The 72,089-nt window shown below is 38.6% G+C and overlaps 1 protein-coding gene, 1 non-coding gene, 2 pseudogenes and 4 gene segments (V, D, J or C); 1 reads left to right on the top strand and 7 right to left on the bottom strand.

The window, feature by feature from the left end:
* The window catches only part of LOC126024162 (uncharacterized), a 9,335-nt gene extending 384 nt beyond the window's left edge, over nucleotides 1-8,951 (bottom strand). Inside the window, exons 1-4 of the mRNA XM_049784620.1 lie at nucleotides 8,903-8,951; nucleotides 8,431-8,780; nucleotides 4,095-4,173; nucleotides 3,602-3,705 (exon numbers count right to left, since the gene is read on the bottom strand). Of these exons, the coding sequence (XP_049640577.1) occupies nucleotides 3,602-3,705; nucleotides 4,095-4,173; nucleotides 8,431-8,780; nucleotides 8,903-8,951 (582 nt within the window). The remainder of the gene's footprint in view (nucleotides 1-3,601; nucleotides 3,706-4,094; nucleotides 4,174-8,430; nucleotides 8,781-8,902) is intronic.
* A 1,230-nt stretch (nucleotides 8,952-10,181) lies between these two features.
* LOC126026424 (U1 spliceosomal RNA) lies at nucleotides 10,182-10,345 on the top strand. The gene has a single exon (XR_007501704.1). It is a non-coding gene; the product is annotated as a U1 spliceosomal RNA (small nuclear RNA).
* Nucleotides 10,346-11,126: 781 nt separating this feature from the next.
* On the bottom strand, nucleotides 11,127-11,697 carry LOC126024063 (T cell receptor beta variable 9-like). The segment is given in 2 exon segments: nucleotides 11,127-11,518; nucleotides 11,649-11,697. Coding segments are annotated over 2 exon segments (441 nt in total).
* Nucleotides 11,698-24,862: 13,165 nt separating this feature from the next.
* Nucleotides 24,863-25,410, bottom strand: LOC126023972 (T cell receptor beta variable 5-1-like). The segment is given in 2 exon segments: nucleotides 24,863-25,251; nucleotides 25,362-25,410. Coding segments are annotated over 2 exon segments (438 nt in total).
* A 7,745-nt stretch (nucleotides 25,411-33,155) lies between these two features.
* On the bottom strand, nucleotides 33,156-33,798 carry LOC126023892 (T cell receptor beta variable 9-like; annotated as a pseudogene).
* Nucleotides 33,799-37,737: 3,939 nt separating this feature from the next.
* LOC126023801 (T cell receptor beta variable 9-like) lies at nucleotides 37,738-38,349 on the bottom strand (annotated as a pseudogene).
* Nucleotides 38,350-44,664: 6,315 nt separating this feature from the next.
* LOC126023643 (T cell receptor beta variable 4-2-like) lies at nucleotides 44,665-45,188 on the bottom strand. The segment is given in 2 exon segments: nucleotides 44,665-45,029; nucleotides 45,140-45,188. Coding segments are annotated over 2 exon segments (414 nt in total).
* A 3,042-nt stretch (nucleotides 45,189-48,230) lies between these two features.
* Nucleotides 48,231-48,753, bottom strand: LOC126023484 (T cell receptor beta variable 4-2-like). The segment is given in 2 exon segments: nucleotides 48,231-48,595; nucleotides 48,705-48,753. Coding segments are annotated over 2 exon segments (414 nt in total).
* Nucleotides 48,754-72,089: the final 23,336 nt, after the last annotated feature.

The following is a 72,089-nucleotide window of genomic DNA, read 5'->3' as shown; positions in this document are numbered from 1 at the left end:
TAACATATTTAAAATAAAAATCTTTTATTTTTCTTAAATCTTAACTGTTTACTTTTAAAGCATCAAGTGATTCTCAAAAAACTTTAAGACAGGTTAACCAGTTTGGATTCACACTTGTAATTCTGTTATATATGTGTGCGCATACACACATATATAGATATATATTATATGTATAACATAATGGTTTTTTGGCCATATCCAGCAATGCTCAGCGGTTCTTTCTGGCTCATCACTCACTTCTTATGGGCTGGGCGACTATGTGCCATACTGGGGAACCAGGATAGGCTCTTACAAGGTAAATGTGCTATCTGTTATACTATCTCTCTCACACCCCCTCTGTTAGATATTTGGCTTGGTCAAATGTCAGAGTTCAGCTACAAATGAATGAATCTGAGGCACCCTAATAGCCATGAGGATTAAGAAAACAAGACAGACATCAGAGAGAAAACATGGGGGTCAGGGGCTGACTGCCTTATGTACAGAGAGCCCCTACTGTCCTCTCTGTTGGATATTTAATGTTCAGAATAATCAGTCATTAAAATAAGGGTAGATAACAAACAAATTAACTAATGATATCTAAACCTAAGGGGGGATTTTTACAATCTCACAAGGCAATGTGAGGAATGAGGAGGTTTTAGGTATAAACTCTGAAGGTTGTATTTCTCAGGGAAAAGGCGACAGATAGCAAAGTGTATACAGGGCTCCCACTCCCAGGGCATTCACTGGGTGGTTGTTGGCATTTTGATAAATTGCATTAAGAGCCCCTCAGTTTACTTCTGTACTTTCTCTCAGATACCTTGACCTTCTCTCAGATACATTGACCTCTAAAGGTTTGGGATTTTTTTTACTATGTAACTTCCCCTTAGTGTCAAACCTATTTATTTTAAAACAAGTTCCTTCATTTAAACATAAAAGCAATAAATGCATTCACCCTTTCTCTCACAATTAGACTTTAATAAATAATTGATATCTTAAAATTTCCAATAAGCAATAACATTGTGGTACTTATGAGCCTTCTAGCTAGAGAGTTAGACCCAGTATGTTCATAAAATACTAATTATTTTTATTTAGGCTTGACTTGTACTACTCATTTAATAGGTATTTACCATTAAATATTCAAATACTAAGTGTGAACCAGAGCAGTTTCATTACACAGTTCAAGCATGAACCATGGAAAACAGAACTGAGTCCAGGCACTTCTCGTGCCCAAATAAGATTAGGAAAGCTTCCCCTGGGTCTCTGGGATGGCAGGGATCCAAGGACAACAAGCAAACTGGGCTCATACGCAAGGTGTGTAGCTTAACCTATCATCTGCTTTGCTTAGATTAAGGTTAGAAATACAGATGTGTGGCTTGAATACTCAGCTGAAAAAATATAAATTGTGACCCTATCCTCTGCTTTGTCCTCTTGACTCTGTGTCCTCTGTTCTGAATGATGACAGGCTACCTAACATTTAGTAAACGTAATACATTTAATATTGAAGACAATGTCCTTGATGAAAAGATAAATGTACTTTAAAAATTAAATCAAAATAGTTTTATTGAAACAAACTTACTTTAGAGATATGTGAGAGGAGACAGAGACACAAGTTCAAGAGAAAAAAAAAAGAGCTTCTCCAGAGTAGAAAATAATGGCTGGAATGACTTTTGGAAAAGATTATATACAATTTATCAAACTTGTCTTGGAGTTGTTCTCATACACAAAAAAACACTGGACTCTGGATAGTCCTTTCATATTCTTTATTATGATCTTTAGAGTCTCTTATAGCTTCACCTTTTCTGAGAGGATCCATCTTTTTTGGCGGTGCTCAGTTCCTGCATCTGGGTAGTGCCTTAGTTTCCTGGTCTCCAAAGAACCTAGAATTTGCAACTCAGTGGGATGTGACCTTTATGCTTTGGGGCTACTTTAGGTTTAAGCAATTTCTCCTTTAGTTTTGTTTCCCAAATTGAGATTCTGAACTAGGCAGACCATGGTTTTCCCTGAAGCCATGTTGCTCTGCTTCAAGGACTACAGGGTTGAGGGCAGAGATCATTGTGGAGACTCCAATTCAATGGTTCTCTAGCAATTTAGGGTTTCCCACACAGGCGCATTGGGGTGGCATCCACTCCAGCAACTCAGGATTATTAACTACAGAGAATGGAGCTGTGTCCCCTTCTGCAAGTCCTTTAAAAATTGTTTGCTTCATTACTGGACACTTCAGTCAGAAGAGACTATTAGAAGAAACAAAGTCTAAACACCAACCTGAGAAAGAGAATTTGAGAATTTCCCTATTAATTTCCTTCTCACTTAATAGACTGAAGTTATTAAGGACACAAAAGAGTGAAAAAGTAGGTCTCAGTTCCTAAGGTGCTTGAGAAAGGTACTGACTCTAGGTCTCAGGCTCTAGTTGAACTTGAGAGCTGGACTTTAGCTCTAGTTCTCTCTCCTGCCTGCAGAAGGAAACAACCAGCACAGGAAACTTTATTTACTAATGAAGCTTCTGAAACTGAAAGTAGAAGGAAAAAATATCAAGTTATTTTAAAATACAATTGGCTAGAAAAATATTCTCTAGGATTAGTAGTTGCTAAAAAGGAATAAATTGGTGGTGGAATGTTGCACTGGTGAAGGGGGTGTTCCTTTTTAACTGAAACCTAACTGCAAACATGTTTGTAATCATGGTGCTTACTATGTTGAAAAAAAAGAATAAATCTATTACTTTATATTTTCCATTTCACTTATTAAAATGATAAAACTATAGATTCAAATACATTTCTTCATTGAAATGATAAAGATAGCAATGATAAGTAATAGTAATCATTTATATCCTTGTGGCAACTGTCTCCTTTACAAGAGATCAGTTTTTCATGCAAAATCACCATTTGTCAGTGCAGTTTGGGAAAGCACATCTGGAAAGAGATCCAAGTTCCCCCAGGACTCACAAAAGTTGGAAACTGCACAAAGCCATGGGATTGCAGTGCAGGTAAGTAGCTATTCCTTAGTTGTTTCTGTCACCAAGACTACCGGAGAATACTTTTTGGCCTTGAGTTTCATAATCTTTAATCCTGGGGAAAAAGTCTGCAAAATCACACAAAATTTATGATATCCCCTAGTCCTGCTAATCTGAGCCAGAAAGAGGAAGCCAGAGAAGAAAACTATCTCTGGAGGGACATGCAGGAAACCTGATAGAGAAACAGAATGATTCTTTGTTTCTCCAGTTTTGAAACATAAAAATGGAACATTAATTCCTTTAGATTCATATTACACATGATAAAAATATTTTCTTTGCATATTTGTGGAGCATTAAATCCTCTCCCATACATAAGGGCAAAGACTGTTCTCTGGACAGACTGAGTTCTGCTGGCTGGCCATCTCTTTTCTCTCTCAGGAATCTCTTAGATTGTACAGGAGGCTGCTGTGCAGATGGGGCTGTGAGGCTGCTGGCACAGAGGTACAGGGCAGAGTCATTCACTTCTATGACTCTAAAGTTCAGCTAAAGTCTGAACTGAACTGCTGGACTGAGAAGCCATCACGGATGCTGCCTTTCTCATTTTCTTCTTTATTTATATATAGAACAAGGAACTAGGTGAACTGGTGCAGGGCCTGTTGGTACCAATACACATACTGGTATCAGGTTGATACCAGATATCAGTATCAGATTCACTGCCTGACTTTTTGCTTTGAGCAGATGTTTGGGCATTTGAATGATCGCAGAATCCACAAGGCCTGCTAGGAAACAGAGAGAAAGGGACGAAGGCAGTCACAGAGGAACCTCCAAAGTAGCCCTCATGGTGACTTGGCAAAAGCTGGCACTGGCCCATCCTGTGCCCAAGACACAATTGCTCCCAGGAAACAAAGGGAACACCTAGAAGAGGAGCCTGGAGCCCATGGCAGCCTTGGGGAGCAGGCACCCCCTAGCTCAGACAGGCTCCAGAGCTCTCTGTTCCTATTTCTGATAGGACCTTCTTACTGTGATATTGTTGAATGATGGTCTCCTGCCTGCAGGTTGGGTCCTGCTGACTCATTTACTCATACCCTAGTCTCATTACAGGTCCTGTAGATACTATCCCCATTCTGTAAGGCCTCTTAACATAGTGTGGCTGTTAGGTCTTGCATACCTTCATGCACCCTCTCCTCCTTTGCCTGGCTGTATGTTTGTTTACTTACCTTGGCTTCACCAGCTGTCCCCTCTACTACCTGTAGAATTAGAAAGGTAATTCCTGTAATTAGGAAGATAACCTTGGATCAATTGAGATTCCAGTGCATCGCCACTTTTCTTGAAGGGGAAAAGTGTCTGAACGTTTAACCATTTAGCAACAGTTACCTGCTAGCTAACAAAACTTGCTGTCTCTTCTGGGATACTATTATCTTTTCTCAGATAATAAAGCCTCTCCGTAGGGACAAATGTCTAATCAGTTACAGATATTCTTCACCCTAATGTCCTGAATGTCTGGACTATTAAATTTATGTTGATATAAGTCTCCAGTCTTAGACAGAAGAGAAACATATCTGAACCAGAATTCTATTGCAAGATGGTTTCTTGCTGCATCCTTGAAATTATGACAGATGAGGCATAGATTCCCAGGAATTTCCTGATAATATTGAGGGAGATTTATTCCATAATGCTTTTTAATAGTTTCCTCTGATCATTCATTAATATATCTCCACAGTTTGAACACAAAGTGGGTATTAACTAGTTTCAGATAATAAATTTTTATGAAAGTTTATATGTTTACATATTTTCCAAAATTATTTTATTAAAATAAACTTTACTCTCATCTAATTATAAGGAAATGTAGTTAGACTGAAATTTGTGCTCATTTCCTAGATATGCCTGTTCATAAATTCCTAAACCTTTACACATATTCTCTCCTATTCTTTTTCCCCCTTTTCCTCTCCTATTCTTTCTCTAGCAAAAGCTTCATAAAATATACTTGTTGTGGGAATAAAATGTATCTTGCACTGAGGGTGAAGTTCTGCTAATAATGGCCTTACACAAAGATGCTCCTTTCTCTGATAATTGAATTTTCTCTTTGAGATGTTGTAGCTGACATTTGCATAAATGAAGACTCATCTTCTCTTTGAGTAAGAATGAACTGGGCACCTGAGAACTAAAACATAGGAACTACAACACTGAAGTCTGCATCAAATATTTGTCATACTATCAGTATATTTTAGACAATTAAGGAAACAAAACTACCAAAGTTTCTGTATAAGAGTGATGGCTCTAGAGATAGAACATGCCAATGCCCAAATATGATTTTTGGCTCCTTTGCATGGCAAGACTTTCCAGTATTGTCTACTCTAGCTATAATAATAGCTAAGCACTGATGGGCTGGTATTTGTCCCCTTACTTCTCAGCTGTGCTGGGAGTGGCCCCAAGAGAGACAACAATAACTACAAAAACAGCAACAAATAAGAAACAACAACAAAATGACTCTGGTTATTTCTTATTCTGATATGTGGTTTTTTTTTTGGGGGGGGGCACCTGGCGATGCTCAGGGGTCATTCCTGGCTCTGTACTCAGAAATCCTCGTGGCAGGCTTGGAAAACCATAGGGGATACCAAGGATTGAACGCCACCTGCAAGGCATACACCTTAGAACTGGGCTATTGCTCCGGCCCCTAGTTCTGATGTTTTGCCCCTGAAATTTCTCTCCACTTGAAGTTATATGTCTTTGTTTTAGTAAGAATGTCTGTTCATCATGGTCACAACTGACAAGTTGGTATCTGTATATTTGTATTGTTGTTAGTACTGCTAAGATGTGGGGTATCCTAGACACTTGGCTGATTTGAGGAGTGGATTCACTGGGAGTCCTTTTAAGACACATTGTGGCCCATAGAAGGAAGGGGCCAATCTGAGAAATTGCATTTCAATCACTTGCATTTTGGATCTTTATACTGTCCTTGTTTCCATTTAGATGACAAAGTTTATACATAGGGGGGATTTCTTTACTGTACTCTTCTTGCTACCAAAATCATTTCACCTTTACTTCATTATTTTGACACTTTAGTTAGGTTTTCCCTCAGATCACTCAGTGAATTGCCTATAAATCCATCGCAAATACTTTTCATTCTGTCAAGCTCCAAAAAAGCCTAGCAACTTTTTTGGTTATAACAGAACTAGATTTAGGGAATTATCTATGACAACATTATATTCTATAGTTCCATCTGGTCTCATGAGGACAAGGTGACCTGGTGCTTATGTTCAGCATCTTAGAAGCTGACAATGGAGAAAGGATCTGAAGATAGAATCCCTGATGACTGCTGAGCAGTAAGAAAATAGTATCCACAGTTTTGAAAGGAAAGTTATTATAAGTATAGATTTAACAAAGAGGCATTCTACTGTGATTCATCTAGAGGAGCCAGGAATTTCCAAAGAAAAAGAGTGGACAAGAAGTCATGGTTCACGTGATTTGTGAGTGGATGTTCTTGGTTGGGAAAATCTATCCTACATTTACTATATTAAGTGGAACTTGTTTAGGGTCATAACTACATATTCAAAAACTCCCATTTCTCTATGGATTTGATTTAGAGCTACACAAAGACACAGGTCTGCGACACATTGAGAGGTCAAACTGTCATTATTCTTATGAGATCTATGTGACCTACCAAAAAACCACAGAGGCAGAAGAAGGTATTAAGTGGCCAATGAATTCTCTTGTTTTCATTCTGCAAACACCATTCAATATTGGTCAAAAGAAGGTTCAACCTAGTGCTGGATTATATACCCACATAAACCACCACTTCAAACAGAACAACACCATCAGCAGACAACATGATCTTTACAAGCCACCTGCAAGATTCACTGATTGACACACCCTAAAACTAGTGTTTTGAACTGCAGTCTGTATCTCCAGAACTCAGCAATGATGTCTCTGACCAGTGTCTTGTTGCTTCCTCAACACCTCTATTTTCTTCCTCAACACCTCTATTTCTTCCTTTAATCTGTTCTTCCCATGATAGTTTGTTATGTCTGCATTTTCTTGATGGTAATCTATCTAAATAATAGATATTTTAGTACAATAATTGATTCCAGGATGAGAAAAATCTAAGGATTGTATCTGAAAGTAGTTTCTGTTTTTCTCTTATATTCATTGTAGAGAAAGAACCTGAAGGGGAGAGTCACTCCTGCAGACATAAATGGAAACCTTGATCCCATATGAGGCAACAAAGCTGACTCCCATTGGAACTGAAGGCTCTCTAAATACGATACTAACCCATTGGATTTTTCATGTTAAGAACAGATCTCAGCAAAGGTTAAGTATTATCAAAACATTCTTACTTTTTCATCCATCCCTTCATCACTCACTATCATTTCACTCATAATTTCCTCACTCATTCACTGATTATACATAATACATATTATACATTATACATATAGTTATGCTAGGTTGTTTTTAGTAAATGCATAGCTTTTTCTTAGCTTTCAAGAGATAAAAATTAGTCACAAGCTAAAGGGATAGCATAAAGGATTAGAGTTCATATTGAAGGCCAAGTTCCTATCTCCAACACTACAAGGTCATCTGAGAGCCTCCAAGGAATGATCTCTGAGCACAGAGTCATTATTTGCCCCAGAGAATTACCAGGTATAGCCCCCCAAAGACATAAAAAACAATAATAACAAAAAATCTATAAGAAAATAATGATATAAACTACTAGGGACCTCCAAATGGGCTAAAAGATTCCAGGAATCTACATAAAAACAAAAGAAATTGTGGTGCTAAGAGATCCTCAGCAGGAGGACACAACATGAAGACTTATAAGCTTGGGATGTTACAGAGAGCTGAAGTACTGGAATTAGTCTGACAAAACATAAGGACCTAATTTCATGGACAGGAAGCAATCTTTGAAGGGCTGAGATAGAAAGTACAGGAACCCAAGAGGGACAAGAGCATGGCTAGAGAAAATATTTTGGTGAAGCTGTGAAGGTAAGATCGGGAAGATGGAAACTTCTCTATTATAGACTCTGGCTGGTCCAAGCCTTAGATATCTTTACATGAGAAACTAATTTTGTAGTGCTGAAATTTACCAGAATTTGCTACTTGTGCTTTCTAGAAAATCAAGCTATAGAGTAATTCTTAGACATTTACTATTATAGCTATAGAATCTCTCCAAGTCAGAAATCAGGTTAGTTTTAATCATTTATGCTATGATTTCATGCCTATTATAAAGACTAACAAATGTTTGTTGAACAAAAGGCATTAGTAGTTGAATAAAGAACATTCCTGTTTCGAACCCTCTTTGTTTTTTCCTTGTGTACAGGAAGCAGTTTGCTCCATAGAAAGTATTCTGTTCATATTTCCATGCAGCTGGGGAATTATATGTGTGATCCTCATACTATAGAGTAAACCTCAAAAAGTTCAAAGGACCCAGCTCCATGAGGTAGCTGGTGTGACAAATAGGAAATTAGGGTATTCTATTTTTTTTTTCTTTTTTGATGTTTCATTGTCACTTCCTGAGCCGGGAGAGAGAGTTTTTGTGTAGGAGGCTCCTGAGCAGGCAGGGCTGTGAGGCTGCTGGCACAGAGGTACAGGGCAGACTCATTCACTTCTGTAGACTTCATGCTCAGTTTTGAACTGGAGTTCTTGAACTGCTCAACGGAGAAGTGATCAGGAATGTCACCTTTATCTCTCACTTCCCCATTGTAATATTGAATGAGAAACTTGAGTCCCTGGCCCACAGTCTGTTGGTACCAGAAAACAGACAAATGTCCAGATTCATAGGAGCAACTTAGGGTCACTGTCTGACTTCTTGCTTTGATCAGATGTTTAGGAGTTTGCATGACCTCAGGATCCACAGTGCCTGTTAGGGAACAGAAAGAAAGGACTGAGTGCAGACACAGAAGAGCCTTTTGGTACATGTGGGCATGAGGTTCCCAGGCCTGGAAAAGTCCATCACAGGCCCACCCTGTGCTCAGAACTCACCTGCTCCCAGGAGACAAAGTGCAACCCAGTAGAGGAGCCTGGCGCCCATGGCAGCTCAGAGGCCAGACACACCCTAACTCAGGGCTGGCTCCATAGCTCTGTGTGAGCTCCTCTTTCTAATAGGAGTCTCTGCTTGTGATGTCACTCTGTGATGTTTTCCTCCTCAAGGCTGGTCCTGGCTCTCTATACCTTAGCCATGTCAATAAGGAGACTCTAGGTGCTATTATCTATTTTGAATAGTCCCTTACCAACACCTGGACTGCACAGGTTCTCACATTACTCTAGACACTTCTTTTTTTCCTTTTTCCTTGGCACTGCCTGCCCTCCATTTTTTCCCACTGGTCATGCCAGCTCTTTCTTTTTCCAATTACTGTGCAGCTCAGAGAAATGATCTGCTTTCTGTAGACTTAGATGATGAAGATGTCTTCATTTACCAGGGCAGAAGACTCTGTTTGCACTTCTAGCCCCAGAATACCAACTCTATCCACCTCCCCGATGAAAAACATAAAAAGATTTTCTATTCTGGTGCTTTTTTCTTCCCAGCATATGCCAATAAGTGGGGTCACAGTGCCTCCTGGTGATCAGCATCTCACAGACTAATGGATAAACCCCCAAAGATTAGCTTCTTCAGGCCCCTCCCCTACCCTTGTTTTACTTTATTACTTTAGAAGTGTGTGGAACCTGAAACCAAAAATGGTTGTTGAATGAAATGTTCATTATAATGCATGTCTCTTTTCTTCTTGATGATTACAATATTTTCCACTCCATAAGAAGCACTGACCTTAAGACACACATTGTTTTTATACAAGGAAAAAGAGAAAAAAAATTCTAAAGCAAATGATGCAAAGTGAGAGATGTCAGGGGACGATGGCTGGAAACAACAAGCCTGCTAGGCTGAAGTATATTTACAATAATGCCAGTCCACAGCTGGTTAAATACATTTACTTAACAGTTTTTTACATCAGAAAATATAAAAACAATTTCTTGTTTTGTTTTGGATTTGGGCCACACCCAATGACACTCAGTGATTACTCCTGGCTATGTGCTCAGAAATTGCTCCTGGCTTGGGAGACCATATGGGACACCCGGGGATTGAACCTCAGTCTGTCTTGGGTCTGCAGTGTGCAAGGCAAACACTCTACTGCTGCACTACCTCTCTGCCCCTCAAAAATCATTTTTTAAATACTTTGTTGTTAAGATAAAAAAAATAAAAGGCACAGCAGTGATCAAATAGTTTTAAACAAAAGCTCTCTATGTGACAGTGAAAGTGTGTTAACCAATACTTACCTGGCAGGGGCGATACCATGATCACGAAGGTGGTTTCCCCAGGGCGAGGCTCACCCATTGCACTTCGGGTGTGCTGACCCCTGAGATTTCCCCAAATGTGGGAAACTCGACTGCATAATTGGTGGTAGTGGGGGACTGCGTTCGTGCTCTCCCCTGAAAATAAAAAAGAAAGTGTGTTAACCTGATTGCTCTTCCTATGTGGTATGTCTGCACAATAAAGGGGCATCACACTGCAGATGTCAAATGGTTCTCTATACTCTCTAAGGCTTCAGCTTCACATGGCATTTGCTCCATAAGATGCACAGGCATTTCCCCCCATTTTTTGAGCCAAAAAAAGTGTGTCTTTTTTTTTTTTAATAATATCCTTATTTAATCCCCATAATTACAAACAGGTTTGTAGTGGGGTGTCAGTCATAAAAACTTCAACGGTGCAACATTCCCACCATTAATGCCTCTATGAAAAATATGGTAATCATATCATGCAGAAACAAAGCACTTCTTCATGCAAGTTGAGCATTGCTTTTGTTAACCAACGGGGAAAACACATCTGAAATGAATCAAATGGCTTCTGTCTGTCATTGTAGGAAACTGGCCAGCTTGATGTGACTACATGTTACTGCTTCTTATGAATCTGTCATAAGACCACCTGTAGTTATTCTTTTTTCCTTGAATGGTATTTTGTTTGTTGTCAGGAAATTACTTAGATTTATGATATTCTCAGTCTTCCTTCTTGTTTTGAAAAGAAGTCAGTCTAGGGGACATATCTGTGGTATAAAAAAGGGGTACAAAGTTGTGGAGGAAGGTAATTTTATTGGGACATGGTTCCCCTGCTCTCATATTTGATCCTGGTAAAGTCCCTTTCCTTCACGCATTTGAACAGGTGAAATCATTCCTTGCATGATATGGCTCCTACACAAAAAGCACAGAGGAGCTGTTCTCAATGGGCCCTTTTGATGGTTAGCTTTCCCTTCACTGTCACTTCCTGACCTGGGCAGGAGAGTTTTTGAACAGGATGTAGCTGTGCAGGCAGGGCTGTGAGGCTGCTTGCACAGAGGTACAGGGCAGAGTCACTTATTTCTATGGAGCTCATGTTCAGTTCTGAATGGTAGTCACTGAACTGTTGAACTGAGAAGTGATCAGGGATGCTTCCTTTCACATTCTCTTGCCCATTGTAATACTGAATGAGGAATTCGGGGCCCTGGCCCACAGTCTGTTGGTACCAGTACACAGTGTTGTGCCCGGATTCATAGGAGCAATTCAGGATTGTTGTTTGACTTCTTGCTTTGATCAGATATTTAGGGCTTTGAATAATGCCAGGATCCACAGGACCTGTTAGAGAACAGAGAGAAAGAGTTGTAGGTAGACACAGGGAAGCCTCCTGCTGCAGTCTTCAGAATCAACAAGTGGTTCCCAGGCTTGACAAAGCCCAGCACAAGCCTCCACTGTGCTCAGGACTCACCTGATTCTAGGAGACAAAGGGCCACCCAGCAGATGAGCCTGGTGCCCATAATAGCCTCAGGGACTAGAGACACCCTACCTTAGAGCAGGCGCCACAACTCTATGTCTTGTATCTGATAGGAACTTCTACCTGTGATGTCACTGATTGATGTTGCTGAGTGATGTGCTCCTGCCTGCCTGAGTTGCCCTAGCATGTGCTAAGGTTGGCTGTCTTCTCATGATACAGTCTTTCACATCAATAGCCTATCCACATAGTTGGTTAGTGTAGGAGTAATCTGATTCCATCTCACTCAGTATATGCCTTGTTATTCATTGGTTGGAAACATCTTTGAATGCAGCACCATGGATTGGTGTTTAGATCACCTAATCCCACCTCCAGGTGTTGTCTCTTCCTAATAAGCACACTTTTTTGCATTTCTTCATACCATGGATGGACGGAGCTTGCGCCTTCTTAGGGGCTAAAGGCTATGTGTTAGAATTCCTGAACCCATTTTTCCCTCTTTAGTGTGTGTGTGTGTGTGTGTGTGTGTGTGTGTGTGTGTGTGTGTGTGTATGTATGTCTGTGTGTTATTTTCTATATAGACATTTGCTTCCAGACCAGCATCTCTCCAGTGTTCTGGCTTTGAACTTGAGGGTTAATGCTATAGCTTCGGAGCTGAACTTAATGCTCACGCGTCTTCATACAATTTGTTTTCTCTAGTTGACCCAAATTCCCCAGTCTTATCTTTCCAGCTTCTTTTCCACTTGACTTCCTTGGAACTGATAATGTGGCCTTTTTGTTGCAATATGAAAGTCCAGATCCATCTGCACTATCCTGAATAGAAGAGTGAGCATTATTTAATTCTTATTATATAGCTCAAGAGTCACTGAGTCAAGTCAGTCTGCTCACAAAAACAACAAATCCTCTTTCTCTTGTGAGCTCTCCTGAGTTCTCTGAGTCCCCTTGCGCACCTTTCTGTAAATATATGGGTTCGCACTGCCTCCATGTGTCTCCCAGTCCATGTTCATTAGGTCAATAACAGAATTTCCCTCCAACACCCATCTCTGAAATTCTCTAACGTAATTCCCACACCAATTTCCTTAAATCTAGCCTGAATTATTTAGGGTTCTTTCAATAAAATCTATGGAGTAGAGGAAAATGATCGTCTGAAATGATTCAAAACTTCTGTCTATGCTGTCATGGATTAGACAAACCAAAATCCTTTTTGGCTGCTAAGAAAGAGACACTTTGATCATCTTATGTGGGCTAGTCTCTAAACACTATTTTCTATAACCTCTTCTAATCAAGTAAACCCAAGTATCTCAAAGTTTGCACCTAAATAAGTTAAGGGCAAAGTTCAAATAGTATATTTTTTATAAAGACGGTAAATATTTTGTATAAGATCATGAATAAATATAAAAATATTGAAATAACACTATTCACTAAGTAGTCTTAAGAGTGCTTGAGATTCACTCTCATTATGAATATTAGTGCCACTATATAAAGATGTAAATGCAAAAAAGCATTAAGAAAGAAAAGTAAGGAAAGTATGAAGAAAATTCTATCATAATATTTATGAAGATGTTATCTCATTTGTTTAATGAAGGGGTCATTCAAACTAGGCTTTCCAGTTCTATCTGATAAATGGATACAGAGTCTAATGCTCCCAGGCTTATTCAAAGGGCAAATATTTTTAACTAGTTTCCTGTCTGGGATCCAGGACTTCTTAGAGGGAGCACAATCTATGTAATGATCTTTCCAACATGTTAGAAACTCATGACTTCTCCAGTTTTAAGGGTTTCATTGGTCTTAAAATCAGAGTGATATGCTATAAATGTATAAGAATATTTCTTATACTGGTGAGACCAGTGTGATATTAACTGCCCTTCCAAATGGTACCTTGGGATCCAGGTATAAATCCAAGATGAAATCATATGCTATTATTTCCGATGGATTCCACACTCACATGTGGTTCATTTACCACAGTGAAGCCAATCAAATTGGCACCTTAACCTTCTGATCAGTTGACTTGGTCACAAATAATGAAATAGACAGACTTTGTGTGGCATGCCCAGGTTACAAGTTTGCCTGGACAACCCCAAAGGAAACATATTGAAAACAAAATTTGCTCCTCTACTCAGTTTTTCTGGTTCTAGCCATTGTTTCTATTAACAGGCACATTAAGGACAATTATTAGGTACATTAAGATCAAGGGCTGAAATATTTATATAGCTGCATCCATCTAGTGAGACACAATGACAAAGACCTTTAAAGCAAAACATCTAAGTCATGGCAATTTCCTACTCAATTTTCGTCTTTGTTCATGTTTGTTGCCCTTAATACATTCTATTCTTGCTTGTTTTACTCAGGTGATCATCTTTAAGTGATTATTCAGAAGACAATTTTCCATACTCTAGCAAAGTGTCATGGTGTACTGTGGTCCCAGGTTGCATGATTACTTGACATTGATAAGCTGATTCAGGTGAAAGATTGTACCTTCATGACACTTGGTAGAATCAGCTATGGAGTTGTCACATGGAAGATAAGAAGAAGCATGAGGAGGAGGAGGAGAAGACATAGAAGAAGATAAGGAAGAACAAGAAGAAAAAAGAAGAGATGCAGAAAGGGAGAAGATGATGACAAAGAAGATGATGAACAAGAAGAAGAATAAAGAGGGAAAGAAGAGAAGAAAAAGAAGAGAAGAAAAAGAAGAGAAGGCAAGAAGAGAAGAAAGAAAAAGAAGGAATAAGAGGAAAAGATAGGTAAAAAAGAGGGAGGAGAAAGAGAAGGAAAAAGAAGAAAGGAGAAAAAAGAAAAGAAAGAATAAAGAAAAGGAGAAAGAAGAATGAAGGAGGAGGAGAAGGAGGAGGAGAAGGAGGAGGAGGAGAAGGAGAAGGAGAAGAAGAAGAAGAAGAAGAAGAAGAAGAAGAAGAAGAAGAAGAAGAAGAAGAAGAAGAAGAAGAAGAAGAAGAAGAAGAAGAAGAGGAGGAGGAGGAGGAGGAGGAGGAGGAGGAGGAGAAGGAGGAGGAGGAGAAGGAGGAGGAGGAGGAGGAGAAGGAGGAGGAGGAGAAGGAGGAGGAGGAGAAGGAGGAGGAGGAGGAGGAGAAGGAGAAGGAGAAGGAGAAGGGGAAGGAGGAGGAGAAGAAGAAGAAGAAGAAGAAGAAGAAGAAGAAGAAGAAGAAGAAGAAGAAGAAGAAGAAGAAGAAGGAGGAGGAGGAGGAGGAGGAGGAGGAGGAGGAGGATGAAGAAGAAGAAGTGCATATATGTCTCTAATCTTGCTTTCCTTTGACCTTTCAAAATTATGTTTTGGGCAGGAATGCAGGAACACATCCCAATTCAGAAGGCTAAAAGACACAATGACCAAATCCCCAACCTTATCTTTGAGATCCAACCCAGGTTTTTCTCAGACCCCCATTTTGTCTTCCCCACTTTGTTCCCCACTTCCTCCATTTTGTTTTAACCACTTCCTGTTTCTGAAGATAGACATCTGCAGCCCCTCTTTCTACCAAATTAATATTGGTCAAAAGAAATAACTTCTGGTGGTGCAGAGAGATAAATGAGTATTGCTGTTCTCTAGCTTGTACTCTAGACTAAAAGAACATAATTCCCTTCTTAAAAATGTGGTGAGACAGATATTGACTTTCTGCTGCCTGTGTAGCAATAGGGCCAGTGTAGCTACATAGTGCTAGAATGTTACAAATGAGATAATTAGGAAACAGAAAAGATATCTATAAGGAACAAGAAAATGTATCTACTGTCATGACAACAAAATGTATGGAATTTGTGGAGAAATCTAGAACAGAAACTCCTTCTGGGAAAACGTCCTTAACAGATACTCTCAGGAGAAAGTTTAAGGAACCATTTGCAGACCTGGGCAACATCTAAGATTGTCTTTCCTTTTCTACAAAGAGCAAGACTCACAGTTTTAGATTTCTTGCTCTTTGTAGAAAAGGAAAGACAATCTTAGATGTTGCCCAGGTCTTTTGGGTCCTTGCCTTTCCCTTACAGAAACAAATTTAGAGAAGAAAAAACAAGTTTTTTTTAAACTTTTAAGAGAAGAGTATGTGTGTGTATATAATGCACTCAAAAGAGAATGTGGGTTTCTTCAGAAAACATTCCAGTGCTAACATGTGAAAATACACTTCTCAAGAGAGATGATATTTGCAATATGTGCATGCATTCACCATCTGCATGGCTGGCAACACATGTGTACTTGGACAGCACATTCTCTCAGAAGTAACATGGGTACAAGCTGATACATGTCCTTACATTGTTCAAGTTGGTTTTTATACAATTTCTTCCAACCTGCCCCATGTGGGGCTTTTTACATGGTAAGAGTCGTTGTTAAGGTGGTTGCTAATGGAAAGAGTAGTTGATGGTCTTCTTTAATATTTTCCCCTTTGCTCCTGCTGGAGCTTCTCTCTGTGGGGAGTACAGCCTTGTCTAGGTCTATTTTGAAACCAGTTAAAGGTTTTCTCAGGCCTTTGTTTCATTGTCCACATGTGGGTTCTGGCAGCTTAAGCTAATAACAGTGACAGTTACTTCTTGAAATCTCATCCTTTGACTTTATCACCTCCAAAGAATTCATTTTCAAAGATAAAGTATCTTGTTATTATCTCCTGCTTGCCTATATTACTTCCACAGGTGTAGATAATTTCCTTTCTTAAAGAAATCATCCCATAAATCTTTAGCTGGCTCAATGACATTGGGGAGGATTGTATTAATTAGATATATAATATTTTGTACTGCAGCTCTCTTTACAAAAAAACAGAACATTGAGGCTTGAATTCTGAAAATATCACCCTATTATAACTTGACTGAATGTGCAGAAGCCAAATGAAAAAAAATAAAAGACACACTTGGATGAACATATTTCTTAGCAACAAAGAAAACTTTGAAATGCATCTGGAACCCACTCTAGATCTTTCTCATACATTTCAGGAGCCGCTGAAGCCCAGTTATTACGGAAAGGATGATTTCTCTAAAATGATACTAGCTCTTCTCAAGAAGAAAGTGGGCTCCAAGCATTGTAGTAATGTTTTTGCCTTTTGCCAATCCATCCACTATTATTCCCTCATTCATTCACCTCATCATTTCATAAGGACACTCATGTATAATAGGAGCAACTGTCAGTAAATAAACCTTCCTCTCATTGAATTTGAAATCAGTTTACTCAGAAAAGTAGCCAAAAACAAACAAACAAAATTAACTGAAAACCTTTTTTGTTTAGGTTTTGCTTCTCTTATTGATAAATTACAAAAATATTGCAGGCTATGAATATTGAAGCTCTTCTGACTTACAAGGAACTTTTCACATCATTTGAAACATGGTAAATATGGAAATAATACAAATCATCCAAAGAGCAGATTTTTACATCAGTGTGAGTCAAACTTGGCTATAAACAAGCTTTTATTTTTTTTAATAATTTTTATTGAGACAAATATGAATTAAAACCCTTCACCATGTAATTTAAATTCAACTGTGAAAGGATAACTGGAAACTTTCAACTAGGTTAAATTCTACATCCTACAGGCAATAGGCACCATATCGTACCAGACTTGAGCTGGTAAGAATATGTTTCTGGAAGAAGTTGATGATTACAGAGTTCAGAAGTGCAAGAGGAATTACCATATTTTTTGATCTATAAGACGCACTTATAAGATGCACCTGACCATAAGATGCACAGTTTTTAGATGATCTCCTCCCCTACTCTCAGGCTTCAGCTCCAGGTGGCATTCTCTCCATAAGACACATCTTGGGGGGAAAAGTGCATCTTATAGTATAAAAAAGATGGTAGACTGTTTGAACTCATTCCCTGCTTAGAGGAAACAGGCTTTGCAAAATCTGTGAATAAATAGAGCACACTGAGGGACTATTTTATAGTTAGAGGTCCACTACTGTGAAGACAAGAAGTAAAGACAGTTTTCAACACCTCAGGCTCTGATGTGGTCCAGGTCAGGCTAAGACACCTCACAGATAATCTCAGCGCATGTGGGTTCATATTGCATGACTGAAAACTCCAGGCTTCTGAGAAACCTGTAAAGACTCTTCGGTGACTTTGAGGGCAGGGCACCCCTGTGTTTATGTGCAGAGAGAAAGCAGCCCTGCAGCGCTGTGGACACTGCTGGCGCATAAGTACACAGATGTCTGGGCATGCACAGCAGACTTCAGTATGAGGTGGAAGTTCTCTATAGTTTCTCTTGATACTTCATACCCATCTGGGATGTCTCCTTTCTCCATGCTGTTAGCTCCAATTGAGTAGTAGATCAGCTTAAACCCTTGTCCCATGTCTCGCCGATACCAGTACATGTAGGTATGCCCCATTCCTTGGGCACACAACATTGTCATACTCTGTCCTGCCTTCAGAAGCTTAAAAGTAGGGGTCTGAGTGATACCAGCCTGCTCCAGACCTGTGGACAGAAGAAGTTGATGCTGAGGATACAGGAGAAGCTTGAGCATGGAATGGAGACATTGTCATTATTAAGGGACTTTGCCCAGGACTCACCTACCTGCAGCATCCAGATCATCACACAGGCCAGGCAGGAGAAGCTCATGATAGCGGCAGTGGGGAGAAGGGTCTTCAGTCTGTGTGGTGTTGAATAGGGACACAGTTTCCAGGAGTTTATTAAGATGTCACCTTCCCTCTGGGCTCCAAGCCACCCTGTCACAGGCCACACCCCTTCTCACAGAAATTGACAGAGGACTATGACCTTCTTAGAATAAATACTGCATTTTTCTAAGTGTCATGTTTTGTTTTGTTTTGTGGCCACTCTTGGCAATGCTCAGGTTTACTCTTAGCTCTTTACTCCAGGATCATTTCTGCAGCCTTGGAGGATCAAATGGGTGATGGATTAAATCTAGGTCATCTGTGTGTAAGGTCACCTTATTCACTGTACAATCTCTCCTCCTTAACAAACTTCTTTAAACATAGTTTTTGACTCAGCTTATATCTAGCATATATTCTAGGTTTCCTAATTCTGGATTTATTTATGGCAATATGTCTCTGATTCTTGAATTTGTAAGCAGCTTTATGGACTCCAATGATCTTTATGATTCTTGTATCCTATGTTATCCAGGATTTTTCACTGACTGGCATCATTGGCCATGTTCTTGTAACAGTCACTCCACCTTCAGTGGACTTCCCAGTATCTGCCTGCTGAAACTTCACATGGCAATCATTATTTGAAGACACATTTTTCTCTGTATCATACTGACTCCTGGACTAAGGTCATACCTAGAGTAGCAGGAACAGGGGACTTGTAGACCCAGAGGACAGATGTGAAAAGATGTAAGATGTAACACAGCTATAAAATCAATGAAAAGTGGTGGTTTCACATTTCATGGTCATCTTTTTGTGAAAAAATGGCTGCCTTCATGATATTCAAGTAGAACGGAGCCCAGAAACTCAATATTAGGTTCTACAAAGTACCACACTTGGACACATCCTGTATTTAGTTCCATGCTCTGTTTTGGGGTTCATCAAATCCATCATAATAGTTAAACAATGTGATATTGAAATATTACTTTTATTAATTCATTCATTCATTCATAAGTCATGGCAACAATACTCTTTTTTTTTTTTTTTGGTTTTTGGGCCACACCCGGCGGTGCTCAGGGGTTACTCCTGGCTGTCTGCTCAGAAATAGCTCCTGGCAGGCACCGGGATTTGAACCAACCACCTTTGGTCCTGGATCAGCTGCTTGCAAGGCAAACACCACTGTGCTATCTCTCCACTGCTTGCAAGGCAAACACCACTGTGCTATCTCTCCGGGCCCCAACAATACTCTTATTACAGAATTCTGACTTGAATCCTCTTCCATACGTAAGCATGAAGACACTTTATACAGACTGATCATGGCTGGCTGGCAGCCTCTCCTTTTCTCACTTCCTGGCCTGGGAAGGAAAGTTTTTGTGCAGGAGACTGCTGAGAAAGCAGGGCTGTGAGGCTGCTAGCACAGAGGTACACTGCAGAGTCATTCACTTCTGTGGAGCTCATGCTCAGCTCAGAGCGATAGTCTAAACTGAACTGCTGAACTGAGAAGCGATCAGGGATGTTGCCTTTCTCTCTCTCTTCTCCACCATAATAACAAGCCAAGAAGTCAGGGCTCTTCTCCAAGGGCTGCTTGTACCAGTACACATAATCATGCATAGATTTATAGAAGCATTTCAGGTTCACTGTTTGACTTCTTGCTTTGATCAGATATTTGGGGATTTGAATAACTTCAGAATCCACAGGGCCTGTTGGAGAACAGAAAGGCTAAGGGCAGACACAAGGGAGCCTCCTGCTACATTCCTCATGAGAGCAGGTGGTTCTCAGGTGTGGCAAAGGCCAGTATAAGCCCACCCTGTGCTCAGGACTCACCTGCTCCCAGGAGACAAAGGGCCACCCAGCAGAGGAGCCTGGAGTCCATAGCAACTTCATGGACCAGATATCCCCTATGTCAGGCTCCCCATTCTGTGCTCCTTTTTCTGATAGGAGCCTCTAACTGTGATGTCACTGCTGTTATGATCCCTTCTATACACTGTTCCCTGGCCTAATGTACTCTACGATCTCTAGGTTACATCAAGTTAGATTTCTTGCTAGGTTAGCTACTCTGTGCTCTCTTTTACCTATATACTCTATGTACAAGTCCCTCAACAAAGGGTGGGTAGGAGTTGAGCATGGTAACTACAAGGCCTCGTGTGGTTCTTTTTCTTTCTTTCTGCTTTCACCCTTCACTTCAATTCTTCAGCCTTAACTGAATCAGCTTTTTTATTTTCTACTTCCCCAGGAGTTTATCAATATGGTCTCCTTGTTGCAGAGTGAATTATTATTATTTATCTACTCTACCTTAGTATACAGAGTTTGTCTTAAGACATATATATTCCAGAAGTTACTCAATAAAGTCAAACCATCTAACCACAAAAATAATGAAGTCGCTTCCTCTCCTGAGCCATTGACTCCTCAATGTTTCCTTGCTGTATGTGGACTCATAGTGCCTCCACATGGCTGTTAGTTCACATTTATTATCCATGTAATACAAGAAGAGACTTTCCATCCAAAATGCACCTATGAAATGCTATTATATCCCTCCACACAACTACCTTCAGAATTTCTAGTTTCATCCATTTAAGGTTATTCTTCAGATCTACTCTTAGGTGAAGGCTTATGATGATCTGAACCTGCAGGCAATAGGAAGGCAAACTTATGACAGTATTGCAGTTCCTATGCTACAACAGAATAGACAAACCAGAACAAATCAGACTGCATAAAAAACTATCTTCTGTAACTCCTCCTGATCAACCAGGCCTAAGTATTTCCTTGTTTGGCATTTACATTGGTTACTGTCAAAGTTCAGAGAATGTATTATGCAAATATGGTGCAGGTTTTTCACATGTTCTTTAGCTAATGTAAAAAAAATATTGTGATAACCAATCCTGTTGTCTATCCCCAAGTATGTCTAGTGGTCCTAAACTTTCCATGAGGACCTACCTAAAAAAAAAAAAAAAGAAATCTGAAGAAGTCTTGTTTATATTTTTACCAAAAAACACAAGGACTAGATCAATAGCACAGTGAGTAGGGTATTTGCTTTGCATGTGGCTGACCCAGGTTCAATCTCTGGCATTCTAGATGATCTCCCAATAACTGCAAGGAATTACCCCTTGAATGAACTGCAAGGAGTAACCCCTGAGCACTCCCTGGGTATGGCCCCAAAACAAAATAAAAACACTTTTAAAAAATACAATCAAAATATGTTTGTAGTCTTCATCTCATTTATTAATGGAGGTATCATTGCCAATTAGACTTCCCACTCCCATCTATCTGGGTATACAAACAAATGCTACTGTGCTTAATATAACGGCAAATGTTCTCTTGTCAAATCATCACCAAGATCCTCAATTACAAGGGAATCTTCCATGTATGTTTATTGAAAACAGAAATATCATTGGGCAAAGTATGAAAAAATATTTGGATACAAAGTATTTGCACCCAAAAATTTTATTTCAATGGCAAATGTAGACTATTTTAAGGAGCAGTATTACTTAGTTCACTTATTTTACTAAAATTTAAAGCAAGCATTTATTAAAAAAGATAGCAGATATATGCACTCTGTTAGGGTTGAACTAAAGTTTTTATCAAAAGAAAATAGAAAGATACAGACACTTCCGTTAAGTGTAGGGGTTTGGGGCTTGATGGGTAATACCCTCCTCAGTTTACCTCTTAGTTACCTCATAGTTATGACTTTTTAGGAACAAGTATTAAGCTTTGCTTTGAAATCAGTTTGTGGCAATTGACCACAATAAGTCTAATTGAATTGGCACCTCTGACCTAATAGGAACAGTTACAGAAATGAGACAAACAAACATACAAGAACTATTCAAACTTTAGGATCACCTGAGCAGCTGTAAGTGAGCTCACAGGCTGGCCATTTATTGAACATAAGATCTGCTCCCCCATCATTACCTTCCTGGTTCCACACAAGGAGACATTGTTTTTGTTAACATGTATATTAAGAATGTATATTAAGAATAAGAACTGGGATTTTAACTCAGTTGATTATACAAAAGAGTTGTACAGAAGAAACCAGACAAGAATAGTGACACCTGAATGAACATATATCTTAGCCACAAAAGAAATCTTGATGGGGCCGAAGCGGTGGCACAAGTGGTAGGGCATTTGCCTTGCATGCACTGATGTAGGACTGACTGCAGTTTGATCCCCCTGTATCCCATAAATATCCCCCAAGCCAGGAATGATTTCTGAGTAAATATCCAGTAGTATCCCCTGAACATTACTGGGTGTGGTCCAAAAACCAGGAAAAAAAAAAGAAATCTTGAAAATCATCTGGAATCCATGAGTAGTCATTCTGGAAAAAAATTGATTTCTCTCAGCTGATACTGGCTCTTCTCAAGGAGAAGGTGAAATCAGGGCATTTCTAGAATTGCTTTGCCTACCCACTCAATATTGATCATTCATTCATTCATTGCCCCATTTTTATGATTGGCACTCATTGTTTATTAAATGAATAAACCATTTTTTCTCCCCCCCCTTGAATTTAAAACCTATTGATTTAAATAGCCAAACAACTGGAAATTCTCAATTTTGATAAATCCTAGGACCTCAGGCAATACGTATCATGAAATCCCATCAGACATGAGCAGGATGTAGGGAAATGCTCCTGGAAGAAACTGAGATTTTGTAGAGAGCTGTTAAATAGGAATTAGCCTTTTTGGACTTGATTCATTCCCCATCCCATGTTCTGACTGGGTTCAGGTCTGTCTAAGACTCTCCAACAGGACCTTAGAACACTTGGGTTTACAATGCAAATGTAGAGCTCCAGGGTCCCTGTTCTAAGAGGCTGTGAAGGCTCTATTGGAAACAGGCAAACCCTGTGTTTATGTGCAGAAAGGGAGCCGCCCTGAAGTGCTGTGGATAAACTGCTGGCACACAAATACACAGATGTCTTGTTGGGTACAGCAGACTGCAGCGTGAGGGGGAAGCTCTTTGTATTCTTTCTCAAGACACTGTACCCATCTGGGACTTCTCCTTTGTCTACAATATTAACTCCAACTGAATAGTAGACCAGTTTCAACCCTTGTCCCATATCCTGACGATACCAGTACATGTTTTCATGATTCATATCTTGGTCACACATCAGTGTTACACTCTGTCCAGTCTTCAAAAGCTGGAATGTGGGGGTCTGAGTGATGTCAGCCTTGCCTGGACCTGTGGACAGAAGAAGTTGATGCTGCAGACATAGAAGAAACCTAAACATGGGATGGCAACATTATCATCATGAGAGGACCTTGCCCGGGACTCACCTATCTTCAACAGCCAGAAGACCACACAGGCCAGAAGGGAGACAGCCATGGCAAGGTTAGGAAAAAGGAGGTTCTGGAGTGCTGAAGAGAGATGGGGTTCCCAGAGACTCATTCTGAGGTGTCAGAATTTTGTCTAGACACCAAAACACCCAGTTGAAGACCACACCCCTTCTCATAGTGAGAAAAGTAAGGCATAAATGTTCTGCTTAGGATGAAAGGGTGCCTTTGTCTAAATCACATGTCTTATTAGTTCTTTCTTTGCAAAACTTTTTGTAACTCATATTTTATTTATAAGGTAAAATTTTCATAACTCACTGCATTTATTCATGTGACTACATAATTCTAAGGATTGGTAAAAAGCTTTACAGATTTCCAATGGCCTTAAGACTTCTGTGTCCATGTACCCTGCCTGATCTTTAAGTGATTTGCTTCATCTGTCATATTTTTGTTACAGTCACTTATTTGCTATGCATTTGGGCCCGTGATGCAACAGGTGAGGGCAATTTTTCTTTGTGTCTGAGTCTCTGAAGATAGAACTAGGAGCAGGTGACTTACAGAACCCAGAGGAACACATGAGGAAGGCAGCCCCAGGTTTGGTGGGAAATCCTGTTCTCATTGTAAATTTTAACACATAACAGGGATGAGGCATGTTTTTGTGAAATAAAACTGCATCAGTCATATTTTAAGATTTAAAGAAGGTCTGGAGAGATAGCACAATGATAGGGCGTTTGCCTTGAATGCAGCCAATACAGGAAGAATGGTGATTCAAATCCTGGTATCCCATATGGTCCCCTATGCCTGCCAGGAGCAATTTCTGAGCGCAGAGTCAGAAGTAACTCCTGAGTGCCACCGGATGTGACCCAAAAACCAAAACATTTTTTTTCAAAGATTAAAAATACTGTATTCCTTTGCACAAATTACCACAGTGGAATTATGTCATACTTCAATACAGTACTCTACTAATATGTACCATAAAACGTACTCCCCCCCCAAAAAATATGGGGAAAATGTCTGTTCATCTTATGGAATGAATGCTGCCGAAGCTGAAGCCTGAGAGCAGGGGAGAGAGCAGATACTAACCACTTGACATCTACAATGTGATGCCCCCTTTATTGCACAGGCCTGCCACATAGGATGAGCAATCAGGTTAATGCACTTTCACCGTCACATATAGAGCTTTTATTTAAGACTATTTGATCGCTGCTGCGACTTTTATTTTTTTCTCGTTTTCCTCATCTAAAAACTATGTGTGTCTTATGGTCAGGTATGTCTTATAAAGCTAAAAATACAGTAATTCATCAAATTCATTACAGTGTTGAAACAATCTGATCCTGTGAAAGTTACTTTTCTTGATATATGTAAGTAAAACAATATTTTATCTTGATTCACAGGCAGTAAATACTCTTCAATATAGAAAAACTGTGCCATACCGACTAAGCATGACTGGCTGGCAGCTTCCCTGCCACTGTCACTTGGGCTGGGCAGGAGAGTTTTTGTGCAGGAGGCTGCTGAGCCAGCAGGGCTGTGAGGCTGCTGGCACAGAGGTACAGGGCAGAGTCTTTCACTTCTATGGATTTCATATTCAGCTCAGAGCGAAAGACTGAACTGAACTGCTGAACTGAGAAGTGATCAGGGATGCTGCCTTTCTGATACTCTCTCCCATCATAATACTGAACCAGAAATTCAGGGCCCTGGCCTATGGCCCATTGGTACCAGTTCACGTTATCATGCCCGGATTCATAGAAGCAACTCAGGGTCACTGTCTGACTTCTAGCTTTGATCAGGAATTTTGGGGTCTGAGTCACCCCAAGTTCCACAGGGCCTGTTGGAGAAAAGAGATAAAGGGTTGAGGGAAGACATAGCCCTAAGGGGGCAGCTTGTTCTCAGGCCTAGCAAAGGCCAGAACAGGCCCACCCTGTACCCAGGACTCACCTGCTCTCAGAAGACAAAGGGCCACACAGCAGAGGAGCCTAGAGCCCATGGCAGTTCATGGACCAGACATCCCCAGCTCAGGGCAGGCCCCACAGTTCTGTGCTCCTGTTTCTGATAGGAGCCTCTGCCTGTGATGTCACTGACAGATGTTATTGTGTGATATGCTCCTGCCTATTGTCTGGGACCTGACAATCCAGTGCATATCAGTAAGAAGACTCCATATGCCTATCATATAGGTCCGCAACTAAGGGTGCATGTGAGATGAGCAGAATCTACCTGTCTTCATTTACCTAGTTCTGATTCTGCCTGCACCCAAATACCCAATTTCTTTTGTGTGTGTGTGTGTGTGTGTGTGGTTTTTGGGTCACACCCGGCAGTGCTCAGGGGTTATTCCTGGCTCCAGGCTCAGAAATTGCTCCTGGCAGGCACAGGGGACCATATGGGGCGCCGGGATTCGAACCGATGACCTCCTGCATGAAAGGCAAATGCCCTACCTCCATGCTATCTCTCCGGCCCCATTTTTCTTTCTCCTCGATTCCTATGATGTCTCAGAGAAATGGTTCCCTTTTTGTTGAATAGTCTATATGTAGCTGCACATTCCTGGCCAGAGGAATGTGATTTATCACCCTGTGTTCCAGGACCTCAGCAGAGAACTTAAAATGCATTTCAGTAAAAGCAAGAGCTATTTCCTCTGGTGGTACAAGTCTGTCTCCCGGATGTCTGGTAGTAAGTGGGTTCACAGCACCTCCTGGTGGCTAAAAGCCCACATACTCATGGGTAAACTCAATAGCTCCATTAACTGTTAAAGCAGAAATATCCCTTGATACTCATCCCAGCTGCCTCATCATATACCACGAACTTACTTTACTGCCACCAGCTTCACTGTTTTAGGTTTAAAAATTAAGCCCATCTTTAACCTGATAAAGAATAGAGGGACCAGCAACTTGGTGAAGTGAATTATTACTGTAACATTTTTTAATTTGCTAAGATGTAATAGATCTGTTAGAAAAATTAAATCTATAAAAATAAACTTCAATGATGTCAAGTGGAACTTTATTTAGAAACATATTTAAGTTCTCCTCCCATCAATCAAATAGTTTTTCAGAAATAAATGATTAACAATTTTAGATAGTATGTATATACTGTGTATATATTCTATAGTTTAATATTTATATTAAGATTTTGAAATAGTGTGGTAAACTATTAGACTAGATCAGACTATACCAATATTTTCCTCATATTTCTCGCAGAAATCTGTGTATTTGTGTATCACAGAAATGATCTCATACCAATTTTTGCCCAATTAAAACTTGCTGTGAGGATTATACTCGTTTAAAGAATGAGTATAATTTAGAGAACATTACATGTTACCACACAGAAATTCCCATACCACACAAAGCACGCTTGCACAGAAAAAAGGGAATGTTCTTTTTATTTTAATTTACAGTTGGCAAGGAGCCAGGAATATGACTCAGTGATAAAGCACATTCAATGTAGATGGAGAGGCTGGGATCTAAGCCACCATGGAAAAAAAAATAAAACAAAACAAAACAAAAAGAAGCCCATATTCCCATTCTCAGAGAAACTCATATTAACTCATTTGTGCTAAAAACAAATTCTGAATACCTGGGGACGAAAATATGAACATCACAGATGCAAAGTAATATTAGCCCTTGTTTCTAGAATAAGAAAATATAATAAAGAGTAAAACTAAGCAACTTACTTTATTATCTTGTTTTTTGTCTTGTTTTTATACCACATCCAGAATTGCTCAGGACTTACTACTAGCTCTGTCCTAGGTATCATTTCTGGCAGGACTTGTGAGACAGTATGTTGAGTATGTTGAGACAGGTGTTGAATCCAGGTCAGCTGCATACAAAGCAAGCACTCTTAACACTTTACTATCTTTCTTGCCCCTCAGCCTGCTTTTGCAAAGTAAAATTTATATGTTTTACTTTAAAATCATAAATTTGTTTCTTTTTTTAATTATCTTTATTTAAACACCGTGATTACGAATATAATTGTACTTGTATGATTACAGTCATGTAAAGAACACCCCCCTTCACCAGTGCAGGATTCTCACCACCAATTTCCCAGACCTATCTACTCCCCACTCCACCCACACCTGTACTCGAGACAGGCTTTCTTTTTCCCTCATTCATTCACATTGTTATGATAGTTTTCAGTGTAGTTATTTCTCTAACTGCATTTATCATTCTATGTGGTGAGCTTCATGTCATTAGCTGCACCTACATGGGAGGATGGGGGGAAGTAAGGGTTGGGACTGAGGCAGTAAAATATTAGAAATGAGCTTTGTAGGGCAGTATCAAGGTCCCAATACAAGATGGATATTATGGATATATAGAATATATGCACACAATAATATCAATATAAAAAAAGAGAAAAAATTTTCACTGACTGTCCCAATATAAACCAGTGCTAGAACAGCCTGCCCTCCTCCCAGAGTGCATTCCCATTAGTGTAGGGAGAGATAGAGTGAAAGCCTGTTGACCCCTATAGAGTCCACCTAGATGTGTTTCCAGGGAAAGACTGAAGTCCAGAGGAGAAAAACCCTATACCTGGCAAGAGCTGGTCTCCAGAATCAAGGACGAAATCGGAAGCCAGATGTCTGCCAGCCCTCCTCCCCATGCACCTCCCACCTGGAGTACGGAGGGAGGTGGGAACCTGACGACCACTAAGAGTCCACCTGAACCCACTTCTGCCCATCTGGGCTGGTGCTCAGGGAAGGCCTGGAGTCAGGGGAAAAAGACAAGGATGGCTGGGGGTCTGCTAAGCCTCTTAGCACTCCCCAGGCTAGGGAGAAAGGTTCTGGTATGGGGCCTAAATTTTTGTTTCTTAAAATTTTGAAGTTACACAAATTATGGATACATCAAACCTAGCTTGAGCAGAAGTCAGAACTCCATAATACTGAGACCAAGTTTTTGGAGTGCAAGAGAAAGACTGGGTTTTGCATATTTGCCCTGATGTCATATAATGCTTGAGTGTTGGGTTAATAGGATTGATCTGATTCTACCTGACTCAGAATATGCCTTGTTACTCATTGGCTGGAAACATTTTGAATGTAGCACCTTGGATTGGTGTTGGTCCCACCTCCAAGTGTGGCGATTTTTGATTGAATTTTTGAACTCAGATTGGAAGGAAGATGCTCTCTTTCATTTCCTGGTCTCCAAGAAGTTTTCTGCTTCTTAGGAGTAAAGGGCAAATGTGTGGGAACCCTGAAAATCCATTTCTCCCTCCAAGCGTGTGTGTGTGTGTGTGTGTGTGTGTGTGTGTGTGTGTGTGTGTGTGTGTGTGTGTGTGTGTGTGTATGTGTGTGTGTGAATTGTTTTCCAGACCATTGCTTCCAGACCCTCATCTCTCCAGCGCTCTGGTTTTAGAATGGGAGGATTTAATTCTATATACTTGAGCTATGGAGATGCTGAGTACAAAGTCTAACCAGAAATTTATTGAATTGATTGTGTAGTAATAAAAAGGAGTGTGCAGAACCTATCTTCTATCATTTCACATATTTCAGGATCTTACACTACTTTTCCCTGACATTGCACAATATAAAGGATAAAGCCAATTTGGGAACTAGAACCCAGGATCATTCTGAGTGCTCACAATTTGAAGGCATCTTGAAGAACTGGAGGAGGAATTCATATGCATGAGGGATGAGGACAAAAGCAGAGGAAGAAACCCAAGGACATCAAGACATCTGAATTCCCTGTTGAAGTTCTTAAAGAAAAATTCTTAGAAGCCTAATGAAATGAAGAAATCAATGGAGGAGTGTTAGGTTACACCTTATTTTACCTAAAGCAAAGATCATCCCTGGTTCCTTTGTATGTTCATTTACTACTTGGATTTATCCCCAAGATAGTCTTATCTGTAAACCTGGGAGGGACTGGCTCAGGATAGCCTGAGCTATCTGTCCTTATTGCCCCACTCAGAGGTGGTTTGTGTACTCAATAAAAACAAAAGTTCTGTTGGGCAATGGTTGAAGAGACAAGGTAGAAGACTGCCAGACTATGTGTGTTTCACCCTCAGTCTGGCTTGGATCATTTCATGTGGAACCCTGATTCAGACTTGTTCACTTGGGGTTGGTGATATGGTGCGTGGTGAGAATTTACAGAGGAGAACCTTAACATTTTAGAAAACGATAAGAAATATCCAAACTGAGTTTAAAAAAAAATCCAAAAGTTGGGCCAGAGAGATAGCATGGAGGTGGGGCATTTGCCTTTCATGCAGAAGGTCATTGGTTCAAATCCCAGCATCCCATATGGTCCCTGGAGCCTGCCAGGAGCGATTTCTGAGCATGGAGCCAGGAGTAACCCCTGAGCGCTGCCGGGTATGACCCAAAAAACCCAAAAACCAAAAAAAAAAAAAAATCAAAAGTTGAACTAAAATACAATTAGATGGGCTCAACAAGAGTACAACAAAATCTAAAGATTAAATCAATGAACTTGAGAAAATGAAGAGAATTTGGATGAGAAAGTCTAGTGTGTAGGGTGATCATCCTGAATGTGGATATTCTGAGTTTGGTCTCTGGTACTTCTTTTGATCTTCCAAGCTCCACCAGTAGTGATCCTGAACATACAGATAAGAGTAATTCTTAAGCCTGGCTGATGTGATCTCAAAACAAAACAAGAATTTAAAACTATTTGTGTAAAAGATTTATAAGATCTGTAACTTTAAATTGTATTACAAAGCAGTAGTCATTGAAACAGATGATACTGAAATAAAGACAGACCAACAGATCAGTGGAATCGGCTTGAGTATTCAGAGAATGTTCTCCAGACATAAAATCAATTAATCTTTGATAAAGGGGCAAGAAATGTAAAATGGAGCAAGGAAAGCCCTTCAACATGTGGCGTTGGTAACTGGTCAGCCACATGCAAAAATGTGAACTCAGACCTCCATCTAACACAATGCATAAAGGTCAAATCCAAATGGGTCAAAGACCTTGATCTCAGGCTTGAAACCATAAGATATATAGAACAACACGTAGGTAAAACACTCTATGACATTGAGACTAAAGGCATCCTCAAGGAGGAAACATCGTTTTCCAAAAGAGTGGAAACAGAAACTAACAGATGGGACTATATTAAGCTGAGAAGCTTTTGTACCTCAAAGGAAATAGAGTTATGGATACAAAAGCAACCCACAGAATGGAAGAAACTGTTCACCCAATACCCATAAGATAAGGGACTAATATCTAGGATATACAAGGTACTGACAGAACTTAAGAAAAAAATCTAACCACATCAAAAAATGGGGAGAAGAAATGAACAGACATTTCCTCAAAGAAGAAATACAAATGGCCAAGAGGTATATAAAAAAATGTTCCACATCACTACTCATCAGGGAGATGCAAATCTAAACAACAATGAGATATCATCTCATGCCACAGAAACTGGCACACATCACAAAGAACAATAATAATTAGTGCTGGTGAGGATGTGGGGAGAAAGGAACTCTCATTCACTGCTGGTGGGAATGCTGTCTCGTTCAGCCTTTATAGAAAATATGGAAATTCATCAAAAAAAACTGGAAATTGAGCTCCCATATGATGCAGCTATGATGCAGCTATGATGCACTCCTAGGGATATACCTAGAAACACAAAAACGCAATACAAAAATGCATTCTGCACATCTATATTTACTGCAGTGCTATTTATAATAAGCTGAATCTAGAAACAACCCCTTCAACAGATGAATGACTAAAGAAACTGTGATACATATACATCATGGAATATTATGAAGCCATCAGGAGAAATGAAGTCATGAAAATTTCCTATACATGTATAGACATGGAAGCTATTATGCTAAGTGAAAATAAGTCAGAGGTAGAGAGATAGACACAATAGTCTCACTCATCTATGAGTTTTAAGAAATATAAATGTCATATTATAATAATGCTGAGACAATAGAGGGCTGGAAGGACAGGCTCATAATATAAAGTTCACCACAGAGTGGTGAGTGCAGTTAGAGAAATAACTACACTAACAGCTATCGTGACAATGTTAAAAGTGAGAGAAGTAGAATGCTTGTCTCAAATACAGGCAAGAGGTGGGGGAGGAGGGAGATAGGGGTCATTGGTGGTGGAAATGCTACATGTTGCACTGATGAAGGGGAGTGTTCTTTTTATGACTAATCCCAGCTATAAACATATTTGTAATCATGGTGCTTAAATAAAGATATTTTAAAAAGAAGATTTATGAGAAATCATCAAGTAGAATAAAACTCAAAATTTCTGGGTCAAAAAGAGAAGTAGTTTGTGTGATAGCAGAGTTCCAAATAAGGAAATGTACATAAGATTCATAGCAGATTTTTCTATCAATACCACTCACCAAAAGGAAATGCATGAAATATCCAAAGTGCTGAATGATAAAAGACTCCCAACTAAAATTCCCTATCCAGTTAGACCATCACTCACCTTTGAAGGAATAAAGATTCCCTTCAATCCTTCAAAAGTTTCAGACAAAGGAGGGCCTCAAGTTTCCTGACAAGAAGAGTTTTTGTACTGGAGTTGCCTGTCCATGAGTGGGTTCCACATGTTTTGCCAGAACTTCTTTACCCAGCATAGAGCAGAAAGAAGGAACCCAGTAAAGGACAACCAGTGGGGGGCTGTTCCTATTTAGGGACAAGGGCACAGGATCTAATTTTGATTGTGAGTTTTTCTTTCTGTGGAAATGTATGATAGTAAGAGGCTGACAAACAGGATGGAGACTCCACCTTTTCATCTCAATAGCTATTTCACATGATCAAATTCTTTATCTTTTTTTTTTCTGGTATTTGGCCACAGCTAGTGATGTTCAGGGGTTACTTCTGGCTTTGCACTCAGAAATCGCTCCTGGCTTGGAGGACCATATGGGATGCCAGAGGATCGAACCCAGGTCTGTCTTGGGTCAACCCGGGCAAGGAAAACACCCTACTGCTGTGCTATCACTCGGACCCAAGTTCTTTATCTTAAGGACAAGCTCCCTTCTTTTTTAAGTGCGAAACATAATTGTGTTTGCTATATAGTAATTTTCTGATTTGTAACTTAAAATTTTATAAGCAAAGGAGTCTTGATTAGCAAACATGAAAACATTCATTTGTACTTGTTTGGAGCAATTGTGCAATTCAGTAACTGACCTGTGTATGCGAAAGGCAGTTGCCAGAGAACCAATCAGAATTTCTAGAGTGATTACATTTGCTATATTAAACCTTAAACATCCATCAGTAATTATGCTTATTTTTACTATCTCATGCAATTTATACCTGAGAGGCCAACAGAGGATAGTACCCTATGTGTATGTTGAACAACAAACACTACTGATTGAATGAAGATCATTCTGCTTCAGTGCCTCCTTGGTCATTATGCTGTGATAGAAGACAGATCTTTTCATTGCAAATATTACTTTCACATTGATGTGCACCTGGAAATGCACAGCTGACATTTTATAATGATAATCTCCTTGAAGGAGTTCACTGGGTCCGGCTCTGCAAGACAGAGGAATGCAGAAATGTGGACCATAGTTTTGTTGTTTCATTTGATGTTTTGTCACATTGGATCAATTAGAATATACTTTGATGTGATGTACATGTTCCTTAAAGTTTTCAGGAAAGAGGCTGTGAAATTTGAATAAGACTTCAAGTCCTGATCCAAATTAAGAAAGAAAAGCTAGAGGAGAGGAGAAGTGGGGATGATCTCTAGGGGAAAGAGGGGAAAGAATAGTTAACAAACAGCAATAGTTTTGTATTTCTTGTCCTTCCAGTTTTTAAACATGAACCTAGGAAAGTTATTTTCCATCATATACACAGGTAAAACAATGCTTTGCTATGCATTCTGAGCATTAAATCCTTAACCCTGCCTAAGCATAGACACTGCCCTCTGTATAGCCTAAGCATAAATGGCTGGCAGCCTCTTGTCTCTTCCTGGGCTGGACAGGAGTGTTTTTGTGCAGGAGGCTTCTGAACAGGTGGCAGGGTTGTGAGACTACTGGCACAGAGGTACAGGGCAGAGTCATCCACTTCTGCGGACCTCATGCTTAGCTCAGTGTGAAGGTCTGAACTGAACTGTTGAACTGAGAAGCGAGCAGGGATGCTGATACTCTTTCCCATTGTAATACTGAATAAGGAATTCAGGGACCTGGCCACATATACGAAATGTATACATTTTCGTATTTGGGTTCACAGAAGCATCTCAGGGTAACTGTCTGACTTATAGTTTTGATCAGGTGTTTCAGGGTTTGAATGACTTCAGGATCGACAAAGCCTGTTGGAAAAAGAGAGAAAGAGTTGAAAGCAGACACAGAGGAGCCTCCTGCTAAAATCATCACGGTGGCAGATGGCTCCTAGTCCTGTCAAAGTTCAGCACAGACCCACCCTACATCCTGGACTCACCTGCTCCCAGGAGACAAAGGGCCACCCAACAGAGGAGCCAGAAGTCCATGGTAGCCTCATGGACCAGACACCCCCAGCTCAGGGCAGGTTCCAGAACTCTGTGCTCTTGTTCTGTTAGGAGCCACTGTCTGTGATGTCACTGAGTATGTCACTAAGTGATATTCTCTTGCCTGCTTGTTGGGTCAGAACCCTGACCTCTGCATTAATACTCTAGATGTTCTTTCCTACCTGTGAGGTCTCTGAGTATTGAAGCATCATCTTCAGATGTCCTCAGGCACTGTGTTCTCTACTGCCTGCTATCCCAGCTTCCACAGACTGACCCCAGCTTTTGCCTCTACTTCCTGTGTAGTCAGGACATATACTTGTGCTGGTTGTCCTTGAGCTGATAGCGGTTCTAGGTACATCCATGCTTTCATGGACTGTGGAAGGATGAGCAGAGCCACCTTTTAGGACACTGTCACTGGAGGCCCATCCAGGCTTTCTCTTCTCCTGGGACCCTTTCAGGGTTACATGGCAACACTTGTCCACAGTATCTCTATATGGACAAATGTCTAATTAACACCAGATTTTTCTTCCTAGTCCTAACACACTCCTAATGTTCTGGCCTATTGAATAGAGTTTGATCTTCAAACGTAGCCTTAGATGAGGAAATACATTGTTCAAACCAGCATTCCACTGACAAAGGATTCAGTGTTTCATCTTGTAATAACTATGATAAGATGGATGAGGCAAACCAAGATTATTCAGGCCATGAATGTATATCAAGGGGACAGCCAGTATATTTATTCCTAAAAAATTAGATTTATATACATATATATTAAAATAATCATTAGAAAATTCAGGTAGTTTCCTTTGTATACATGCTTATGTACATTACCTACTTATTCTCATATAAATTCCTGAAATAAACAATGAAATGAATTACAAGTATGGTAGCTCTACATGACTGACACTTTCTCTCATTATCCAGACATGTCAGTGTATAAATTCCTAAATCCATTTCTTATCACTTTGCCTCTGGCAAAAAAACTCAAGACATGTCCTAGCTATGAAAATCATATTTTTCTACCTAACAATGATTCAGGTTAAAGGACATACTTTATTATAAACTAGAAACTCTGGTTCTGCTGACAATGGTCTTAGAGAAGAAATTTTCTTGATGGTTTGACAAGGCATCTTTTCTTTTAAACTCTTTGCCAACATTAAAACATGAATTTAAATACTGAACTAGGCCTGAGAACTGAAAATATAGAGAGTACCACCTTAAAATCCTTGAATCAAAGATGGTTCTTCTATCAATTTATCTGGGACAATTAGGTAGTGAAACTACTTAGGTTAAAGAATCATGTTGATCACTTTCCTGGCCTATTCTAGACCCTGATGTGATCCCTGGCACCACATGCACTTCTTCATTTTTGCCTGCTGTGGCTCTGGTAGCAGTTGAGCATTATAGGGATGACCACCAATCCCACATTGCCCAGTATCCCTGAATATGTCCTCTACAAAATCAACAATAAAAAAATGACCCAAGTGACATCTCAACCCTAAACTTTGAAACTAAAATGTGCTTTACTTTGAATTTTATGTCCTTATTTTAGTCAGTTAGCAAATGTGTTATACAGAGTAAACCTGCCAAAAAGCTGAGTAATTGTCTTGAAGTTTCATCATAGGGGCCTTAGGAGATCCTGGATACTCAATCAATTTAGAAAGAGTAGTAATTGGAAGTCTTTTACTATGAACATGTGTGATTCACAGATGGAATGACTATCCTGGAAAACTATCTTTTAATGAACTCATATTTTAGGCATTTGCATATTTTCCAGTTAGAAGGCAAGGTCTATATATGGGTTAGGCTTCTTCATCACACTGTTTCCCCATCCAAAGCCATAAGAAATAGATGTCTACCATAGTATCTATGATAATTACATTTTTGTTTGCCATTGGGTCATTGTATGGGTTACCTACACATGCATCACAAATAATTCATTCTGTAGAGTATGAAGGCAGACTGATATGTTTGTTTGGGTATAACATTACTGACCCAAGATTGTATCTAAGATGGCTCTACATAATCAGGCTCCTTGCTCATGACAGGGCAGGGGAGGAAGAGGACACGCTGATTGGGATGTATTTTTTATGAGTCGTTCTGAGATGTTTGTTATTTTCTTGCCTGAACCCCAAATTACTTGTCACAGGGTCATGTCCTTTCAGACACAGGGTCAAGTAAAAATAATGTACAAATGAACTGCTTAGAATAAATTCTACAATATTTTTCACTCTAAAAGATGCACCTGACCATAAGACTCACATAGTTTTTAGATGCTTTCCTCCCCTGCACTCAGGCTTCAGCTCTAGGCAGCATTCCCTCCATAAGATGACATCTTTTGGGGGATAAAAGTGTATCTTATGGTATAAAAAATATGGTATTTAATTTTATTTTAATTAGGAGTTTGGACTTACTCCTGGTTTTGTATTCAGAAATCCATATGTGACAGTGCTTGGATGATATGTGGTACTGATTGAACTGGGGTCATCTGCACACAAAGAAAGCATTTAATTCCCTGTGTTACTTCTCTGGACCAAGAGTAAAAATTTATATCTCTCTAGTTGTTTTTCTTTTAAGACAGTTTTTGAATTACTTTTAATTCATCCATATGATTTAAGTAGTTTCACTATCTAATTGTCCCAGATAAACTGATTTTGATTCAAAGACTTTCATAATGAGCTGCATTTATTTGTGCGTGTAAGTGTAATATTCTGAAAAAAAAATGAGTCGCCTAATGGGACCTAAAGCCTTTCATGAAGCCCAAATCCCACATATTCTACAGTTTTTCCTGATTTGCTTGTGGCTCGCATTGTAACAATCTCTTCACCTACTATGAATGTCAAACTTCAGAGTTTGGCATCAACACTGAAGAACTCATTTTGACTTGTGTCATATCAAATCAGCAAAAGGGTCACCTGTCAAGTGGTGTAACAGCAGATGATCAACTGATGCATGAGGGCAGATATGTAAGGTACAAGTTAAGAAATGAAAATTTTATTTTGTTTCTCTCCTACTGGAGCCATTTGGCACTTAAGTAATTGACCTGCACAGGTAAGAATTAATGTCAAAATTAATGTAGGATGTAGAAAGCCTATCTCAAATACAGGAGGGGTGGATTTGGGGGTGGGGGAGGGAAGAGATGGGAACATTGGTGATGGGAAAGGTTGCACAGTGAAGGGGAGTGTTCTTGTTATGACTGAAACCCAACTACAATTATGTTTGTAAACATGGTGTTTAAATAAAAAATTATGAAAAATTCAATTTGATCTATAGGAAAATAATTATGTATTTTTATTATAGACCTCAAAGTTCTCCAAATCAAAAAACATGTATATTATAAAAAATTTCATGTAACACAATGCCTGGCATAAAACATGAGCCATTGAATATATTTTGAATAGACAGTCGAGATTGAAATGTAAGCATTCCTGCTGATCTTCTATGGTCATTACCTCATGTGCAGAAGGGAGCTCTAGTCACTGCAGATATTCTATTCAGATATTGCAGTGAATCTGAGAAAGCACAAATGGGATCCTCCTGGCTAAGAGCCTTCCTGATAGACAAAGACTCTTGGCCTATGAGACAGCTGGGACCTGGCCTTTGACTTACTGGTGTTTCTTTGGGTGTTGAGGATCAGTGAATCTTCTTTGCCTTGAGTAATATATTCTTTGCAGTTGTTAGGGAAGAGACTGTGAAAATCCACTAAAGTTCATAATTTTCTCAGTCCTGGATAATCTGGAACTGGAAAAAAGAAGTCAGAGAAGGAAATTGACTATGGGGACAGATGAGGAGAACGTGACTAAGAAAATGCAAATGTGTTTGATTCCTCTTTCTTCCAGATCTGAAACATGAATTGGGGAAAGCTACTTTTCCTGATTTCTATCCACACATAAAACATTTTCCTTCTTGACTCTGGAACATTAAATTCATTTCTACATATAATCACAAAGACACTGTTCTCTCTAGGCTGAGCCCTGCTGGCTGGCAGCCTCCTCTCACTTTCACTTCCTGGGCTGGGCAAGAATGTTTTTGTGCAGGAGGCTCCTGAGCAGGCAGGGCTGTGAGGCTGCTGGCACAGAGGTACAGGGCAGAGTCATTCACTTCTGTGGATGAAATGTTCAGCTCAGAGTGCAAATCTGAACTGATCTGTCGAACTGAGAAGCGATCAGGGATGATGCCTTTCTCATTCTCTTCTCCATTAAAGTAACTAACAAGAAACTGGGGGCCCTGGCCCAGGACTTGTTGATACCAAAGCACAGTGTTGTGGCCAGACTCATAGGAGCATCTCAGGGTCAATCTCTGATTTCTTGATTTTGTCAGGTATTTGGGGGGTTTGAGTGATCACAGGATCCACAGGGTCTGTTGGGAAACAAAGAAAGGGATGAAGGAAACAGAGAAAGGGATGACTACAACAAGGGAGTCTCCTGTTGTAGTCTTCCTGGGAGGCAGGTGGTTACCACGCCTGGCAAAACCCCACACAGGCCCACCTTATTCCCAGGACTCACCTATTCCCAGGAGACAAAGGGCCACACAATAGAAGAGCCTGGAGCCCATGGCAGATTCAGGGACCAGAGAGCTAGCTCTAGAGTGGGTTCGCATAAACTCTGTACTTTCTGTTTTCTGATAGGACCTTTTGCCTGTGATGTCATTGAGTGATGTTCTTATGTAATGTGCTCCTGGCCTGTGCAGACTGGCTCTAAGGCCTATATGGTCTACCAGTGGTCTAGCATGCATCACGGTTGGCAACTCTATCTGCCATGCCTAGGCCAGATTACCTCAAAAGGGTAAGTAGGGAATTGATCATCGTCTTGTCCATGCTCTGATTCACTATATTTTCCTTTACCTAAACTCTGTGTATCCACTTACCCAGCATTAACTGATTCTATGGTAAGATATGAGACAAGTTAAAATATTTTAGGACATAAAATAGTGAGATGGTGTGGCCTGGAGAGATAGCACAGCGGCGTTTGCCTTGCAAGCAGCTGATCCAGGACCAAAGGTGGTTGGTTCGAAATCCCGGTGTCCCATATGGTCCCCCATGCCTGCCAGGGAGCTATTTCTGAGCAGACAGCCAGGAGTAACCTCCCTGAACACCGCTGGGATGTGCCCAAAAACCAAAAAAAAAGAAAATAGTGAGATGGTCCCCCATAGATACTTGCCTGGTAGCATTAGTTTTTATGCTACTCTTCAATAGAATGATGTATTTGTCTTTCATTGATTAGTATGAAGTTCCAGGTACATCTACCTTTTAACATGTTGTGAGGCAGGTATGTTAGCTTCATTGTTCCAGTTTCCACTTAGTGAAGCAAATCTATTTCCTGAGGAGGGCTATAGCCAATATCCCATAATTCATTTAATTAACTCTCATACTTTTCCTGGTTACTTATAGTTCCGCTGGATTACTGCACCTCCATTGTGGTCCACTGTTAATTATCTGATTTATTCATATTTTTCTGAAGAACAGAAATTTTCAATCAACCTACAATCCTGAACCCATCAACCTTTTATCCTATTCTTCAGTTTTCTGGGACAGTGTCGTTTGATTGATCTTCAAACCATATCTGGTGGAGGCAAAATGATTTACAAAGAACTGTATCAATAAAGGAAAATAGTTAGTAGTTCACCATGGTAAGAAAGAAAAGACAAGTCAGAATGTTTTAGGACATAAAAGTCAAATGATCCCTCATCAGATACTGTCTGGGTAGCATTATTTATATTGTTGCTATTCAACAGAATTTTTTAAGTATTTTCATAATTTTGTATTAAAGTTCATTATTACTAGATTTTAGACTATACTATTTCTGGAAGATATTTATATATTTAACTTCTTAAATTTTATATATTTATATATATAACTTCTTAACATTTCTTAACTTTATGAAACTGAAGGCAAAACCTCCCTTTTTAGCTATAATTAAGGGAGATCCAGCTGAGATTTGTGATAACATTTGTGATATTATTATCTATATGTATCTATGGAACTGTTACGATGAGACCAATAGATTTTAGTACATGCCACCTAAAGAAAAATTATTCCAACGTGGGGTATTTTACACACACCTCACATACACACATTTGTGCTTCATGCATCTAACATTTTTCTCTAATTGACTAGACTGTCAATTATCAATCACAATTTTTCAGTAGTTTTTTCCAGAAAAATTTCTGAGAAATATCCCTTGTCTATAAAGATGTGGTAGTCAATGTCAAGGAAGAAAAATATTATATATCATTCTTAGACTGGCTGAAAGTCACTCTAAAATCATCTTTTTCTATTCCAGAGCAATTGGTATAATTCAGCTTTTATTCACCTATGCCATGAAAACATTGCTCAGAATATTGCAGAGAAATTATATGAAACTCTAAAGTCTTTCTTAATGACTGACTACTCATTTCATTTCAGATGAAAACACATCTCTATGGGGAAACAGTGATTTATAATATTCCATGGTTCTAAATAGATGGACATTAATCTAATTTTGCAAATGTCAAAGTGTATTTAGCTTTTCTTAAAAAATTAAGAGATGAGAGTTGGGGTGGAATTATGTCACCAACCCCCTCCCCCAATTCATGCATGCATGTCGAAAATTTCAAATACCAAATTCCTACTTCCCAGTGAAAATTAATTGGACTCAGGATCATTCAGGAACTGGCTAAGGTTAAATGAGGCGCTTGAGGGTGGGATCCTAATGCAATAACACAGGTGCCCTTTGTTCACAAGAAGAGACTCAAAGGAGCTTTCTTTCCATAGAGAAGCGAGCATTGAGACAGTGAGAAGCCACTTATTAGAACAAGTTCAAGAATAGACCCCTTCCCAAAACTAAACTTAATTCTCAAATTCTCAGTCTTCAGAACTGTGAGAGGAATTAAATGTGCTGCCATTTCCTGTCCTTTTTTTTTTTTTTTTATTCCAGGAGTCATTTCTGTATGACCAGAATTCACAGACAGTTAGGAAGGGAAACTGATCAAGAGCAAAAAGCATGTAGGGAGTCTAAGGGATGGACTTGGATTTAGAAACTGTCAGGCTTAAAACAACTATATCCCACTCACTCCAAGGACATACTTGCTTCCAGTGGGTAGAGGCTGTACAGAAACATGGAACACGTGGAACTGGGCACATAGATACCTTTCTGCCTCCTAGTCCACTAGGAGAAGGTGTTTGCATCCCTTTTTAAATTGGAGATGACAAAATGACTCAGTACTGATGACATTGTCTTAAGTGATTCAGAAACCCTACTTTATAACCAAATCCTGAGCAATAGGATCCAAATATTTACCCTGAAAATCCTTTATATGACCCGTGACAATGGTCAGGACTGTGAAGATGGTTACACAGTTTTTTTGTTTTTGTCCTTACAACTTTTGTTTATCTTTGCTTTTCTGTTTTCTTTACCTGTGCCTGCTCATGGGCTTACAAACCCTCTATTTCCTATTACATTTCCTTCTCTTTCCCTTGCAAATTCAGAGCCATTCTCTAACCACTGCATACGTTCCTAGCTTCCTGTTGACATAGCACACCTGCAAATTAATGTCAATGCTATTAAGTTCTTTGGTAAATTAAAACACCAAAGAAGATGGTTGCTTAACCCTTCCGATGCTAGGTTGCTGGTTCAAGTAGGCTTGCTGCTCCTGAGAAACATGCAGAGGCTGAAAGTTGAACAGTGCCCCCATGTGGTTGTGCCATGAGTAGACCCAAGGGTTCACTTTTTCTGTGATGGGATTTGTTTAGATTATGGATATTTCTCCATTTGCTTATTGCACTGTTTTGTTTCTACAGGGATAATAAAAGAAAAAAAGAATCTACATACAAAAGATAGGTGGTATGAGAGCTTGCACTGTAAATTTAAACATTTGAGGTTAAGAGTGAGAGAGTTAGGACAGGCAGCCGATTTTGTTAGTATCCCTGGAGCATTGTCAGGGATCACTCCTGAGTACAGAGCCTGAGGATTGCTGGAAATAGCCTAAATCTCCCTGTGTGAGAGCTCACATACAGGGAAAAAAGTTGTTATTGAAAGATGTATTTCACCTTTGAGAAAATCCTTGTGCAGGAAATGGTGCAAATTTGATTTTGAATGGAGCTGCTAAAGGAGAAACTGGCAGAACATGAACAGTCTTCTTCCTACAGATGGAGTCTCAAAGTGTTTTTTGGATGCTTCCTAATGAATATGCTTCCTAATGAATTGAAGTTGTTTTTGTTGTTGTACGTGTGTTTATGGCCCCCTTAACAACTTGTCCAAGCAGACATATACAAAGAAGCCCATCGAAGATGTCTGATAATCAGCTTAAAGAAAATAAGTAATACCGACTATTTCCATACTTAGGACTATATGTAATACTCATTATTTCCATACTTATTCCCAATATTCTTTGTTTAAAATTTCTTTTTTTATAAAGCCTCTTTTTGCCTCTCTTTATTGATAATAGGATTAAAACCCATTTTTCTCTAATAAGTCATGAGTAAATGTGTTTATTGATAAATTATTATAATTCTCTAGTATCTTCTTCAATGTGCAAGTAGAAGGTAGAATATTACATACTTAGAATATTCCATACTTCTATACTTAGTATATTCCAGATTGGATTAACATAGGATTAAAAAATAGAGGGGCTTAGAAATAGAATGTGAGAACAACTCAGTTTCTCCGTATGTGGGGTGGTCCAGCATGGTGGGGGAATCTATTTCCTGGAAGGGACCATAACACCCAAGGCGTTAAAAATGGTGTGATGTTGGTGAGGTAGTGTTGCCTGAGTATCTGAGACAAAATTCATATATTAACATCTAATATTAGACATTTTACTGCATGTAACAAAATTTATAACACTCTGAAGTATTATTACTATTTTGTATCATCCTACCAGTGTTCTTTTTAAGATGACTTTATGAAATATACATATCATCAGATAATCACAGATATCACTTTTCTGTTCTTACAAAAGACTATATTCATGATTATTCAAAATATATTAAATCTGGGTCCTAACAGACTGATATTAACAGGAATCATCTTCTTCAATATTACCAGGTCCCCAGATATTACCACTACTACTTGTCCCAGGTCTTGCTTCTCTGTTTATCACTAATGCTCTCTTGAGTATTAGTGATAATTTACAGCTCACCTCTTCGACTAAACCTAGCAGTTGATATGTATGTGTATATATATGTATACATAGCTTATTATATATACATATATATACTTATGTTTGTTGCCATGTGCTATAGTGTCTTCTAGAACATTTCTTTTATTCCTGCTGCCTGGAAAATTGTCTGCCACATCTATGAGTCAGTAAAATAGAATAGAAAAGACACTCCCACCACATCACACCGACTATCCTCACAGATCTGTACTCTGCTCTCTGCTTTATGGTCATGACACAGGGCCCTATCTATGCTTTTGTAACTCTTAATAGCTCTGAGGAAAAAGAATTAGTGTGGAAAAAAAAGAGTTAGTGTGAATCCTTACTCAAAGCTTCCTGGACCCCCATTGCTACAGGCCTCTGAGGTGTTTCTTCCTTTCCAGGTAATTTCCCTATGGAAGTATTTTTCTATTTGGAACTTTGGGTGAACCTTCAGGCATAGGAAGAGTATACAGAGATCCCACTTTATTTCTATTATACAGATCATTACTGACACCACTTCTATCCTCCTAGGCATCCCATTTAGGTGATAGTCATATGATTATCCTAAAAATTTGAGCATCTATCTATATCTCTCCTTAATTTGCATGTTGTCTCTAAAGTACCTATGCATAGCCACAGTAGACTCTCTTCCTAGAGAATTTTATGATTTCAGTGCCTGAGGCACACTGCTTAGACTAGGAGAGACTTCAGGCCCTGAATGTGTTTACAAGACTGGGGATGGTTACAAGATATCATGCCAAGAAAATTTGGGTTCAGCAAAGATAGCACCCACGATCAATTCTTGCTCTAGAATATCTGCAATGAGAAACTGAGGTGGAGAGAGTACAACATGTAGGGCAATTGCCTTGCACATGGTTGACCCATGGTTTGATCCTCAACACCACTTATAGTCCCTGAGCACACCAGGCCTGTTGCCGAGCCAGGAGTAAGTCCTGAGCATTGCTGTGTATGACCCCAAAATAAAACAAAACAATAAAATAAAATGCTAGCAGGCCTCTTGTCTGTCACTCTGCACTGAGTCACAATCCAATAGACTCAAGATGGGCTGGAGAGATGGCGCTAGCTGTAAGGCATCTGCCTTGAATGCGCTAGCCTAGAATGGACCATGGTTTGATCCCCCGGTGTCCCATATGGTCCCCCAAACTAGGAGCAATTTCTGAGCACATAGAGAGGAGTAACCCCTGAGCATACTGGGTGTGGCCCAAAAACAAACAAACCAAAAAATCCAATACTCAAGGCCTAATAAGGAAGGTTGTGAAGTCCTTACGACAAAAAAAGACACATGGAGTATGGAGTCCATTAAACCATCAAGAGGTTGAGAACTGCAGATTTTCAACCCAGCTGAGGAAATTCACATATCATGATAAGAAGGGACAGAGCCAGTGGTGAACAGATGGTGAAGTAGTTTGTGAAGGGCTAAGCCCATCAGAAGCCAGGAGCAGGGTTGAGATCTAGAGTGTAAAATAGATGGAAAGAGAGGATAGCTACTGGGAGAAGGGCTGGCAGACCACTATGGGCAGAATAAAGTCGCATTTGAGAGATTTTCACAGGTACAAGTTAATTGGCCTAAAACCACTTGAACATATCTGTCCCACATCCAGCCTTGACACAGTTATTTAAGACCAAGCTGGACACAGACTGGTAGGACTCCTTTTTGGAGACTCTTACATATCTTGGTAGGCAGCATTCTGGTTTGAGATTTTGTGTGCATGTGCTGAACAGAGTCGTGGTTTACCCCACAGCTTCCTGGCAGGAACCAGGGGGTTTGTGAACAGGGAGAAACTGACTGTGCAGGGCTGTGTCTTGGCTGCTTGCACAGAGATACAAGGCTGAGTCTCCAGGCTGCAGGGAATCAACATGAAGATAGAGATGGGAGCTATCTGGGCATTCAGGTGAAAAGCGACTCGGAACAGTGTTGTTTTCAGAAAGTTCCTTATAAATGTAGAAAAACATAAGGTCCATTGGGATCTGAGCACTCTGTTTATACCAATACATAGCATTGTGTCCCATATCTTGCTTGCATATCAATTTCTTCTTGCTCCTCATTCCCATGATGAGGTATTTTGGCGTCTGTGTAATTTCAGTGTCCACAGGGACTGTTGGAAATAAGGGAAAAGTTCAAACAAAACAATAAGAGAGATGTAGATTGCAGTCATTGGAAAATGATTTGGACTTGAAGAACAATCCAATGTAACCCAATACTTACCTGCTCCCAGGAGACAGAGGACCACATAGAAGAACAGCCTACAGTCCATTGGGAATCTGGGTTGAAATCTCAACATAGTCTAAGCTGCCACAGGCAGAGGATTGAATTATAGCTGCCTTGTACTTGGTGGTTTCATCTCTGATGTCATTATTCTTGACAGTTTCCCCAGCTCCTTTTATCTCCTCATCTAGATTTTGATAGAAGATAAAAGAGACTATAGGGGGATAGAGTGGTGGCACAGCAGTAGGGTGTTTGCTTTGCACATGGCTAACCTAGGACAGACCACAATTTGATCCCCTGGCATCCCATATGGTCCCCCAAGCCAGGAGCGATTTCTGAGTGCATAACCAGGAGTAACTCCTGAACATCACTAGGTTTGGACCCAAAACAAAAATAAAAAGAAGAGACTATATGGAACTTGTGGGACATTTCTCTCACCAGTGGTCTTTGGTATTTATCAATCCTCCTCACTAATAGATTCTTATCTATCCACAGTTATTTCTCCTTCAAGGACTTTCCCTCTTCACATGCTCAGTTATACTGTGAAGGTGAAATATGTAGAGACACTTGGAAGGTAAAGATAAACACAGTAGTGTTTTATTTTTTTTTTTTTGTCTTCTTTGGTGTATAAGGACATTGGAGCCCCTTGGCTCTGCCCTACTCCATGGAGGGAGATGATGGATGGGACATGGTTCCATTTTGCAACAGTTCCCATCATTCATAGTGCATGGCTGTGATGTCAGTGACTAGACATTGATAAGGGTTGGGGTACCCTTTTCAAGTCTCATGGGTATAGAACTAAGAGCAAAAGATTACTAAAATACAACTCAAGGCAGGATATATAGGACAAAGGAAAATAGATTAGAAAGTGATTTTAGGGGCCGGAGAGATAGCATGGAGGTAAGATGTTTGCCTTTCATGCAGAAGGACAGTTGTTCGAATCTCAGCGTCCCATATGGTCTCCTGTGGCTGCCAGGGGCAATTTCTGAGCATAGATCTAGGAGTAACCCCTGAACACTTTTGGGTGTGACCCAAAAACCAAAAAAAAAGTGATTTTAATTTTATATCACTGAGTTGTTTAGAATGGATGGACCAAATAAGGATGAGCCCTAATGCCCTCCTTTGCCTCTTCATACCATCTTTTATTTACCCCTAACTCTCCACAACCCTCTTCCCTTCTCCATGAATCAACAGATATTTCAGTAAGCCACAGTGCCTCAATAGCACATTTCCTAGATGGAAGGCCTCTGAGGAATTTGATTTACTCTAGAAATACTGAGCAAGTAGAAAGCATAAAAATATACAATATTCTTCCATTGACACACAGTCATAAGCAAACATCCATAGATACAATTAATTATATATGGATAGGACTCAGAAATGAGTCCAGCCTTTTAGTCCCCATTAATTACATATTTAAGGACCAAACGCAATAATGCTCAGAGGTCACATCTGGCAGTCCTTGCGGACTGAACCCAGATTGGTAGTATGCAAAGCATGAACCTTAACTCTGTACCCACATTCTTTTTTTTTTTTTTTTTGGTTTTTGGGCCACACCTGGTAATGCTCAGGGGTTACTCCTGGCTATGCACTCAGAAGTCGCTCCTGGCTTGGGGGACCATATGGGAAGCCTGGGGATTGAACCGCGGTTCGTCCTAGGCTAGCGCTGGCAAGGCAGACACCTTCCCTCTAGCGCCACCGCACCGGCCCCGGTACCCACATTCTTTTCTCTCTCTGTTTCTTTCTCTCTCTCTTTCTCTCTCTCCCTTCCTTCTCCCTCTCTGTCCTAGCCTTCCAGTGTTTTAATCACTTCACAATCAAGATACTCATGAATCATCTTCAAATTTATCTGTTCCTAAAATAACAATAATAGAATCATGCATCCAGAGCATTTTTCTAGTTTGAGATTCATGAGGAGGACCTTCTTATGTGATACTTATCTGCTTTATTGCACAAAAGTCATATATGGTTTTATTTTATATTTAATTATTGAATATATCTATTTATTAACATATACAGTGCCAGTATACAGATACCAGTATGAAGATGAAGCCCATGATGTTGGATCCTGGGTGAGTTCAAGGCCAGGTGGCTTATAGTGGGGCAGGACAGCAGAGGAAGAAAATTGATGGATCAGAGCAACTTCTAGAAATTACTCCTTTATCTTAGGTGAGAGTGGGATATTTATAATGTGCTCAGTCAATCAGGTTCAAAGGATTGACTGTGTGTGGGAAGTTTACTGGTCAAAAGTCCTTCAGGGGAAGTGCTATATTATAGTGGCTTAGGGAAAGCAGGCTTTGGGTTTCTCTTTTGGGGGGCCAGATTATGCAGGTTTCTTTTTTTATTTGGGGGCCACACCTGGTGACATTCACGGATTTAATTCTATGTGCTCAGAAATCGCTTCTGGCTGGGTCCAGAGCAGTGGCCCAAGTGGTAGGGCATTTGCCTTGCACGTGCTAACCTAGGAGGGACTGTGGTTTGATTCCCCGGCTCCCATATGGTCCCCAAACCAGGAGCGATTTCTGAGCAAATAGCCAGGAGTAACCCCTGAGTGTCACTGGGTGTGGCCCAAACCCTCCCCCCAAATAATCTAATAGATTCAAAGCCTAATAAAGCAGGTTGTGAAGTCCTTATTACAAAAAAAGACACATGGAGTATGGAGTCTATTAAACCATCAAAAGGCTGAGAACTCACTCTGCAGAGAATCAACCCAGATGAGGAAATTCACCACATCGTGGTAAGAAGGGACAGAGCCAGTGGTGAGCCAATAGTGATGTAGTTTGTAAAGGGCTAAGCCTATCAGAAGCCAGGAGCAGGGTTGAGATCTAGAGTGTAAAATAGATGGAAAGAGAGGATAGCTACTGGGAGAAGGGCTGGCAGACCACTATGGGCAGAATAAAGTCTCATTTGAGAGATTTTCACAGGCTCAAGTTAATTGGCCTAAAACCACTTGAACATATCTGTCCCACATTCAGCCTTAACACAAGCTGGACACAGACTGGTGGGACTCCTTTTTGGAGACTCTTACATATCTTGGTAGGCAGCATTCTGGTTTGAGATTTTGTGTGCATGTGCTGAACAGAGTCATGGTTTACCCCACAGCTTCCTGGCAGGAACCAGGGGGTTTGTGAACAGGGAGAAACTGACTGTGCAGGGCTGTGTCTTGGCTGCTTGCACAGAGATACAAGGCTGAGTCTCCAGGCTGCAGGGAATCAACATGAAGATAGAGATGGGAGCTATCCGGGCATTCAGGTGAAAAGCGACTCGGAACAGTGTTGTTTTCAGAAAGTTCTTTAAAATTGTAGATGAACATAAGGTCCATTGGGATCTGAGCACTCTGTTTATACCAATACATAGCATTGTGTCCCATATCTTGTTTGCATATCAATTTCTTCTTGCTCCTCATTCCCATGATGAGGTATTTTGGCGTCTGAGTAATTTCAGTGTCCATAGGGACTGTTGGAAATAAGGGAAAAGTTCAAACAAAGCAATAGGGAGATATAGATTGCAGTCATTGGAAAATGATTTGGACTTGAAGAACAATCCAATGTAACCCAATACTTACCTGCTCCCAGGAGACAGAGGACCACATAGAAGAACAACCTGCAGCCCATTGGGATTCTGAGTTGAAATCTGAGCATAGTCTAAGCTGCCACAGGCAGAGGATTGGATTATAGCTGCCTTGTACTTGGTGGTTTCACCTCTGATGTCATTATTCTTGACAGTTTCCCCAGCTTCTTTTATCTCCTCATCTAGGTTTTGATAGAAGATAAAAGAGACTGTACTGGGATAGCGGTGGCACAGCAGTAGGGCGTTTGCTTTGCCCATGGCTAACCTAGGACGGACCACAATTTGATTCCCTGGCATCCCATATGGTCCCCCAAGCCAGGAGCGATTTCTGAGTGCATAGCCAAGAGTAACTCCTGAGCATCAGCAGATGTGGACCCAAAACAAAAATTAAAAAAAGAGACTATATATATAGTCTCTTTTTTATTATATATATATATATATATATGGTATTTCTCTTGCCATTGGTCTTTGGTACTTACCAACTCTCACGGATAGATTCTTATCTATCCACAGTTATTTCTCTTTCAATGACTCTACCTTTTCACTTGCTTAGTCATACTGTGAGGTGAAATATGTAGAGATACATGGAAGGTAAAGATACGCACAATAGTGGGGTTTTGTGTGTGTGTGTCTCCTTTGATGTGTAAGGTCATTGGAGCCCCTTGGCTGTGCCCTACTCCATTGAGGGAGATGATGGATGGGACAGAGTTCCATTCTGCAACAATTCTCATCATTAATAGTACATGGCTGTGATGTCAGTGACTAGATATTGAGAAGGGTTTGGAGAACAATGTTGGGGATACCCTTTTCCAGTTCCATGAATATAGAACTAAGAGCAAAAGATTACTGATAGATAACTCACGGCAGGATATACAGGACAAAGGAAAATGAATTAGAAAGTGATTTTAATTTTATATTCCTGAGTTGTTTACAATGGATGGTTCCAGTTAAAATAAGGATGAGCCCTAATGTCCTCCTTTGCCTCTTCATAGCATCTTTTATTTACCCCTAACTCTCCACATCCCTCTTCCCTCCTCCCTGAAGCAATAGATATTTCAGTAGAACCACAGTGCCTCTATATGGCCACAATAGCACATTTCCTAGATGAAAGACCTCTGAGGAGTTTGACTTACTCTACAAATACTCACTGAGCAAGGAGAAAGCATAAAAGTATACAATATTCTTGCATTGACTCACAGTCATAAGCAACCACCCATAGATACAATTATAAACAGATAGGTCTCAGAAATGAGTTCAGCCTTTCAGTACCTATTAATTGCATTTTTAAGGATCAAACCTAATAATGCTCAGAGGTCACATCTGGCAGTCCTTGGGGACTGAACCAAGATTGGTAGCATGCAATACATGAACCCTAACTCTGTACTCTCTTTCTCTCTCTGTCTCATTCTCTGTCTCTCTGTTTCTCTTTCCCTCCCTCCCCCTCTCTGTCCTAACCTTCCAGTGTTTTAATCACTTCATAATCAAGATACTCAGTGTCCTCTTGTATGACTCTTGAGAAACTGAAATGAATCATCTTCAAATTTTTCTGTTTCTAAAATAACAACAATATAATCAGGCATCCACAGCATATTTCTAGTTTGAGATTCACGAGGAGGACATTCTTTGTGAGTCCTATCTGCTTTACTGCACAAATATCTATATAGTCTTATTTTCTATTTAATTATTAAATGTCTATTTATTAACATATACAGTATGCCAGTATACAGGTGCCAGTATGAAGATGAAGCCCATGATGTTGGATTCTGGGTGAGTTCGAGGCCAAGTGGCTTACAGTGGGGCAGGGCAGCAGAGGAAGAAAATTGATGGATCAGAGCAACTTCTGGAAATTACTCCTTTATCTTAGGTGAGAGTGAGATATTTATAATGTGCTCAGCCAATCAGGTTCAAAGGATTGACTGTGTGTGGGAGGTTTACTGGTCAGAAGTCCTTCAGGGGAAGTGCTATATTATAGTGGCTTAGAGAAAGCAGGCTTTGGGTTTCTCTTTAGGGGGACCAGATTATGCAGGGAATTTTGGGGGGGGCACACCCGGTGACACCTATGGGTTATTCCTGCTATGTGCTCAGAAATCTCTTCTGGCTGGAATTGGAGCAGTGGCACAAGTAGTAGAGCATTTGCCTTGTACGTGCTAACCTAGGAAGGATTGCGGTTCGATCCCCCGGCCACCCCATATGGTTCCCCAAACCAGGAGCAATTTCTGAGCGCATAGCCAGAAGTAACCCCTGAGCGTCACCGGGAGTGGCTCCAAAACAACAACAAAACAACACAAAACAAAAAAAATCACTCCTGGCTTGGGGGGACCAAACGCGAAGCCAGGGGATCGTACCTCGTTCCGTCCTAGTTTTAGCTTGTGCAAGGCAAACGCCCTTTCATTTGCACACTGCTCAGTGGTCATCTCCCACATCTGATGGTGGCCAAATGGTTGCCTGTTGATGCACCTTTCTCATCCTTTCTCCTTTAGCTCCTTTCGCATCCTTCTCATATTTTCCTCCATCCTTACGCCTCCTTACTCCTGGCTAGATATGGCTTTATGGAGACTTTTGCTGGTCTCCTTTGGTGAGAGCCTTACTCTGCTTTCCCCCAAATCCAGCTATACCAATATAGAATTTTAAGAGTATTCAAAATCAGCAGAAATATTCTATATAGCCTAATTTTGAAGGCATTTATGAACCATTGTTTATCAATGTACAATGGCAAGAAGCTATGTAAATCTCTGATGGGTTAGAAAGGGATCATTGTTTGCATATAAAACAAAAACTGGTAATATTTCTCTTGTTGAGATAATACTGATATAGGTGCAATTGTGTAGATTTCCAGGATGTGACTTCACAGCTCCATAAACATATGCAGCACATCAAGTTCATCCCCAAAAGACCAAAGGAGAGAAGGGGGGGGTATGTTGGGATGTTTTTTGAGGTGAAACCTTTTGATAAGCTCTCTGAAGCAAAGCCTCTAAAATTGCTTCAATTTTTTGGTGACATTAACAAAAACAGAACCTCGCCTGGGTAGAGTCATTTTCTATAGACACAGTTTCCTAAGAATATCCCATGGGAAGATTGGGCTGTGAATTTTTGGCCAAATGGAACAAAAAGGAAATCTCTTTTTGCTCAATTCTGTCAAATGTAGTCAGTCAATAGAGGTATGAATAAAAAAAAATAGAGTATGAATTAATTCCCATAAGAATTTTATGTTTTCACCAGGTTACTCAATCTCAACACTGATGCTTAAAATTAGTTTTTTCAGTTTAAAGATGTCTCAGTGGCTAAGGTCTCCCAAGAATCTTGTTCAGCTGACTTCTAGTTATAATTGTTCTGACCCTGAAAAAGATCAGTTAATTTACACACAAAAAAATGCAAAAGTCTTACATAGCAGTCATTTCTCACAATCATATACCTACAAGTTAACCACCATCACTGAGTTCCCAAATGAAAAAACATATCAAAACTAGATAGAGGGGAGGAGTGGTAGCACAGGGGTAGGGCATTTGCCTTGTACATGGCTGACCCAGTATGGTTACAGTTTTGATCCCTGGCATCCCATATAGTCCCCAGAGGCAGGAGTGATTTCTGAGCACAGAGCCAAGAATTACACCTGAGGCCACCGTATGTGGCCAAAAAAATAAAACCTAGATGGAATATACAGATACAGATCATGCATCCTTTATCTTTACAGCTCATTTATTTAGCAATTGAAATTTTATCTATTAAATATTAATTTATCTATTAAAATATTGGCATTGATTATTTCTATCATTAGATAAATCATAAATGTTTCATTCCCAATCATTTGAAAGTCACATGAGCAACTACTAGCACAAAAAAACCCAACACACACACGCACAAACACCACACACACATATACACACAAAGAACATGACGTCTAGACATTAGTTTTTTACTTTCACAAATAATATTTGTGAAGAATTTTGGGGGGGTTATCATAAAAAAGAAGAATTTTGGGGAAAGAAAATTTGGAAAAGAAGAGATGGACAGGAAGGTAACAAATTGGTAAGGTAAGGGGTTGTGGGACACAGTATTGGTATAGAATTGTGGAATATCTATATGACAAACTACAGAGTAAATAGTACTAGAAGCATAGGTCCAAACTACAATAATTAAACTTAAAAATATGTTGGTTAAAGAGGTGATCTGGGGGTATGGGGAAGAACTGGGTACTATTGATAGAGGGAAGTTGCCACTGGTGGTGAGATTAGAGTTGGGAATATATTGCTGGGATACTCTATTATGGATACCTTTGTAAATAACAGTTGCCTGAATAAAGCATTTTAACTTAAAATATATTCAACAAAGTAGGTGACATCATATGCAGAGCTTTAATGATGACAACAGGAAACTATAGTCAGTATTTAAACCAAATTATAAAACCAAAGTATATAGCTGCTGAATCAACATTCCACTATATGGGTTTAATAGCAGAATAGATGCAGAAGAATAGAATATATAATGTAGAAGTCAGATAAAATTATCCAGATTAATCATGTAAAGCAGTCTAAAGAATAAAAGATATAAATGATAATATATTCATCAATTCATCACTGTAAATAAGTAACTGATCATTGGTCTTGAAACTTCTAGAGAATCTAAACATGAGCAAAAGGTTTATCCATTACTTTTCATCCTCCAGTGATTAAGTCGGAGCATCCACTTCCTAATATTTCTGCATGACATATGTATAATTTCCAATAAGGTCATTTATGTGTCTTATACAAAAATATATAGAGTACTTTTGGAAGAAACTAGACACAAGTATACATAAAATAGCAGCACTAAATAGGTGTGGCTGAAAACAAAGTTGGACCCAAGAGTTATAGTGCTAACTAATGCCTATTTGAATCCTTAATGTATCCTGTGGTGGAAGTATCATGCTCTCCATCCACTACTTTTCTTAGGACACAAGAACTTCCTATATAAAATACCATTATTCTTCCTGGGCAACTCCATTTTTGTTTGTTGCTGTCATTTTCATAGGAACACACCAATTTAGACACCAATGTGAATCTGAAGTCACCTTTTGTTCAGAAACAAATGAAGTTGCAGAATGGCAAACTACCAACAAGAGCTTATCTCCTCACAATGATTAATGATCTTATTGGAGATCCAGTAATTTTCACAAATTTGCTTGTTGCTGCACTTTTTTTTTCTCTACCTTCTTTTCTTATTTCTTTTCTTTTTAAAAAAATAATTTAGTTCTTGCTTACCTGGAACCAAAATTATTATGATCAACTATGTTTACTATATGACACATACATGTTAAATAAAATAAATTAAAATATAAAAATAAATAAAATACCTTTATTCCTTCATGGAAGTTCAATAATGCAACTGAATCCCTAGGAGTGATGATGAGAGACCCTAACACTTGGCTTCTTTTCTCATATTGACTTGAAACCCTATATCTCAGCCATTGACATAATATATATCACATTTTGAAAATAGTGACAACCCAGCTCCAAGGTATTAAATCTGAGCTGTTACCTTGTCCAAATATTTAAGGTGATTCTTACAGGAAGTAGTTGCCCCCACAACTTCCTGGAAGACTCAGGGGTTGTGCACAGGGAGAAACTGGCTCTGTAGGTCTGTCTTTGCTGCTGGCACAAAACTACAAGGCTGAGTCTCTGGCTGCAGAGAGTCCATACAAAGGTAAATCTGAGACTGTCTGGGAATTCAGTTGAAAAGTGATTGGAAAGTCTTATTTTCAATGCCCTTGTTATTGTAGTTCCAGGGGCTCCCAAGGATTCTGTTTGTTCCAGAACATAGCATTGTGCCCTAGATATTGTTTATACTTAAGAGTCCTCCTAGCTCCTGTCACTGTCACCAGATGTTTGGATGTCTGGGTAATTCCAGGGTCCATGTGGCCTATGGAAACAAGGAATCAAGTTTAGAGACACTTAGGAGGATATTCCATTTTTCAAAAATGCTCTAACTATGCTTTCCCTATCTCCACAATTCACCTGATCTGAGAATACAAAGAAGTATCATGCAGAAGAATTGAGAGTTTATGTCAGTGTCCAATAGGGTGGAACCTGGTGTCTCCCAGCTGTCCGCCTAGTATGTTTTTCTGATTCCCAGAAAGGGTATTCCTGAGAAGTCACTAACTCAGTGGTTTCTACAGCTTACATGTTTTCTTCCCTTCTAGGCCCTGCACCAGTATCTAACATGTGGGAGTGGACAAGCATAGTAAGATTGTCAACCCACTGGGATTGGCTGAAGGGAAAAAAAACTCATCATCCCTCTGCTGCTTAAAGAGCTTCATTGATGCTTGCTTGCTTCCCTATTACTTCACCTCCCACCCATCATCCTTTTCCTCTTCTATCCCCTGACAAATAAAGAACTATCTGTCCTCTTTCTGCTTCATAGCAATGTACCTGTCCTCCTCCATACACTGTTGCTCCTTCCTTTGGACAGGTTAATTCTATTGATTTTCATGGACTAAAAACAATCCTGCTTGAACCTCCCACTGATTTAACCTAGACAGTCTGCCTTCTCAGGCACCTGAGAAAGAGCCAAACACATCATTCGAAGTCACAGGAACTTGGGGTTAACGAGCAGAAAGCAAATGCACTGCCAAATGTATCTCCAGAGAATATCTCACCTAATTGGGATCCTGAGCAGACATAAAGAAGAAATCTGAATGGAGAGGACTAAAGGTACTACAAGGAACCTGAGCTAAAAGGGCTTCAGGACATAATCAATTGGTTAGTTAACATGGAATGAGCTTTGGATATTTTACCGGTCACTCACACCAGCTCCCAACCAGAACAATATAATAAACTTACCAGAATCTTTCTTTCCTTGATACTCCCCTTCTGTCCTTATCTTCCCTCCTCCCTATCCCCCTATTCATGCCTTAGAGTTTGGGTGAAGTCATAGCTCCTTCTAGGGGTATTTGTTTCTCTTACCCAGGGATCTCCACCAGCACCTAAGAGCTATTATCAGGAAATTTCAAGGGCAGGGAAGACATTTGAAGCACAAAAGAAAAACTAGGGACTGTAATTGTCATGTAAAAGATTCACTGTCCCTCAAGCATTGCTTAAGGTTTTTTTTTTTTTTGATTCTTCCAATAAGTAGTATTTTTATCAAACAATATCAGGAATTGTTCGAAGGACTAAGAAAAATAGAAGCACGTAAAAGAAAATACTTAGTCTGAAGAGAGACAAGTAGTATTTCTGCCTTTTCTCATACAAATCGTGGACCTTAATATGTGGGTTTTAAACTTACTAAGACAAGACAGAAGACAAATAACAATTGACTTCACTTATAAAAAAAAAAACCATGGGATAAATTAAATAACCTGAAAGTAAACTTTTAGAAAATAAACTAGTACCAGTAAGTGGTTATCAGAAGGCAAGTGGCCAGTGTGGTCAAATGGGATAAAAGATGTCAACTGCATGATGAGGACTAGAATTCTAATGGCACATATATGAATATGAATATATTGATTTATAATGAAGCATTCCTGAAACTAATACAGTAATATAAGTTGCTTCTAAATAATTCTGGATGATAGTTTATTCCCTTAAAAAAATGCCATTGGATGTTTTTAAAGTAAAAAGCCATCAGATAAATGAATAAAACAATCTTTATGGAACATGTCGTTTACTATCAATTTCTTTAACAACTATCATGAATAATGTTCTCATCCTCAATTTGCTTCCAGTATTATAGGAGCAATAAAATATATTCTGTGTCATGTTTATCTGGGAGTTTTAAAATATATGTTTTAAGTAGGGCTAAACTATATTTAGGTAGCTGAAGTCAATTTTATCTACTTAGTTCTCATGTTCTTATCCATGAAACTGAATGAAAGAAAGTACAAAATAACTCTATTTGAGGCCTCTTTTCAACTCTAAAATAGGGTGAGTCAATAGGATAAAACTGTTAAGTCTGGAACTCAGGATCTGCCACTCAAAAGACCACCAGGGAGACAGGCCATAATGTAAATGCAAGGGAGTTTATTCCAGCATTCTGGGGCTCAACATCTCCTAAGAAATGTGGACCCTAAGAATGGATCACAGGGCCAAATTTAAAAGATACCTAGTGCTCAGTCCAGGAGGATTCCTGTCTCTGGAAATTGATCTTTTAAAATTATTGGTCTTTTGGTACAAGGTTGGGCTAGGATTGGTTGTAGTTCAAATATCACATGACATCAGACAGACAGTTGGGTGACCTGCAGCCCCCAGACCCAGGGTGTGGTTGTCAGCTGGCTATCAGTCACCAGCTGATTAGCCTTAGAAGGATGTATTCCTGGCATTTACCCTTAGGGTCTAGTACCAGGAACTCTCTATTCCCTGGGCTAGTCTTTGTACCTTAAAAATGCAGCCTGTCATAGCTGCATCTTAATCTCACAGCAAAGCAGGTTTACAAGAGTTAACTTACTCAAGCAAGCAGAGTACAGAAGCCAAAGCAATGTTATTTCTAAATAATATTTCTAAGCAAAGGCAAACCATATTCTAACATCAACATTTAGATTACAGTTAATTTCAGATCTTAGGTTCTAACAAAACCTCTACCTAGATAGTTTACTAGGCTAGTGTGCTTAAACTTGCACTCAAATCACAATTGTAGCTACTAAATATGTGTTTGTTGAAAGATTACATAAATGAATACATGTTATAATGGACAATGGTTTGAAATCTAAAGTAACGAGTGAGTACAGTCCTGAACAAAAATGATGTTAAAATGTGCTATTGTTGATATTGGTGTATATGCATAGTGACTTAAAATTATTGACATGCTATCAGGATACAAAGCTGAAATTGTCATAATAAAAATTAATTTTCCTGTGGCCAGAATGGTGACAGCAGTGGTAGGGTATTTGCCCTTGCACGTGGCTGACCTGGGACAGACTGTGGTTCGATCCCCCAGTACCCCATATGGTCCCCCATAGCCAGGAGTAACCCCTGAGTGCCACTGGGTCCTTAAAACAAAAGAATAATAAGCTTCCTGAACTGAAGTTTGTTTAGGTATTCATCTTCATTTTAAAATAATAATTCTTTAATATATATCAAGTATTATACAGAGGAGACATGGGAATAAGGAAATTACTTCTTTTCTTAATCATCCTTCTTGGAAGATTTACTATTACTCTTTCCTTTCTGGTCCAAGGAAATACTCTGGGTTCATCTTGTTTTTATCATTCAATCGTAGTATAAACTATCTAAGTCCAACTGTTTCAAGATAAACATATTTAGGAACAAGAATATTAACATTCTGTGATTTTAAGAGCACCTGCTCTTAGATTATCATGGAAGAAAAATTACCTATATATAAATATATATGTATATAAATATATATGAATTTCACACTTTAGATTTACACACATGTTCAAGTATCCTTAACTCTATGTCTATTTGCACACCTTGAGAAACTGAGTTTTTTTTTTTTAATTTTTATTTATTTATTTGGTTTTTTGGGTCATGCCTGGTGATGCTCAGGAGTTTCTTCTGGCTCTGTGAGCAGAAATTGCTCCTAGCAGGCTTGAGGGACCACTGTCCATCTTGAATTGGCCACGTGCAAAGCGAACTACCTTACCCGTTGTGCTCTCTCTCTGGTCCGAAAATTGTGAGTTTATAATTTTGTTCCAATTTCAGTGTCATAAAGCTCATTCTAAGATTCTCCCTTTTCATTCGTAGCACTCTGGCCTCTGTTATCTGCAAGAGAGCTATACATTTGATTAATCTTCAGGAATATTACCAATTGTCCTTTATGATTGCCATCTCCTCATTCTTAAAAGAGTGCTACTCTCCTGGTTAAGATCTGACACTGAGGGCTAGGAAGTTCACCCATGTTAGAGTACATTCAGTTTCTTATATCCCACATGGGGCATTTCCCATCTAGCACGAGTGTCCTCAATCCTTGAAGGACTTCAACAACCTGCACCAGGCTACCCTCCTTTTCTGAGTTGGGCTCCTACCCTACTGTCTGGTAATAGCTTCATTTGACAGTTTCTGTCACAGAGCATGAGGCCTCCCTCCTACAAAGATACAAATAAATAAAATAGCCTGGTCCTCTAAGAATAAAGTAATTTGATATAACTTACCAAAATACTTACTGCAAAATGTAAAGCACCCAATATTGGTGAAAGAATGGAAGTTCTGTTAGTCTCTCATCAACGCCAGACTGATCTACATAGTTTTGGCAGTAGGAAATGGAGATGTTCTTAATTTTCTTGGGTCTCTTAACATTTGTGTCTTTCTTTTCTCTTTTACCCTGTTTGTCCAGAATGAATATGCATTTTTTTCATTTTCTTTGCTTCTAAATATTTAAACTTTTACCTTTATTTCCTGTACCATTAGAATATTCTTTAAATGGAAAGTGTCCCACTGAATTTCTAGTTTTAAAGTCATAAGCTAAGACCTTATATAATCTACACATGTATATAGTTCTTGACAATTGATTTTACCAGACTTATTGAGGTTTAATTGATAGACAGAGAGCTATACATATTTAATATGCTCAATTTGATGAGTTAGGGCATATACACCCATAATGCCAACAAGGAAATTAACATATCTGAATGGCTTTTCCTTTTCTCCTCACTAGTTCAAACCTCATTTTTTGCTTACTCTTTCTTGTTCAACACAGCAAATGTGCTTCCGAAACAACAGCAGCTAACAATTGCCCACCACATGCTTCTGCTTACTTCCTTTCTTGTAAATGGGAGCTAGGGGCACATTCCAACCTCTGCAGGTGTGCAAACAGTCTAATCACCACCCATTTATCTTGCTGGGACCCCAGGCCTCAAAATTATGGCCAGATGCTCTTTTCTCAGCATTTGAAAGTTGGTCCTGTAGTCTCAGCTTTCTGAAAGACTGTTCCCAAGTTATGTTCCAGTCATCAAACATGCATTTACTATCAATCTGTAAAAGGACCTTAAACTGCTGTGTTTTCTCTGCAGGATGAAGAAATAAACAAATGAAAAAAAGTCAAGGGCTAGACAAATGTGTGTGTGTGTGTGTGTGTGTGTGAGAGAGAGAGAGAGGAGAGAGCAAGCTCACAAAATCTTAGTGATACATGGCCAAAGGATTTTAAATAGTTCACTAATCAAGAGTTTGCTTATCTGTATTAACCAGCATTAGAGAAAACTGCTGAGAAAAATAATTCTCATATGAGCATCACCATGGAGAATGAATTTTGTTTTGTCTTGTTTTATTTAGACGTGAACTAGCTTTATTTAGAAATAAGAGAGAAAAAAGAAGAGGCTATCTGGATGGAAAGAATTAAAAAGAAAGGAATAAAGGGAAAGAAGAAAGGGAGTGAGGGAGCAAGAGAGAAGAAAGGAAAGAAAAAGGAAAGAAAGAAAGAAAGAAAGAAAGAAAGAAAGAAAGAAAGAAAGAAAGAAGAGAAGAAAGAAAGAAAGAAAGAAGAAAGAAAGAAAGAAAGAAAGAAAGAAGAAAGAAGAAAGAAAGAAAGAAAGAAGAAGAAAGAAAGAAAGAAAGAAGAGAAAGAAAGAAAGAAACAATGAAAGAAAAAGAAGGAAAGAAAGAAGAAAGAAAAAAAGAAAGAAAGAGGGAGAGAGAAAGGAAAGAAAGAAAGATGAGAGAGATAAAGAAACAAAGACAGAAAAAGACTCATATCAGTGGCTTAGACTTGAGTATTCAGAGAATGTGCTAGATATACAATCAATTAATTTTGATAATGGGAAAGAAATGCAAAATGGAGCAAGGAAAGCCTCTTCAACAAATGGTATTGGCACAACTGGTCAGCTACTTGCAAAAAATGAATTCAGACCTCCATTTACACCATGCACAAAGGTCAAATTATAATCAATTAAAGACTTGTATATCAGGGCCAAAACCATAAGGTATATAGAACAACACATAGGTAAAACACTCCATGACATTGAGACTAAAGGCATCTTCAAGGAGGAAACAGCACTCTTCAAACAAGTGGAAGCAGAAGATAAATTGATGGGAACTATATTAAGCTGAGAAGCTTCTGCACCTCAAAAGAAATAGTGCCTTGGATACAAAAGGCATCCACAGAATGGAAGAAACTATTCACCCAATACCCATAAGATAAGGGGCTAATATAGAAAATATACAAAATACTGACAGGACTTAACAAGAAAAAATAAATCTAACTCCATCAAATATGGGGAAAAGAAATGAACAAATAGTTCCTCAAAGAAGAAATACAATGGCAGAAAGGCACATGAAGAAATGCTCCACATCACTAATTTTCAGGGAGATGCAAATTAAAACAACAATGAGGTGCCATTTCACTACACAGATACTGGCACACATCAAAAAGAACAAGAACAATTGGTGCTGGCTGGGATGTAGAAAGGAACTCTTATTCACTGCTGGTGGTAATGTTGTCTCATCTAGCCTTTATGGAAAACAATATGGAGAATCCTCAAAAGACTGAAAATTGAGCTCCCATATGATTCAGCTATACCACCCCTAGGAATATATCCTAGGAACACAAAAGCACAATACAAAAATGCCATCCTCACACATATATTCATTGCTATGCTATTTAAAATAGGGAGAATCTGGAAACAACACAGATGCCCTTCAAGAGATAAATGGCTAAAGTAACTGGGGTACATATACACAAATGGAATATTATGCAACCATCAGGAGGATGAAGTCATGACATTTTCCTATACATGGATGGACATGAATCTATTATTCTGAGTGAAATAAGTCAGAGGGAGAGAGCTAGACACAAAATAGTCTCACTCATCTATGTTTTTTTTAAAAACAAAACAAAACAAAATACATTATTGTAATAGTACCCAGAGACAACAGAGATGAGGGCTAGAAGGACTGGCTCTCAAAGTAAAGCTCACCACATAGAGTGGTGAGTTTAGTTAGAGAGATGACTACTCTAACTAGCATGATAATGTTAATGTGTGATAGAAGTAGAATGCCTGTCTTGAAAACAGGCAGGGATTGGGAAAGAAGGGGGCATTTGTAGTGGGAAGGTTGCTCTGAAACCCAAGTACAATCATGTATGTAATCATCGTGCTTAAATAAAGAAAAATAAATAATAAATAAAATAGAGCACAAAATGAAAACAAAGAAAAGGAAAAGAAAGAAGAAAGAGAAAGAAAAAGAACAAAAGAAAAGAAAGAGAAAGAAGAAAGAAAGAAAGAAAGAAAGAAAGAAAGAAGAAAGAAAGAAAAGAAAGAAAGAAAGAAAGAAAGAAAGAAAAGAAAGAAAGAAAGAAGGAAAGAAAGAATGAAGGAAAGAAAGAAAGAAAGAAATAAGGAATGAAAGGAAGGAAGGAAGGAAGGAAGAAAGAAAGAGAAAGAAAGAGAAAGAAAGAAAGAAAGAATGAAGAAATATAAGAAAGAGAAGGAAAGAAGAAAGGAGGAAAGAAGAAAGAGAGAGAAGAAAGAAAAGAAATAAAGAAGGAAGGAAAGAAGGAAAGAAAGAAAGAAAGAAAGAAAGAAGAAAGAAAAGAAAGAAAGAAAGAAGAAAGAAGGAAGGAAGGAAGGAAGGAAGGAAGGAAGGAAGGAAGGAAGGAAGGAAGGAAGGAAGAAAGGAAGGAAGGAAGGAAAGAAATGAAGAAAGAAAAAAGGAAGGAAAGCAAGAAAGGAAGGAAGAAGAAATAGAAATGAAGGAATGAAGGAAGGAAGGAAGGAAGGATGGAAGGAAGGAAGGAAGGAAGGAAAAGAATAAAAGAAAAAAAGAGATAGGTAATAGAAGCAAAAGTCGGGTTAGAATCAAAAGGGGTTGATTCTACCATCTTGGTTCTTTATTCACTGTTCTAAAATCTAGTTTTATGCTGACCTGAATGTCTACCTTCCTACAATAATTAGACTGCTCCTATCTCTACGTGGAGAGTAAGATAACACAAATGTTTATAACCCAGAAGAGACAGTTTTATGATTCAACACAAAAAAATATCTAATTTGGTGATTGAGATGGTTCTGTATTCAACTTTGATTCAAATGCTGTATGATCTTTGATGGTGATATTATAAATGGGGCCTGAGTAATTTTTATATGGCAAAGTGGAGTTTAGGAATCTATGACAGTCATAAACTGAGAACTTAAACATAACATTTTTATGGTCCTTTAGGTATCTTAGTTACAAAAATCTTAGCAATTATGGTTTTAATATTATAAAAGGATTACTTCAGAAGTTTATAATATATTTAAAGAAACAAAAGAGGAAATAAAGCTTGTAATGAAATTAAAAAGTTACAGTAGCAATATACAACAGGCTTCTAAAGGGCACAAAGGTGACAGAGATTAATTAATAAATTGAGAGCAAGATGCAATAAAGATTGGATTTAATTAAATATCAAACAAATTAAAGAAGAAATGATGCCTAAGATAAATTTTAATAGATGAATAAGAGTTCATCAGCATAGTAGTAAGGAAAGTTACCTTGTTAATTCATTCAACTATGATTTACTGAACAGTCAGGTACAAATTCTTCTAGAGGCAGAATAAGGGCAAATTATTACTTGAGTTTGTATACGTTTTAAATTACATGGGACAGACATTAAACCAATATTTACGCATGAGAATTAAGTGCAATAAAGAAAAGTAAAGACTGGAGAGAAAAATGTAGGAAGACTTTATTTGTATTGGAAAATGAGGGTGAAGTTCTTTCAAGTTAGAATGGGGAGAATTTTCAGGTACAGTAATTTGAGAAGGCAAAGTGTACAAAAGCGAAAAGTACAGCACCCAAGTGCATAGGCTTTAATGCCAGGCCCATAAAATAAACCCTGGCAATGATGTAGAGCTACTAAAGATGTTTAAGCAAGAAAATTATATGATCACATATACATGTATGAAAGATCATTATAAGAGCGGTACTAGAGGATGAGTTGAAAGAAATAAAAATTCAGAATAAAAGGAAGCTGTTTTTAGTTCTATTAATCCAATTTAAGAGTGTTTGGTTTGAAAAATAAATTTTGTATCTTCAAAACTGGTGACATTTTGAAGACATGATATGTAAATATATGTAGTGTTTAGGATGGATGGAGGGGTTAAGAATGGTAGTTTTCTGCTTCAAATTTGACTAACTATATTGTTGAGGTTATATTCTACTAAGAGACTATGCAGAGAAGACATATGATAAAAATCAGCTCCCTGTAAATTGAACTGAGTCATAATAGAACATTTGAGAAAATCTGTTAATACTGTTGATAAATTGATAAGAAAAATTGGTTTAAGAAAATGATTTTTATTGAGTGGAAATAAAAAATGGTCATATCTAAATACCCAAACCAAAGTCAACAACAATAGAATCAAGAGATCCAAACTGTAACAAGCTATACATAAAATAGGCCTGTGATACTAGACCAGGGAGCTAAGGGTGGAGGTATTGGATGCAGGCTGGGAACTATGGTGGAGAGAGGTTTACAATGGTGTGGAAATGACCCTAACTCACTGTCACTATGTACCTGAAATACAACTGTGAAAGACTTGTAACTTGTAATTCACATTAGTCTCAAAAGATTTTTTTAAATAAGAAAATGTAAAAATGAAAAAAAATGATTTTTATATTAGTTAAAATAATCAAAGAGGGAGAAATACACAGTGAAAAGAAAATTTGTGTATCATTTGTGCTGGACCTACTTTACTCTTCAAATAATGCAGACTTCCATTTAACAGAATCTCATGTCATGATCGGAGCAAACTTTGTAACACGAAGGTCATGAGATGTTGTCAATCATATGGGGTCTACTTCTGTAAAGCTCAATTTGCTCTTTGTGCTCATGTTTATGATTAACTCTAGCAACAATATTTGCCATGCTTGAGAAATGGAGGTCCTTCCAGATGAATAACAGGGTATCTCCTCTTTTCTCCATCTGTTTCCCAGAATTCTTAGAGTAGAGATAAGATTGGCCAGTTGGGGGATATAAAAAGGTTCTTAGGAATAATTACAATTCAATTCAGAAATCCACATTGAAGACCATCACATTTTTATGTTCCTAGAAGTTTCTGGTAAGTCCCCACCCCACTCCAATACTGAACAAACAATGATAGAGACAAAATTCCTGGTGTTTTGGTTTTAAGTGTGGGTTAGAAATCCAGCAGAAATATGTAGATTTGGTTTTTATCATCATCTTGAGAAAAAAAACTAGGTAATGAAAAATGAATTCAGAAGAGTAGACAAATCATAAAACAGGCAGCAGTACACAGTTTCTTTGAGCTCTCCCCCAAATTCTGACAATTACACCAGACTAATATACAATTAATATGAATGCATACTTTATTAAATAAATTGGGTTATTTTGAAGAATCAAAAATGACACAGTAGGTAATGATAAAAGGGTAGCATTCATAAACTAGAACTTACCTACAAATCAAGATCTAAAACCATTCTATCCTTAATAAATGATCAAAGTTACTTACTGTTTCTCATTCTTCCCCTTCTTGAATCTTCTCCTATGGCTTTTAGAATTCAGACTATGGAAATTGAGCCAGCCTTCTTTGGCCCCATTTATTATATATCTCTTAAAATATATTAAAGACCACCTGTATAGGGCTTTCTTAGAGTTTTTGAATTTCTTTCCATTAGTTGCAAGCAAGCAGATCCACAAATAGGTCTATAATCTACCTGAATTCCATCCTTGACTTGAGAGAGAAACGAAATACTTCAAAATTAAGTGTTCTTATTCACCAAATAATCTAGGAATATTTCCTTTATATCTAAAGTCTTATTTTTAAGAGTTTAGATATTTCCAAATTTAATGATAGACCTCAGTTTTAGATGCTATCTTTTATTTCTTCCCTCTGTTTTCCTTTGTTTTTTTCCTTTCTTTATAAAAACTAAAATGACAATCAGTCATTTTAATTTAATAGAAATATAAAGGACTCAAAAGAAAAATTCATGATCTCTCAACAGAACACTGTTTCTTTTTCTCAGCAAGAACTGAACAAAGGTAGATATGATAAAGTATAAAGGTAGTTCTTGTATGTTATATGAGATGGTGCCTCCCATAGAAATGGTTGTGTTCACATGAAAAATTACACTAACTATTAAGACAAAAGTCAGTAGGGTATAGAGGAAAAGTCCTCTACACCTTACTTCCTGGATTATCACTTGATATTCCAAAATTTGTTTTATAAGATATAACTTCTGAAAATTTGGGTTTGCTCTTCAAGCTTATGTTCTCCCTTGAATATATATCTTTCTTGATTGCTTTATGTATTTTAATTGCTTTTTATTCCACTCAGAAGCCCATGTTCTCTCATGATCATGTGCATATTCATGATCTTTTTCACATATTTCTAAGAAAGTTTAATAAAAACTATCTTGCTACATATACACCTCCCCTGACAATTTAGAGTTTTATTATACCTCTCATTCTATATATTAAGTAGTTAATATTATACACTTTCATTAAATTTTTAGGGAGTTGCTCTAATCTAGTTAAAATCAGTCAATAATTATGTTGTTGATTTCTCATTCACAACTGGTCTTGCCTGTGTTTTACTTCTGGAATATTCTTGAAAGGATGCCTGGTATTTGCTGAATCATCTGAGTGTTTCTAAATAGAAAAATTCTTATTTCAAAAGTTCTGGGAGCATCTTGTGAAGGATAGCTTCTTTATGAAAAGTGAATATTGTATAGTGTCTCTGTGTAGGTGGACAGTGTATGTAAAGAGAAACTTTTGTAAGCATGCTCCCTGCACATAAAGAAAAATCTTCTTCACTAGAAACATTCAAAAATACTCAGTCTTCTACATTGTTGAAATGATACTGTACTTCAGCTTAAATTACCTACATGAATGTGAATCTTATTTCAAGACTTGTGGCTTACAGGATACCTTAAATAAGTTGACTGGAAGAAACAGGAGAACACAGATGGAGAGTCTTCAGCACATAGATGGTGCTAAGAGGAATGATTTTGTGTGTTAAAGTCATAACTGTCAAATGAAAAATAGTGGAGGAAGAGGAGAAAGTTTTGACTAAACACAGGGAAGGTGGAGAAGGAAAACGGGTCATGGTCATTTTGGTGTGCAGTAACCTTGTACATCAAGACCATAAGCTAGAAGACTCACTATCCAAACTATTTTTAGAGTCTAAAATATACATTAAAATGCATAAAATAGATAAAAAGTCTAATACATCAAGAAATTCCTACATTCTTGTGGTAAAAAAAAAAAAAAAACTCTGGTAGTGAAAAACCCCTACAGTGTGCCCTCTGAGACACCATGCTGTGAATTTTTTGTGGGGGTAGGTGAGGTTGTATCACATCTGAGGTGCTCAGATGATTCTCTGACTCTTTGCTCAGTAATCTTTAGCATTTTGGGGGCACCATATCAAACCTGGGTCTGCCATAGGTAAGGTAAAAATATGCCTTATTTCCCCTGCACTGTATCTCTGGCCCAGTGCTGTGCATTTCTAGACCCACCTCCTTAGAAGTTTTGGAACAACTTCAACTCACTCTTTTTCATTCTTTTAAACTCCTATGGGCTTTACCCACAAACGGAGAAAGTGATCATGACACAATTGCTATACCTGTGCTGTGAGCAGAACACCTCAGGTGTCTTGCATATTGGTACCATCATTGCGGGACACTGTCTGGATGCAGCAGCCAGTGGGGGCTTTCATTCAGTGGCACAGACCACATGTATGAGCACCTGAACCTTCTAAAGGTGACATCGATGCACAGATTAGTCATGCTGGGAGAAGAGACCGAACAGAGATGCGCAGGACTAGCAGGTCTCTTCACAATCCTCTTCTTCAGCATCCTTGACTCTTTTCTCCTCTCAGGCTGCCCCTTTCTCTGCCACCCAAGTCTAATACTTTTATCTTTACTAATCCTCAAACGTTATAATGAACTTGTTTTCTTTTTCTTTGTATTTAAAAATTAATTTTATTATAACCAAGTCACTTAATATGAGATCTAGCCTCTAAACAAAACTACACACTACAGAATTAATAGCAAATACATAGCACTATGTTAATGACTTTTGGTCTCGCCTGGCTGAAACATTAGGCTCCTTGATTAGAAATTCTCCTTTAGGAGTACCTCTGATGCTCTGATACTCTCTTCCAATCTCTCCCATGGTAAATAATTCTTTAGAAATGAAAAGAAAGGAGTTATAGAGCCGGAGCAATGGCACAAGCAGTAGGGTGTTTGCCTTGTATGTGCTAACCTAGAACAGACCGTGGTTTGATCCCCTGACGTCCCATATAGTCCCCCAAACCAGGAGCGATTTCTGAGTACATAGCCAGGAGTAACCCCCTGAGTGTCACTGGGTGTGGCCCAAAAACAAACAAACAAATAAAAAAGCCTGAAGGCTTCTGTGCCTATCCAACAGTACCTGTCCTTTTATAGCCTTCCCTGGTCTGATTCACAATAGCAAGATTTGCCTGGGCTTTCTGGAGGAAGAGAAGAATGCCTCTATGTTTTCCCTCACCCCTTTCATGTACTCTGTTTATGCCCAGAAGGTGGGCAGATTACTGATATTCTCCTCTCAGTGAACAGCCAGGAGACCTCTCTGGGTATTAGTTTCAGGGGTGCAGACTGTGCACAAAGGCAAACCTGAAGTCTACACAAAAGTCTGGAACTAGAATATGTAAATTCAGGACACTAGGGCAATCTTCATACCAGTCACCACCTTCTCTGGAATCCATTCCTGGGCTACCAAAACTTGGTCTTGTTTCTGGGGAAACTTCTATGTCTTACCTAGAGGTGATGATAAAACACTTCCACCATTGTCATCTTTTAAAACTGATCAGGGTCTTAACGTAGAGTTTTAGAGAAGAATTTTCCTCTAGAGGATTATAAAATATTATGTTAAAAATTATACAAGAAGTAAATAGACTGGTTGCCTTTGCTCTCTTGAATTGGAGAAACTCAGGATTCCGTGTTGTTTATATGGGTTTAGAAACTTTGGCATCACATTAGCCATTAGTCAACCTTCCTCACTGAAAAATTATAATGGAGTATTGGGAGTGTTTTTCTGAATCCAAGATATTCTAGGTTTCATTTCTTTTTATCAAATTCCTTTATCTAATAAGTTCACTTCAAAGAAAAAAGGATTTTGTTTGAAACAGCTTATTATGCATGAACCTGTGATCTCTCTCTGCTCTTTTGCTAAGTACTTCTATTCTGGATCAGAGGAAGTTAAGTGGGAGAGTAACTCCAGTTTTGAGAGTTCTAGTATTTTGAAAGGGTTGTACCACTTTTTTTTTTTAGCAAATGATATTTGAAAGACTTATAGTTTCTTTAGTTTCTTCCTAGAGTTGAATCCAGGATTATTACAACATTTTTCTAATTTCTAAACTGAATTTCCCAAAATTATAATAGAAAGATATTTCTGAGCTAAATAATATTTTTATTCATAATTTTTATTCTAGCCAAAGTGGATCACAAATCATTCACAGTAGTATTTTAGGTACATAGTGACACTGCATCAGGGGTGTTCCCACCACCAATGCTGTCCTCCCTCCACCCCTTGTTCCCAGCATGCATGCATGCTAAATAATATTTTTCTTTTGGGCATCAATGTTTTTTATGAAATATATTCTATAGAAGGTGATTAGGAGGATGATCTTGGTACAATGAGAAAAATACACATTTTTCCCTGAGTTTCCACTCAGTCTTCATCATTGTATTGGAGGTATAAATATGTTTGGCATGAAGCCGTTTTCTGAGAAAATTAATATGGTATGCATTTTAAGTTCCTTTTTTCTCCCTTTTTTTTGTGTGTGGTTTTTGGGTCACACCCGGCAGTGCTCAGAGGTTTTTCCTGGCTCCGTGCTCAGAAATTGCTCCTGGCAGGCACGGGGGACCATATGGGACGCCGGGATTCAAACTGATGACCTTCTGCATGAAAGGTAAACACCTTACCTCCATGCTATCTCTTTGGCCTCCTTTTTCTCCTTTTTACTTTCCTTTTTTGAACTCCATTTAGACCTTTTTCTGTACTTCAATATTCAGCTCCATCTTTATTTCTCTTTCTAATACTTTTGTTTTTTCATCTAACAGAATATATTTTCTCTATAATTGGCATTTTCATATTGTTCTGAAAGCTGTGGGTCAGGACAGCTACACCTGTAACTGTCTTTGATAAAACCATTTTTTTTCATTAAGTGTGCTTTACCATTTAGATTTGTGAAGGTAGATTCTAACCACAAAGGAAGGACAGGAAAATTGGGGTAAAAATTTCTTTTATAAAACTGATAATATGACTCAAAGAATGTATTAACTTCTATCTCGTCTCTTCTGTGGGAGTTCTTTTTATTTGGCAGCATATTCAAGTTTAGAGATAAAAGTAAAAAATAAGCTGGAAATTGAATGAAAGCTAGAACTCTGGTCACAAGATCTTAATGTTTTCTTTGGCTTGTATTTTTTTGCTATTCAAGCCATGATACAATTCTTCTCCTGTCAGACCATTCTCTTTCATTGCTCTCCCTAAATCCAATAACCTATCTCTAAATTCTCAATTACCCTATTTTCCTTGCTCCTTAAAACATTATTCAAAGTAAAAGAAATAAAGTTTCTCATATTATAGCATCTATTACAAAAACAATATGTAGTACAAAAAGGCTAAGGGGAAAAAGATTACATATACTATTGGTGGGAATGTATGATGGTCTAGTCTATAAAAATTAGTGTGAAGTTTTTTCAGTAAAATAGAAATAGACTTACTGTATGGTCTAGCAATTTTGCCTCCAGTATCTATGTGAAGGATGTAAAAATTCAGATTAAAAACTAAAGAAGATGCTACATATATACAATTCTTTATAATACAGCTCAACTAGCTCAACATAAATTTAAATCTTGGCTTTTGACATGAAAGAAATAGATGGGTTATACTAAGCAAAGTTCAAAAAAAGAAAAACAAATTTTAGGTGATATAACTCAAAGATGATATATACAGAAGCAAAACAAAAAACATTCAAAACAAATGGAAACAACATTTTTATATGTGCCATCTTCACTCATATAAGATGATATCTCATTGTTGTCTTGATTGGGATTTTCTTAGAGATAAGTGATGAGCATTTTTTTCATGTGCCTAATGGTCATCTGTCTTCCTCAGATAAGTTTCTATTTATTTCTTCTCCCCTTTTAAATAGAATTTTTAGATTTTCCAGGACTAATCTTTGTATATTGTATATCCTAGATATTAACCCTTTATTTGATATGTTGAGGGAAAATATTTTCTCCCACTCATTCAACTGTCTTAAGTCTTAGTTCTTAATTTTGTTTTTGCCATACAAAACCTTTTAAGTTCGATGTAGTCCCATTTATTCAATTTGAATCTATAGCCCTTGCAGATAGCATATTATTATTGAAGATTTCTTTGAAGTATAGGTCTTGGAGTGTTCTGCCTATGTTTTCCTCAATGAACTTTATGGAAACAGGTCTGATTCAAGGTCTTTGATCCACTTTGAATTAACTTTTATTTAAAGTGTCAGATATTAATCCAGCTTTAATTTCTTACATGTGGTTACCCAATTGCCCCAACACCATTTGTTGAAGAGGCCGTCTTTATTCCATTTCATGTTCTCGACTCCTTTGTCAAAGATAAATTGATTATATATTTGTGAGTTTGTCACTGGGAATTCTCTTCTGATCTGTTGGTCTGAAAGTCTGTCTTTGTTCTAAATCTATGCTGCTTTAATTGCTATAGCTTTGTAGTGCAGCTTTAAGTTAGGTAATGAGATGCCTCCCAATTTCTTGTTTTTCAGTATGGTTTTGGCTATCCTGGTTCTTTAATGGTTCCACACAAACTTGATCTAAGACTTTGAAGAATGTCTGAATTTGGATAGGGATTGCATTTTATATAATATCATAGGTAAGATGGTCATTTTGATAGTGTTAAGTCTTCTGATACATGAGAATGGAATGTTTTCCATTTCCTTAGTTCTTCAGTTTCTTTCTTAACTGTTTTGAAATGTTTGTTGTATAGATCTCTTATAAATCTCTTTTGATAGGTTTATTTCTAGGTACTTGAAGGCTTTAGATATTATTTAAATGGGATAAACTCTTTGATTTCTCCTGAGTCATTATTGTTTTGCAACCAATTTTTTGTATTGACTTTGTAGCTGACCACTTTGTTGTATTGTTTTGTTCTTTTTAGAAGCTTTTTTGTGGACTCTTTATGTACATCTATGTACATAATCATGTTACCTGCAAATTGGGACAATTTGTGTTAGTAGAAATGTGAAAAGGAACTCTCATCCACTGCTGGTAGAAATACTGCCTAGCCCAACTCCTATGAAAAAGAGTATGGAAGGTTCTCAGAAAACTAAGAATCTATCTTCTGTATGACTCAGTAATCCTGTTTTTGGATATCTATCCCAGGACAGAAAAACACTGGTCAAAAAATTTATGCACACTCCTATTTATTACAGCACTTATTGCAATAGCTAAGAGGTGGAATCAACCTAGATGTCCAACAAGAG

The sequence above is a fragment of the Suncus etruscus genome, chromosome 1 (assembly GCF_024139225.1).
Source record: "Suncus etruscus isolate mSunEtr1 chromosome 1, mSunEtr1.pri.cur, whole genome shotgun sequence".
NCBI classification, from domain to species: Eukaryota; Metazoa; Chordata; class Mammalia; order Eulipotyphla; family Soricidae; genus Suncus; species Suncus etruscus.
Note: the sequence above shows the minus strand (reverse complement) of the source record. Positions and strands in the feature narration are given on the sequence as shown.